The following is a 72,089-nucleotide window of genomic DNA, read 5'->3' as shown; positions in this document are numbered from 1 at the left end:
TAAATATGGTGGAGAACATCTGAAAGAGGGAACAGCTGCATGGTCTATAACAACATTTTACCTCAAGTCAAATCCTGATGGAAACCTAGTACTTTGCTCAAACTAAAGCAAGATAACTGTGAAGAGAAGTTTATGAAGATTTTTAAATAATGTATTCTTCAAAGGAATTGGTCCATGGATCTGACCATATATGTATCCCATTGATGTATCCCATTATAACAGTCAGAGCAACCAGATAGCCAGATCGAAAACACATAGATCACATTTACAATAAAACTAGATGGCAAGGTATCCACATGATGTGAATCCCCAAAATCACACAAGGTGGAAAAGCCACCAACAGCCACGAGATGTTCATACTGCCAACATCAGTTCAGGAAAAAGCAAAGAAAAACAATACAGGTCTATGGACTAAGAATAGAAGAGCCTCAAAATAGCCAGCAGATATTACTAGAAATCTTGGCAAGCCAATTTGAGAATAGGAGATGACACTGGGACAGTTTTGCTCAATCTAATATCATGTGTGTACAAAGGACATAAGTAAATACCTAAAAGAGCTGGAGCAGTCTAGCCACTATGCACACTAGAAACTGACCAGCCAGGTGTGTCTTTTAGGATGGGGACTCATACCGAAGAGAAACTGGTGACAGTGGGATCACAATGAAGCAGGTCAGGCATGGTGGGTGGTGCCTGTAATCCTGGCTAAGGCGGGAGGATTGCTTAAAGTGAGGAGTTCGAGACCAGCCTGAGATGCATAGTAATACCCAGTCTCTAAAAAAATTAAAAGAAAAAAAAATAGCCAGACATAGTGGCACATGCCTACTGTCCCAACTACTCAGGGGCTGAAGTGAGGGAATCTCTTGAGCCCAGGGTTTTGAGGCTGCAATGAGCTATGACTGCACTACTGTAGACAACAGAGTAAGACTCCTTCTTTAAAAAATAAATAAATACAATTTTTTAAAAGTTAAGCAAGATATGGACAAAAAAAAGACAAAAGAAATGGTTCTGATCTAGAAAATTAGCAAGAAATCTCAGAAATCAAGCTGTCATGCTTCTTGGCATAACATAAAAATAAGCAAACAAACAAAAGGAGAAGAGGGAGTTCTATAAAGTTGCACAGCTATCTGAACCAAGGCTCCTTCTAACATTCTCAAAAAACTAAATTAACATGAAAATGAGCAGCAGGAATGTATTGAAGTCTATATCTTAGATACTTACTATAAGAGAAAAGATAAATAAGAAACAGAATAACATCCTTATAGTTCAGGTCTGCCCAATAGAACTTTTCCTGGTGATGGAAATGTTCTATATCTGTGCCATCCAACATAGTGGCTCCTAGACACATGCGACTATTGACTAATGAGACCAGGGAACCAAATTTTAACTTTATTAAATTTTAACTAATTAAAATGTAAATAGCTATATAAGGCTAGTTGGTACTATATTGTATAGCACAACTATAGAAAAGAAAAGCATGCTAGAAAAAAAATTTCAGAAAGCAATCAAAACTGTGACATAATACTTCAAAATGATTTAAAGTCATTAAGAAAGTAATACAATATGACAGTAACATAAATCAAAATTAGAATAATTGACTGAGATAACACTCAAGAAATAATTAGAAATTAAGAAAATTATTTTAAAAGTGAAGACTTAAAAGAAAATGAGTAAATAACAATCCTTTGAAATAAATAGAAGAAAAAAGGAGAAAAAAATTAAACATCAAAAGCAAATGAAGAAAGAGATGAAAATGATGTGGGAAAAGAGAGGAATATTGAAGTAGTTAAGAAGACCCAACATACGGATAATATGAATACCTGAAGAAGAAAACCAGTATTGATAAGCACTAAAACAAATTCTCAAGAATATAATTCAAAAACAAATTTCTGAAATAAAAAAGACTTGAAACTACATATTGAAAATGTACAATATATACTTGAAAATATAAACCCAGAATAACAAAAAGCAAGAAATAAATATTCTTATAAAAGAACAGGAATTTAAAGAAAAAATTCTTTTGGAATCTGGACTAAAGAACATATGACTTACATAATTGATTGGATTATTAGTTTGTCATTAGACTTTTCAACAACAGTTTATCCCAAAAGAAAACTGAATAACTGATTTAAAACACTCAAGAAAAAAAGTGCACCAAATATTTTATATTCAGAAAAACTAACATTCAAATATACAGGAGACAGACAGCAAGCGATAATAGTTCAGTTTCTATTCTCCTCATGAGTACTTCTCAAGGAATCCACTACAGAACAAGCTTCAAACAACCAAGAGCAGTAGAGACTGGTGAAAAACATTAAGTATGTAGCAACTTATAGAATTAAGTGAGGATTAAATGGGAGAAATTATAGTATGTAATGGCTATGTGATCTAATAATACAAATCCAGTAAAACTATTAAAAACTGTGGGAGTACAGGACTAACATATATAAAACAAATGATAAACTGTTTTCAGTTTTTTTAGAATTGGCAACGGTAGTATTAGTATTGTTGTTCTCACCCTATTGTATGTATACAAAAGGAAAACAAATAATTATGGGGTTTCCTAATTCTATTACTCCTGTGCCCCTGAGAACTAAAATTCTTGGTGCAGAATTCAGAAGACAAGGATATAATATAGATCCAGATAAATTAAACCACACTAAGCTTAAATATAAACTGGAAATATTGGTATGAATTTATAAGTATTTTGTGTGTTTACACTAAAAATATTTATTTCAGTAATATTTTATATTTTTGTATTTACATAATACAACATATAATGCATATGATATATTATTCATATTATAAAGTGCATATGTTTGTGTCCTAGCTCTGTCCACTGAAAGGGCCAAGAAACAATGATCAACCAAGTAGAAATAAGGCTCTCTCGTACTTAGGCTGTGGTTTTGAAAAACCATCTCTACAAAAAAAAAACAATCAAGCAGCAGAGCTTTTCAAAATATAGCTGTTTTCAGGTCAGCATCAGAAAATGTACAAGATGACCCTGAAACATCTTGACATATCAAATGGATAGCAAAGAGTCCATGTAAGATTACTAGGGTCATTGCAAAGTTCTCAGAAATCAATTCCTCAGGATCTCACTGGCCAAAGATGAAACAATGTAAACTCGAATAAGGATAAGCATTCCAACAGATTGAAAACCAAGAAATATATTTAAATTATGTTTGAAATCCATGAGTTCATATGAACCAATTGATCTTAAATTAAGTAAAAAGACAGCAGTCTGTCACTAGATAAACAAATGATAGATAAGGGGACTCACCTCCTTTAAAATCTTCTTCAGCGAATAAGAAAAAACAAAATGACAGAAAAACACTCTTTTTTAGCCCCCAGTGAAAGAATAGATTTAAGTATTGAGCCTTAACAGCCGCTGACATCACAAAGAAACAAAAACCAGGTTTGATATGTCTCTCAGTGAAGTGACACAAAACCAAAGGGATCAAGCCTGAGATGCTGCTGACAATGTTTAGGAAATCAAGGTGGTAGAGTAAGTTATTAAATTGTCCCTTGAATGTGCCATCAGCAAAATCTAGACTGCAGATAACTCTGCAGCTAAGTAACCCAAGTCCTTCAACAGGTAAGTTATGAGAAAGTGAAAGGGTGAAGGGGGCCTATAGGATAAACAGGACTTAAAAGAGATGTCAAGTTTAAAAGGAACGGGCAAGATTAAACTGTAGTATCCAAGGACTGACACTTGAGTAATAAACCATAAGGAAATTCAAGGAAGTGATTACTATAAAAGTAAAAATAGGGACTAACAGAAAGTAAGAGAGGATATTGTAATTAGGATCAGGTACCTAAAGGAACTTCTGCAGTGACCGGAAATATTCTGTTTCTTGGCCTGAATAGTGGTTACAATGATCATTGGCTCAAAATAATTCATTAAGCTCTACACTTGTTTTGGATTTTTTTTATATCTATGTGCATGTGTGGGGGAATTTTAGGCATGGACTTTCTAGAAGAATAGAAGGAACTTGAGTTTGACTATTTCCACCCTTTCTGCTAAAATGAGGTAACAAGAGTTGATCCTTTGTTAGAGAGAACTTTATGGAAGATAAGACCTTAAGTCTCATCACGGTTCCACCGTTACCTTCTGCAAGACATCATGAAACACTCAATGGCTCTAGTCTTCAGGTTATCTTCACCATAGCCAGGCAAACAAGGCCTGCACCATGTGGCTCAGGAGAACATTTTCAGCCTCCACTTCCATTCCACACAACTGCCAAGCCTCTCACTTCTGTTCATCATTATCCAAACATGTCTCCATATCTCTCCCTATATGATTTCCTTAATTGTCCTTATTCTCATGCCTTTAACCCATTACCCTTTGTAATCGACTTCAAATGTCACTTCTCGAAACTCTGAGTTTAAGCTACTTTTTCCTCTGTGCTTCTAGACCACTTTGTATGTGTGGCTATTGACATAGGAGTTACCATATTTCTAACGTTGTTATGTCTGTACTCTCACTAGACAATGAGGTTCTCAAGAGCTGCATTTTCAAATCTGCAGTTCTAGTACAGAGGTTCTAGAAACATTGAATAAATGGATGGATGCATGGATGGATAGATATATAAAAACAAGAGGAGGTAGTAGAAATATTAAGTTACTTTAAAATCTAACATTTTATGTTTCTTTGTTCACATTAGGTGATAGGCAGTCCTTTGATAAAGTGAAGATCTCCTAGGACTTACAAATTAGTAGGAACAAAAGATCATGCTGTGCTCCTGCCTTATCTGAGGAACTGGGATGTTTTCTCCTTGCAAACACTGCAATGGATAGTACTTCTCTGGTCCTTACCATTGTATAATGACAAGTTCAGTGTGTGTGTGTGTGTGTGTGTGTGTGTGTGTGTGTTTTGCTTGCACCACTGTGGCTTCCTTCTTAGCTTTATTGAAATAAATGTCCATTGAGGATAAAGAAAGAAGAATTAGAAAAGAAACAAAGGGTAAAACCCAAGCCTGGACTAAATGCATAGATACAGTGTTAATCTTCATACTGGGAAGAAATGAAATTTGAGATGAAAACACAGAGAATAAGAGAGAGATGCTGGTTTACATTTATTTACTTTTCCTATACCAGTCACTCAATCTAAGTTTCTTCCTCCCTACCTATCCAAATGCAGTGATGCATAAATACTCTCCCATGAAGAAAGTTACTAGTTTTATGTAACTAACTTCATTCGAAGTACCTGTAATTAGTGCCTGTAGAAGCCCATTATACATATTAAGAAGGAATCATAGTATTTAGACAAGAAAAACATAACATGTACATTTGGATAAGGACCAAATTTCCTTCAATAAGAAATAATACTATTCCCTCTGCTACACATAAACTACATTTTATTTACTCCTTCTGCCGAGCTGTAGTATATTACATGAACCTTACAATTTCTGCAACATTTCAATTGTTTCCTTATTTTTCTGGCCTTTTCTTGTTACTTGTTTAAAAATCTCCTTGCATTGGCCTCCTGAGCCTGTTGGAGTAATATTATGAAGCAAATGACCAGACATAATGACTTTCCAAGGTCCTTGTGCTTCCTTATTAACATTCAGTTAGCATAAGTCCTGACTTTATTATTGACTACATTGAATACACAAGACACTGACCTCTGCCATCTGCAACTAAATCTCTTCCTGCAGATCTATTGGAATGGTTTCATATATAGAGGAAGCAAGAGAAAACAAAGCAGCAGCCACTTATCTTTTCTGTCCCTAGAAACTTTAACACACTCACATCTGCAATCCAAAAAAGGAAAGAAAATCCCCCTTGTAAAATCTAGAGTGAGGGTTAGAGGAAAAATTCAAAATGGCAATCCCAGATTCAGATTCACCTTCCTACACTAAGACCACTAAATAAACAGAATCAGATATATCTGGCCACTAGAAAGCAAAATCACCAGCATATATAAATGATTACTGAGTCTCAAAATCAACTGGTAGGACCCAAGGAGTGTTTTCATTAGGTCATGATCACTTTAACTTGTGTGATTACGGGAAAGTCTGCCAATTTAAGATTGTTTGACATTTCCACTTATCCCCACACAAAAGGATTGACGACATTTTCTAAGTAATGTATGAAATAGCAAATTTTCTACCTTGATCTTGAAGCTATTGGTGAGTCTCAGAAATGGAGCCCAGAAGACAACAAGGACATGATGTACTGAGTTTTGTTCTGAAGACCTAAACTTGAGTCTTGATTCTGCCACAAACTGTGTGGTGGAAAGTGACTCCAACTCCCTGAATCTCAAATTTTTTAACTTGACAGAGGACAGTAGATAATCTCATGCCAACATTAGCCACTTATGTAGGAATTTATCACCATTCCTTTCTTTCCCTCCTCTATTAAATTGGATTTGCCTTTCTCACATTAGAGGAGCATGTAGTCCAATATATCTTTGCCACCAGAGGTGAAATGATTTAGCCATATGTCAATTTTCAGAGATGGTAAAAAGTAAACCCATGCCCATATAGGCTGCTTAAAAAGTGAAAGTTTTCTCTCAGCATACTTAATTGAGTGTTTAATAGAGACATAGATGTTAGGAAGGGCAAAGGCAGTAGAAGTGAATAGGAAGCCATGACATCACTACACTGTGGTGTATACTAACATCATCCATCCATACTTCTGAGGCTTCAGGAAGACAGTGCTTCTCTGCTTCTCCGAAGCACCTCCTTCTCCTCATGTATCTGCATTCCTTTGCCAATGCTCGATAAGAGAACAAATTCAACTAGATCCATAGAGGACTTTGAGGTTTGTAAAGCTCTCCCAAATATGTTATCTCATTTGGCCATTAACACAGCCTTTTGATTCAATTAGGTGTGAATGTATATATGCATGTGTCATTATTTTCATTTACAGATTTAAAAAACTAAGTTTGAGGGAGATTAAACACTCCTAAAAAGTGTATATAACTACAAAAAGACTGAGCTAGAATGCCAAACCAGGGTTTCGGATTCTAAATCTCAATGACTTTTTATTCTACAGTATGCCACTGATTACCTCAACCCCTCTGCACAATAAAATTTTTACAATTTTTATTAGGAAAAAGTTTAGGAAAAGAATCTTATCTCCCTCCTAGATTAATGTAAAAGAAATTTAAAAAATGAAAAAGAGAGGTTAATGACTTCAAATGAATATTTTTGGTACTATACTACTATACCAAAAGATGATCAATGAAAGACAATTAAGATATAAATTAGGAGCAAAAAATAAACTTTCATTGGTTATAACTGGCTCCACGTATGAAATAATTTTTTAAATATCAAAAATTATGTTGGAATATCAAAAATTATGTTGGTGTTCTATATGGAAGATGATCATCAACTGTACTCCATTTCCTTGAAATGTAAAAAAAAAAAAAAAAGCAAGAGGAATTGAGATTAGATGTAACCATCATTTTAACAACTTGATTTTTATTATAAAATTGATGTATGCCTAATCTTTTAAAAGGTAAAAACACAAATGAACAAAGAATAAAATTACACACTCCCATTCTCTTCACCCAAAGATAACCATTATTATCATATTGGTAAATGTCCTCTCTGGGTTTGTTTTTCATGCATAAAACATACTCTTTTTTCTGTACTCTACATATAATTTTATACATTTTATTTTTATAGCAAATTACTATGAATATTTCTCTACATTATTGACTATTCTACAATAATATTTAAAAGGCTACATAGTATTCCCTCACATGAATATGCTGAAATTTAGTTAACTAATTCAATAGTTATATTGTCTTCAATTTTTGATATTTATAAACAGTGCTTCAATAACACCCTTGTAAAATATGTCAGCACTTTTTTATAACTGGAGATTTGGGGTGCATCACAGAGGAGATTTCTAAACATAGAACTGCTTACTAAATAGGTAAGGAATTATAAGCTTCTTTTAACCTACTACAAAATTGTCCTCCAGAAAACTTAAACCAATGTTACTCCATTAACAACATATGAGAATACCGTTTTTTTCCCCAGCACAATGATTACTCTGTTTACTAATTACTATGTGATACGTGAAGAATATTTCACTGTTTTAATTTGCATTACTTTATCAGTGTGCAATTTTTTTCACATGTTCACTGGACATCTCTTATGAAGATATGCTAATTTTTACCCAAGAAAGAAATTTTTGACCATGGTCTATTATAGTAAGTCTGAGTTGCAGGTATTCTTCTCTCGAGTTCTCTGTAATAATCATCTAAACTAGTTTCAAGAGAAACATTCTTGAAAACAGAAAGGATAAACTTGGTGAATTCTGAAGATCTCTACCAGTCTTAAATTCCTTTCATTCATTTATTAACTTAATCCTTAGTTGAGTGTCATCTTACTTCATATAGCATTACATAAGTTTATGTAGAGCTTTTCCATGAAATATTTTATCTGAGCCTCATGATAATCCTATGAAGGGAAATATTAACCTAGGTTTATGAATGACTTCAAGAGGTACAGAAACTCCTTCAATTGTTTGTATATTTGTGCACAAGTGCATTTGCTTGCCAGAGAAAGCCAGTAGCTTTCACTGTAATCTTAAAGGCTGAAAACCAATGCCTTTGTGATGAAGAGAGGGAATCCCTTTATAGCTCTATTTTACAATTAGAGGGAAAAAAATTAATCGCCTTGTCTGAGTCTCAAGGCTAGTAAGTGGTGGCATGAGGACTAGTTTTGCTAGCTCCAAGATTAATGCAAACACTACTGCATTTTATAAGTATATAGAAGTGTTGCAGAATTATAGCATGCCATCCTTGCCCTAAGGAACCCCATGACTGTTGGAAGAGCCAAGACTTATGCAATGAAAAGTTAAATAAGTTAAATAAAAAAATCACATGCCCATATGAGATTTCATAAGACTCATATCAGCCAGATGATAAAGGACTTGAATTTCAGAAATTACCTGAAAAATTCAAACTAGACTTCATAGAGAAGAGACTATTTGGAGTGAGGTTTAAAATTTAAGATGAATAGGAGGAAAAGACAATTCTATATTGAAACAGGGAAGAAAGAAAGGAAAGAGCACAGGTCCAACAGTTGCAATGTGCATGTTCCAGAGATATTCAGTAGACCATAACAACTTTGGGAGGAAATTTACACATGTATACATTGCGCTGAGTGTTGAAACCACTCAGTGTAGGTTTGTATCCTAAGTCCACCATTGGTTTGCTGTGTTACATTAGAAAAGGAGGGCTGGGGGAGGGATAGCATTAGGAGAAATACCTAGTGTAAATGATGAGATGATGGGTGCAGCAAACCAACATGGCACATGTATACCTATGTAACAAACCTGCACGTTGTGCACATATAACCCTAGAACTTAAAGTATAATAAAAAGTATTATAAAAATAATTAAAAAAAAGAAAAGAAAAGCTCTCAACTTACCTAATTTGCAGTTTGCTCACCTGGAAAATAGAGGTAATAGTACTTATTGTGAAGGACTGCTATTAAGTTTTAATGAAATTCTTTAAGCATATAATATAATACCTCTCACATAGTAGGGTGTACAAATTACCCACTTCTCCCCTGAGAAGAAGATACATCTTAAAAATAAGTTGGACAAGATTTTAGAAAACACAGAATGCAAGGTTAAAAGTTTAGAAAAATCAATTAAGATTTCTTGCACTGCTATGGACTCAATGTGTCCTCCAAAAATTCACAAGTTAAAGCCCTAATCCTCAATGTAATGGTATTTAGAGATGGGGCCTTTGAAAGGCAATTAAGTAATGAGGGTGGAGCCCTCGTGATGGTTTATAAGAGATATGATGGTTTATAAGAGACACGAGAGCTTTTCTGCACTCTCTCTCTCTCTCATTCTCTCTCTGCCATGTTAGGATACAAGAAGGTAGCCATCTGCAAACCAGGAAGAGGGCCCTCACCAAGAACCAAATCAGCCAATACCTTAATCCTGAACTTCCCAGCCTCCAGAATTATGAGAAATAAGTATTTGTTGTCTAAGCTACCCAATCTATGGTGATTAGTTATAGCAGCCCAAGCAGACTAAGACATCACTGAGCAGCAATAATATAATAAAAACAATATTTTATGAAGGTAAATTTCACATTTGGGGGCATGATAGATTAAAAAGTAGAGGAAAATGGAGTTGAGAAGAATGGGCAAGATAGTTCTTAAATATTCCAGGCCAAAGGAGTGGTAATGTCTAGTCTTGATGCTAGTATGAAAAGTAGGAAGGAAGGTTCAATAAAAGGAGACATTTTGAAGGATTTGATTGGCTATGAAAAAGAAAGATGGGGGAGGGAAAAAAGATAACCTTGGGTGATAATACTTAAGGATATCAGAAGTAAGAGCTAGTTCAGAGAGATGAATATTGTTTGGTTATAAACAAATTCAGTTTTAAGTGACAATAGACTGTTATATCAGTCAAGTTACAGCCAAAAACACTTGAGTTAATTTAAGCAGAAAATAATTTAAAACAGGGAATTAAATACTTAAAAATAATTGGGAGCACTAGGAGAGAGGATTCTAAGCTGGATCTCTAGAAATAAATCCAGAAGAATACTACTAAGCTGATAAGACCCTGTCCAGGAGATGGGGATTCAGGAGGCTGCCACTAATTCTTGACTTCAGAAATCCATCACCATAACTGTGATCCAGAATCACACATGAAGCTGGTGCTGTCACTACAACTGCTCTCCACGGCCACAGAGTGAGTGAGTAGACACATTCCAGTGCTGCAGAAAGCTCAGCCTGGATCAGTGGCCATGCTTGGTCACAGCACAATGCCAAAGCAGCTGGACCATGGCCTTCCTCATTTCTGCCTGCCCAATCTCACACAAATGCATCTAGTAGGCAGAACCTCATTTGAACCCAGAAGCCTAGCTACAAGGAGTCTGGAAAATGTAGTGTTTTGTTTTGTTTCAATGTTTTTTTTTTTTTAAGTTTTCCAGGCTCTGAAATTTAGGAAGACCCAATAGAAGAAAGCTGGAATGGAGATAGTGCCAAACCACCACATGCACCACAGATGTTGCTGTGTAAATATCCAGTAGATAATTGGATAAACATAACCAAAACTCATAAGAGAGATCAGAGTTACAGATAAAGGTCTCAGAAAGAATAGGGGATAGATGATGTTTGACTTGATTAATTTTCTGTTTAAATATCATACAGGAAGGAATTACAAAGCCCAAAAGACTTATAATTGAAGTTTGAAGATACCTACGCAAAAATTATTGGGCTTATAACACAATGAATACCTCCAGGTGTTCATGAGGCCAGGAACAAAAAGGCAAGGGCCACGGGTATCTAACCATTGCCCACAAATAACTGACTACTGTGTAATTTCATAAGCATCAGAGTGATCCTGGTAGTTAATTCTCTAACATCCTATCTAACCCGCCTAATTATTCTAAGCCAATTAAGCTAGCATTGTTCCCCTTACACATGATTGGTTTAAGAATGGACATGTGAGGCCGGGCGTGGTGGCTCACGCCTGTAATCCCAGCACTTTGGGAGGCCGAGGCAGGTGGATCACAAGGTCAGGAGATCGAGACCATCCTGGCTAACACGGTGAAACCCCGTCTCTACTAAAAATACAAAAAATAAGCCGGGCGTGATGGCGGGCACCTGTAGTCCCAGCTACTCGGGAGGCTGAGGCAGGAGAATGGCGTGAACCCCGGAGGTGGAGCTTGCAGTGAGCCTAGATCCCGTGCCACTGCACTCCAGCCTGGGCTACAGAGCGAAACTAAGTCTCAAAAAAAAAAAAAAAAGAAGAAAAGAAAAAGAATGGACATGTGAGCTAATTCCGGCCAGTAAGACATAAATAGTGATTTGTTTAGCAGTGTCAGGGAAGAGCCTTCTCACTCAGAGAGAAAGAGAGAAAGATACAAAGAGAGATACATGCTCTTACTTCTGGATGTTGACTTCTTCCAGTGGGTCCCCTATAACAGATGCTACCCTCTTGCCTAAGAATGAGGTAAAGATGAAAGCAAAATGTGAAAGGGTGGAGCCAAGAGAATCACACAGAAGAAAATCTAGCACCCTAGAATACTACCACAGCTGAAACTCTGTTCTCTGTAGTCTTTTTGCCAAATTGGGCAATTTGAGTCAGAGTTTCCTGTCACTTGCAGCCAAAGGCATAATCGCTGAATCCAATACGATGTTTTTCAGGACACCATCCATTAGGTTTTTCAAGGAATAACCTTTCCTCTTTTCTAGCCTGAAATTTTCTCAACAAATAATAATCAAAATACTTTTAATGGTATAAAAAATTATATGTATGGACCACCATTTGGAGACCATGTTTATTTTTCAAGTTTATTTTATTCAATTTAATTGAATCAAAATATTCAAATTTATTCTTCAAGATATAACTGGTTCCCAATTTGAGTCTAAAGTGGGTTCACTGTGGGGCTCTGACATGTGTGAGAATAGATGGTGAACTGACGGGGCAGGTGCCTTCATGCATTTGTATGAATGAGCTTGTTTTTAGGTGAAGGTTGAGGAAGGAGTCTAGGTTTCAGAGGAGAGGAGGGAGCATACCTGTCTCCTGACCTAGACCTATGACTCATTAATATACCCTATGGAAAACATCTGAAGAAGTAAACTGAAGAAACTGCTTCTGCAATGGATAATTTAAGACATGAGTTGCAAGCAACCCTGATTTGGTACCTAAGCAAGATGGCTAATAGTGGATAAGAGAAATGCAATGGCTATCATGGTTGCAGTACAAACTCTCAAGTAGTTTCAAGGTCAAAAGACTTAGGAAGAGGGCAGAGAGCAAGAGAGAGAGAACTCAGCTGATTTTGTGTGACCATTAATGCTCGTCAACTTGTTTGTGAACATATATGAAATTGGCCTGATGCCTCAAATTATAATTGGGGAAACTTTTGAAAATACTGACTCCAGTATGATCAGGAGGGATGCAAGAACAAATTAACTAGGAGGTATTACTATTAATGCGACACGATTAGGGGAAACTAAGGCTGCATTTTATATTCTACATTTTATCCCTGGTTTAAATATTTTTATCAAGAAGCTAAACCACGAGATTATGCTCCAATCCCAAACAGAACTGAGATTCTAGCCTTATGCCCTCAGGAATACTACAAACATCTGGAAAGCCACCATTGCTTTAATTTAAGAACACAATTTGTGTGCCTCTCTTAAGAAGATTTATCTAAGAAATATGCTTTAGACCTAATGACCAGAAAAAAACATTGTCTTTCCTGAAGAATGTATGTTTTATTTTTTAAAAAAACAATGGGAATACTTTATCCAATCATATTTCTCTTCTTCTTTTGGCCCAGTCTCATACTAACTTTTCCCTTGTTATTATCATCTGATGGCTCTATATTTCCCTTATTCTGCCTCCTCCACTCCTAATTTTGTTATATAGGCATCCAAGTGAACAATTGTATATCCTTAAAGGATTGAAGTGTGAAGGTGAGGGGTAAGAAGAATAGAAGGGCTATGAAAAGGCAGAAAGTTTGACTGAAAGAGAGTAAGGAATGGGGGGAAGATGAAAGACGTGAAAAGAATGAAAGAAATAAAGACGAAAAAGAGAAGGCAGGAATAAAGAGAGGGAGGAAGGGAGAAAGCAGGTGAGGGGGAGAAGAAAGGAATAAAAGAAAAGATAGAAGCAAAAAAAAAACTAGAGCCTTTTTTTTGGAAGAGCACTTCACAGTTTGCATAGCTTTTACACATATGCTTTCTCATTTGATCCTACCAATTTAGAAGAGGAAGAAATTAAATAATCAGAAAGACAATGAAATTTTCCAAAATCAAGCACTGGTAGTAATTGTTAACAGAAGACACCAAATTCACTCCTTCTGACATCTAATAGGGTTGTCTTCTCACTTGTACCATATGAAATTATAAAACACACACACACACTAAAGAACATAGTCTCCACAAGGTCTCTCATACAAGACAGTTGGTATCAAGAGAAGAGATGAAGTTTTATGTTCTCTCCGATTAGCATGGTAGAATTTTAGACTGAGTCTGGTTATCAGAAGAGTAAGCTGACCAATCAGCACTCAGAGAATCTGGCACTGCCAGGATATAACAGATGAAAGAGAATAACAAAGCAAGCCTGGAAAGCTTGGAGAGGAAATCCTGAAGACATGACAGGGAATGGCAGGCCAAAGGGAGCCTCCAGATTACTTAAGTGTTTCTTCCAACACAATAGTGACCTAAATCTGCTAAAGTTAATATGTATTTTAGTAGCAAAGGTGAGTAAGATCTAACTTTCAAATCAACTGAGTTTCTGAGTCAAACTGATAAATACCAATTCCAATTTGAAGATTGTTTTCCAGTCTTTAACAAATTATTAGACACAAAAAAAAAAGATGCAGAAAGTAATGGCAAGATGGTAAAATAGGAAGTACCAGCCCTCATACCCCCACAGAAACATTGATTTAACAACCATTCACAGTTGAAAATAAAAGAGCTCCAGTATCCCAGGGAGAGGTTACAGCACCTAGGTGAAGCACAAGAATGAGAAAAAATACACATTTAGAAGGCTAAGAAGAATAGTTTCACTTTACCCACATCTCCTCTCCACCCAAGCCAGCATGGTACAGTGCTGAGAGAAATACCTTTGTCCCACAAGCCTTCCAATAGGGGAAGGAGAGATTGAAGTGGATATCCAACTTCCCCAACCTTTCAGGACACTGAGAGGTCCAATTTTGTTGTGCCTCACCCACAGCAGTGAGGGAATCAGTATGACTAAATCACCTAGGGTAGCTAAAAACAAAGAAAAGAGACAGAGGCTCTCAACAACCAGCACACAGAGCTCAATAGCTGGCCCACTGCTCCTGGCAGCAGTCCTGCCTGCTCATGGACCTAGGCTACAGGCACACCTAGAATCTCTGGTTAGGCTGATTGATTAAAGACTTTTCCTGCTGAAGCCAGTCAGAAAGACTGGAAGAGGTAACTGCTTCTACAACATACAGGTATCAATACATTTTTATCTACAAAGATCATGAAGAATCAAGAAAACATAATACTATCAAAGGAAAAAAACAAAGCTTTAGTAAACAGTACTAAAGAAATAGAGATCCACAAATTGCCTGGCAAAGAATTCAAAATTAAAGAACCTCAGTGAGCTACAAACGAACATAAATATAGATATAAATTTTATATATATATATATATATATACATACACACACACACAACTAAATGGAATCAGAAAAACAATACATGAACAAAATGAGTTCAACAAAGAAGCAGAAATCAGAAAAAACAAGCAAACAGAAATCTTAAAACTGAAGAATGCAGTGACTCAACTGAAACATTTAAGAGAGAGCTTCGGCAGCAGACTGACTTGATCAAGCAGAAGAAAGAATTGGTGAACTCAAAGGCAGGTCATTTGAAATACCTACTCACAGGAGTGAAAAAGAAAAAAAGAATGAAAATGGTGAAGGAAGCCTATAATATGTAAGGGATATGATCAATTGAACAAATATATGAATTATGATCATTTTAGGAGGAGAGAGAGAGAAAAGGGAAGAATTCTATTTAAAGAAATAGCTGAAAACTTCCCAAATCTGGGGAGAGAGAGGACTATCTAAATTCATGAAACCGAAAAGGTACCAAGTGAATTAAACCTAAAGTTGTCTATATCAAACACATTATAATTAGATTGTCAAATTCAGAAACAAAGAATTTTGAAAGCAGCAAGAAAAAAGTGACTCATCACATATAAGGAAACCACAAGACTATCAGTGAATTTCTCAGCAAACACCTCACAGACCAGGAAAGTGGGATGATATATCAAAAGTGTGGAAAGAAGGAAACTCGCAACCATAAAATCTATACCTGGAAAAAGTCCTTTAAAAATAAAAGAGAGATAAAGGATTTCCCAGACAAACAAAAACTAAGGGAGTTTGTCATCATTACATATGCTTTACAAGAAGTGCTAAAGGGAGTTACTCAAGTTGAAACAAAAAAAAACCCATTAAATATGAAAGGATATGAAAGGTATGAAACTCACTGGTAAAAGGTAAATATATAGACAAAGATAAACATGTTAGAACTCATAAACAAATGCAACAAGGTTGCAGATACAAAATCAGTATGCAAAAATTAGTTGTGCTTCTACACACTAACAGCAAACTATCTGAAAAGGAAATTTAAAAAGCAATCTCATTTACAATAACATCCAAAAGATAAAATACTCAGAAATAAGTTGAACCAAGAAGGTGAAATATCTGCATGCTGAAAACCATAAAACACTGATTTTAAAAGTTGAAGACACAAATAAATGAAATAATATCCCATATTTGTGAATCAGAAGAATATTGTTAAAATGTTTATACTACCCAAAATAATGTACAGATTCAATCCAATCCCTATTGAAATCCCAATGGCATTTTCACAGAAATAGAAAAAACAATCTTAAAATTTGTATGGGATGACAAAAGACCCCAAATAACTGAAGCAATTTTGACTAAAAGGAACAAAGTTGTAGGCATTATACTTCCTGATTTCAAGTTTATTACAAAGCTACAATAATCAAACCATATGATAATGGCGTAAAAGCAAACACACAGCCCAGTGAAACAGAAGACCCAGAAATAAACCCATGCATATATGGTCCACTAATCTTTAACAAAGCTGCCAAGAACACACAATGGGGAAAGGACAATTTCTTCAAATGGGGGAAACTATAACCACATGCAAAAACAGAAAAGAAAAGAAAAGAAATTGGATGCTTACTTTACACTATACACAAAAAATCAACTCAAAATTGTCTAAAGACTTAAATATAAAACCTGAAATCATAAAACTCCTAGAAGAAAACATAGGGGAAAAGTTTCATGACATTGGTTCTGGCAATGATTTTTTGGATTTGACACCAAAATTAAAGGCAACAAAAGCAAAAATAAACAAGTGGAACCACTTCAAACTTACAGGTTTATGCATAGCAAAAGAAACAATCAGCAAAATGAAAATGCAACCTATGGAATAAGAGAATATATTTGCAAATCATATATCTAATAAAAGGTTAATATCCAAAATATATAAAGAATTCAAGCAAATTATTATCCAATACACACATAATGCATATGAAAACCACTAAGAGATATTACATCTCACCTGTTATAATGGCCATTATCAAAAGATAATAAGTGTTGACAAGAATGTGGAAAAAAGGGAATTCCTGTACACCGTTGGGAGGAGCATAAATTGGTGCAGCCACTATGGAAACAGTATGGAGTTTCCTCAAGCAATTAAAAATAGAACTACCATATGATCCAGCAGTTTCACTTCTCGGTATAAATCCAAAAGATTTATAATCAGCACGTCAAAGAGATATCTGCACTTCCATGTGCATTGCAGCATTACTCACAATAACTAAGACATGGAAGCAACCTAAATGTCCATCAACTGATACATGAATAAAGAAAATGTGCTATGTACATACAATAAAATACTGATCAGTCTTAAAAATTTAAGAATTAAATCCTGCCATTTTCATCCACAATATACATGAAACTGGAGGACATTAAGCTAAGTTATATAAGCCAGATGCAGAAAAACAAATACTTCATGATACCACTTATCTAAGGTATCTAAAATAGGAATCATAGAAGCAGAGAGTAGAATGATAGCTGCCAAGGGCCGAGAGGAGGGGTAAACAGAGAGATATTGGTCAAAGGATACAGACTTTCAGTTATGTGAGATGAATAAGTCCTAGAGATCAGCTGTAGAGCATAGTGCTTATAGTTAAAAATACTGTAAAACATACTTAAAATTTTGCTAAGAGAGTAGATCTTACATTAATTGTTTTTGTCATATACACCACACAGAGATAGTAATAATAGGTAAAGGATGGGGGGACTTTGGGAGGTGGATGAATATGTTTATGTCATAGATGGTGGCAATCATTTCATAGTGTGTACTTATCTTCAAACTCATCAACTTGTATACATTAAACATGCACAGCTTTTTTAGTGTCAATCATACCTCAATAAAGTGGTTTTTTAAAAAAGGACAGCACCAGGGCTGCACAAAGATTTTTTATCCTCTGGAAAATTCTATAAGACATATAGATATTATTTACTATATCACATGGCCTCATGTTCAGCATCATGTTGAAACAAAGGAAAATCAGTCTTCATTCTCATGGAGTTTAAAATATAACTGGCTCATGAAGGTGAAATACGTAGGATAAATGAACTCTTTAAAGTTACTCAACAAAATGCTTCCCTTATTCACACATCAGAAACTATCTTTAGAAAGTTGACGGTCTGATAACCCCTCACTTATTGACTACAGCTATGACCCTGGACCACTATTATCTCATTCACATTCTACAGATGTCTTTAGGAAATACTCTTACCTACTTATTATAGGTGGTGACAAGTAAAAATATTAATCCAATTTTATGGTATTAGTGAAAACGATGAGCAAAATATGGTCTGAACAATTCATTGTACTAATTTTCAAAGTACTAGGTTCTGCATATTTAAGCTAAGTGGAGAAGAGAAGATGAAACATAGCAACGTAGATAACGGTAATGATTTGGATAACTTTATTAAACTCATCTTGACCCTAAAAAATAGATAAATGGACAAATCACCAGGCTGATAGCCGGTAAGCACTTGCATAAAACTTGAAGATGAAGCCCATTATTGCTACTATGCTCTTTGTTGATTGATGATGCTCACTGCCAATCCCTATATCATTGTTATCTCACAATAAGACTGAAAAACACCTTAGGGATTGTGCAGGAGGCCAAAAAAAACTACTTAAGCAAATGTCTATATCTAAAATTCAATATCTATCTTGGGTTTTCAAATCTCTACCAAGTTTACATAAATAAAGTAGTCTATATGAAAGGTTGTGAGTGGAGAAGTAAAATGTTGAGCCACACTGCAAAACAAAAACCAAGGAAACTGGTAGACAGAGAGATGTTTGCAGTATGAATAAAAATTACAGTTGCCGATAATGCAAATAATTATATATAGAAAGCAAATAAATTCCTGAAAGCTTGTTTTTTAAAAAATAAAAATAAAAAAAAGGAAATGGCTTTACTGGATAAATCAGATAACTATGTATTTCCTCCAAGAAAAAAAAATCTGATTTCTTAATCTTAATTTTAAATTGTGATATATTATGCACCATGAATTTGAAAGTAAAAAAAGTGGTACTTCTAAAATAAGCATTGCTATCATATGTAAGTGGTCTCAGGGAGATATTATGGGTTAATAGAAGAGATCAGAAACCCAGATTTAATGTCCTTTGGGAAAACTAATGAACTTGTGATTTACTTCAGGAAACCAGCGAAACTGAAAACTCACCTCAAAATGTAAGAAGAATTCATCAATGCTTTGTTCCCAAGTTTCTTTAAAAAGAAATTATTCCTTTTGGAAGAAGTAATTGTGAATATACAGAATTCTTAAGAAACGGCTAAATTATACCCATAGATTTTATATTTCTTTATATTTGAGCTTTTGTAATATTTTACATCCTCTTCCCAATCTGTGATCCTTGCTTTCTCTGTCCCTTTTTCAACTCAAAAATTTATGTTGGAGAAGACCAAAAAAAAGTAAATTAAAAATCCTTTACAAATCTCCATTAACTACCTTAGAGGGGGAGCTTGTATTTCATTGACTGTAGTTTATGCAAATAGGATCAGAGGAATTAACATATTGGAAGGAGCTGACATTTGTCCTGATATATTGAATTGTTAGCATGACAGAATCACTTAAGCTGGATTCACTAACATCAGGTTTCCTCTCATTATTGACCCCTACAGAGTAGGCTCTGACAAGTGGAACTGCTGCAAAGTTCATTAATAATGTGGAATAAATCAATTGTTCAGGAAATACTGAAAACAGATGACACTGAACTCATACATTTTGCAAGTTCAGCACAAACCCATCTCCACCAAGGACACACAATCTCTCTCTGTGTGCTTTTCTGACTTACCCATGGAACCTGGTCTTAGATTCCACTTTTCCTCGAGTATCCCACAGATATATGGCTCCTCAACCCCTGGAAACACAGTAAGCTAAGAGTCATTCAAAAAGAAATGGCTAGAAGCTTAAAAAGAAAAAAAGTTGGAGGCTTACAAAAGATTTACAAACAGGAAGAAAGTGAAGGGCATGATTTAGGGGGTATGCCTGGATTTTACTCATATTTACATTTATTTCAGACATACTATTTCTGTGGCCGTAGATCCTAACTAACAACAGGTCAGTTGTGTGAGTTAAAGGGCATTATCAGGAACAGCAAACGGGCAAGAATCTAACCTAGCATACTGTTTAAGATGCAGGGTAGCTACTTCTGGGATGTGAAGAATCCCTTACTGCGAGGTGTTAAACTGTGGCTGCAGACAACAATATACATATGTTTCTTTGTTTTTATTACTAGCATCGCCTCAACACTCTTCAAATTGCATCACTTAACTAAATTTGTCATCCAGAGGTTTTAGTTTAAATATGCCCATGCTCCAAAAACCTTTAGCTCTGTGTGTGTGTGTGTGTGTGTGTGTGTGTGTCCTCATGTTATACAGTAAAGTCAGCTTATGTTGGTCTATGCTATTGGGGACAGAAATAACATAGATAAAGGAAATCCACAGAGAATCTGAAAATAAGCTGGGTTTTGCCAATAGATTTAACTTCTCACCCACCAAGCCTTAAATGGAAACTCCTTTCCTTGATTGATTATTCTCCTCTTCTGGACTGCTTAATAGAAATGCTAATGAGCAGTGCAATAATCAAAAGGAGGGTGGCAGAAGAAAAAGTAAGAATCCACAGAACAGAATCATCCACAAACTAGGGAACCGGTCCTAATCTTCTAAGAATGAATTAGCCCGATTCTTAAAATTGACTGCTCATATTTTGTTTCTTTAAACTTAGTTTCTCTCTTTTTTTTTTCCTTTACTAAGCTACATATTTTTTTAAGGGTGGAGAGGATGTCACGTTACAGACAAGATCCTTTAAGAGAAAAATCATCATGAAAACATTTCTGTTAAGTCGTTTTGCAGAGGAAGGGTGTGGCTGGTGTTTGCATAAATCCCACATTGCCTCAGTATTTGGGAATATCTCCACTGGCATCATTTCTTTTTATTTTAAAAAAATAGGTTATCTATAAAGCTTTTTATATGCCTCAGAACATCCTTGAAGCAATTAACAGTAGACTCAGAACACTTAAAATTGAGATTTTCTCTGTGAGTGTGGCCATCCCCAGTCTCTCAAAGCCTGGTTTCTCCTTATCATTCCAGTCTCAGTACAAATGTCACCTCTTCAGAGAAACCATCCCAGATGATCCAGACCAGAGTTCCCCATTATTCTTTATCTTTGCAGACTATTTTTTTTCTAACCCTTATCAGAGTATATAATGTTTATATTTGTTCACTTATTGGCAACTTTTTAATTTCTTTAGCTCCCACTTGAATAAAATGTAAACTCCACAAAGACAGTAACTTTGTCAATGTTTTTATCACAGTGACTGGCACATAGTAAAATAATAATAAATATTTGTTGAATGAGTAAATAAATAAGAATGTGAGTTTTTTGGATATATCCAGCTATCTATCTATTAGTTTATTTCTCAGTATATAGAATAAAAACTAATTCTAATTTCATTTTTCTCGTGCATTATCCAAAACCAAAATAGTCAATCAGCAACAAATTATGTACCAAAAAAAATCTGCACAAAAAACATTGTATCAATGCCAATATTAGGTGTCAACATCATCAATGTAGAGAAAACACGAGTAGAACCCCTCTTTTGTTAGAAAAGCAAAATACTCCTTGAGTTTCTATTTCAAATTCAATCACCCAGAGGCATCCTTTATATATGGTGTGCAATACCAAAATGTTTAAGGTGACATAGGATAACATCAGAAATCACACTTATACTCTCCCCAGGTTTTAATTCATTCATTTATTGAACAAATGTTGATCTGGGACTCCAGATGTGTGGAGGCCAAACACTGAGGTTATAGTGAGGACAATATAGACACAGAACTTAAAACCATCTTAGACACATATAACTCTTTGCAATGTAGGATATGCTTTCCATATCTACTGTCCCTTTAAAGTTCCAAGCACTGTTTTATGCTTATTGAAAATATCAAAGCATGTCTTCTAGGCCCCAATCTCCCAAGTAACTGAAGTTAAAAAAGCCTGAGGCCCAGAAACTACGATTAACAATAGGACCTCTCCAAATGAAAATGAAAACAACAACATCAAGTTTGCAGTTTTATCTGATTCATTTTGTGTAACTATAGGCTACATATTTAAACTAATAAAATGTAAGGGTAAAAAGAAAGACAGCAGTCATTACTCTGAAAACTAGGTTGAATGCTTTGGAAATACTTGATAAAGCTAAGTAGTATTGGTGGAACAACTGTAAAAGAAAGAAAACTTAAAAATGTGAAAAGGCCAGGTGCGGTGGCTCATGCCTGTAATCTCAGCACTTTGGGATGCCAAGGTGGGCGGATCACAAGGTCAGAAGATCGAGACCATCCTGGCTAACACGGTGAAACCCCGTCTCTACTAAACACACAAAAATTAACCGGGCGTGGTGGCGGGCACCTGTAGTCCCAGCTACTCGGGAGGCTGAGGCAAGAGAATGGCATGAACCCCGGAGGGAGAGCTTGCAGTGAGCCGAGATCACGCCACTGCACTCCAGCCTGGGTGACAGAGTGAGACTCCATCTCAAAAAAAAACAACAACAAAAAAGAAAAAATCTGCACTTGATTTCCTTGCAATGTAGTCCAGTTCTTATTTTACTTCGAAGAAAGTGACATAGGAAAACACATAGGGCACTCAGCAGTTGTTTACATCAGAAACATAAAAATGAATTCCAAAAGTAGATCCATACTAAAACAAAACCAAAAGTAAACACATACAGATAGGCAGCAAAACAAAAGCCTTGATCTTAGATTAAGCAAAAAAAAAAAAAAAAAGGCCTATAAAGGTACACTTAAACATCTGCAATTGAACCAGATCTTTACATTAGATATGATTTTTACAGATGCCCAGTTTAAATAATTTTTCAATTAACTAACCAAGTACCACCCCTGAATATTTGAGAAAAGAGGGCTTTTTTCATATCTATAAATAAGTGATCATTAAATTATTATCAGAATTCTCATTAACTCCATTGGATACTAAAAGACAATAGAACAACAACTTCAGAGTTCTAGAGGAAATTCTCAGGCTGGCAGATCTATCAGAGACCATGGATGAGGTTGTTCATTGTGGCAGGAAGTTGGAAGCAATCCCTGTAGGTAAAATGTGACAGATGTAACTCCTGGAGCACTTGCAGCCATTAGAAGCAAGATGGACATAGAGGAACATGGATCACTCTCAAAAGCAAGCAATGAGGACAAGAAAATTAAAGAATGAAGTGAACTATACATTGCACAATAAGCTTTATGAAAATTATAAATATACACAGAACAACAATACACATTCAAACAAAAATATTCACACGGAGTATATTACAATGGTTACCAAACAGAAAAAGGGGAAGGGAGAGAATTATTGAAAGTGAAAGAAAATAAATACAAACATACATAGATTCATACATATAATGCATTCACATATGTAAACCTGTATTCATATGTACACACATACATTCTTACAAAGACCAATGAAGATAAAGAGGTGCATATCAACCAACTACACCTCAATTCAAAAGAAAAACGATTAATCCCCTTGGGTTTATTTATTTATTTATTTATTATTTTGAGACAGGATCTTGCTCTGTCACCTAGGCTGGAGTGCAGTAGGAGTGTGGTAGCACAATCTCTTGCAAACTCCACCTCCTGGGGTCTCAAGCAATCCTCCTGCCTCAGCCTTCAGTGTAGCTGGGACTATATGCGTGGGCCACCACATCAAGCTTTTTTTTTGTTTTTGTTTTTGTTTTTGTTTGGTAGAAACAGAGTTTTGCCATGTGGCCCAGGCTGGTCTCAGACTCCTGGGCTCAAGCAATCTGCCCACCTCAAAGTGTTGGAATTACAGATGTGAGCCACCATGTCCAGCCCCCTTGGTTATTTATTTTTGTTTTTGTCTTATTTTCACAGACTGAAATCATAATTCAGCTCACCATTTTCATTAATGCTTGAACTTTGATAGAATGAGAATGTCTGTGAAAAAACTGGCAAAATAATTTAAATTCCATGTCCTGATGGTGGTGGATCAAGATGCCATGCAATGCTATTAATTCAAACAGCGTGTGTTGTTAGGAAAACGCAGTACCTACACATCCCACACAGTAAGTCACAAATTTTTCCAAGTTACTACAGTATTCTTCAGTTCTCTGAGCTCCTCTGGTTTTATTTTAACAGATAGCTATGTGATGGTAAGTATATATATCAGGAGCTGTCCCAAGTACTTTCCAAATATTAATCATTTAATCCTCCTAACACCCATATGACGTAGGTATTACCATTACCCACATTTGAAGAGGGAGCTATTTGGCTCACTTGAGGTCACATAGCTGGTTAGTTGGCAGAACTGGAATGTGAACCCAGGTGGTCTGAGCCCAGGGTGTATGTGTTTAACCATTACACTCTGCAAAACTGCTTCTTAGATGAGGCAAAATATCCAGATGAAAACAATGTCCATATTGACACCCATCCAGAGTCAATGCCTTCCCATAACTAATCAACAAGTAGCGATATGGAAAAAACCCCACTAAATCTGAACAAGACACTAACCTAGATATCGTACATACTACTGGGTTATCCAAATCAGTGCTCATGCTAGTAGCAGAGGAAACTAAACTCAGAGAGAGGTTAATTAACTTGCTTTGTGTCATTGAGCTAGTAGACAGCAATGTGAGGATTTGAATCCTCTCTTTGCTTCACTCCATGAAGGATCATGCATACTGTAGTCTGTATGAATGGCACCCTAGTGTGTATGTTATGCCTGTGAACCTAGGTCTCTTTGACTCCAAATCCAGTGCTCTTTCTACTGCAAAGCCTTAGAATCAAATAAGCCCTTACAGCATAATCAGACATAATGACAAACAATTACACAAGGCATTGTCATAGACTGGCATTTCAGCTCCATTAGATCTTGAATACTTAATACTCAGATTGCTCTCTTAATTCAAGAGTATGATTTCAGCCTGCTCTCCTTTGCTCTAAATCTATGATCTTCCAATTACAAATTCCCCCAGGTCACCACAACATTATGAAATTCAGTATTAAGTATTTAGGGAAGCAACTTTGACAGATATTTCAAAGTACTGAAAAATCTCTTCATTCTTAGAATAATCAAAGCATAGCTTTTGATGGTTTTCATTGATAGCATGTGATCGATGTTAGTAAGCATTTTTATAACATAATCATTCATTCATTTAAGTTATTCAGTTTTCACTATGTGCCAGGTATTCTTTGAATATACTCCATCTATGATTTAACTAACTTTAAATTTAGTCAGACAATTCTATAATTATGCAACCACAATATATTTGAGGTGACTTCTACCATCTAATTATATTCTTTTCAGTGGTTCATCTTTCTTTGCTCTATTGATTACTTTTGTTAGCATCTTTCCAACAAATTGCTAATATCTGTTGGAGACAGTAAACACTATAATCCGGGGATCAGCTACTTCTCTGCATAATCAAAAAGCAAGTGGTACCAGAAAATGCAGTGGGGGGCTAGGTCATGTGATGGGTTCATCACCAATGTAGACGATGTGTGCACAGGTCTTTTGGAGGTGGCGTACCTTGAGGAGTCATTTTCCTTGCACAGCTCACCTTCCAGGATCATGTAAAGCCCCCTCCACTCAAACCTGCTTGAAGTTTTTTTCAGGAAATCTTGATCCTCCCTGCATCCCACTATGCTCCCAAAGGGAAGTAAGTAAATACATTATAACCTCTGCCTGGTGAAAGAGAAGACTATAAAATAAGAAGTAAAATGTGTTTGAACCCCTAGAAACTAGGAATAGGTGGCTTCAATTCTTTGATTCACTAAAAATGATATTGACAGAATAACAACAGTGTATACTAACACTGTATGTACAATGTCCTAGCCACTGTTCAAAGTGCCTTCCATATATTCAATTCTATTAAATATTCACAACAATGCTATTGTGTGGGTTAATTTTTATCTCCACTTTATAAGGGAGGAAAAAGAAAAAGTCTAGAGGGAAAAACAAATTTCTAAAAAATAACTAATAATTAAGAAGTTACTATATGCTAAGGCCCTACCCTCACAGCTATGAATACACATAACTTCAGATTACTATCCCCATTTTATAGATAAGGAAACTGAGGTACAGTTTCCTCAAAATGTGGAGCTGAGATTCAAACCCAAGCAATAAGTCCAGGGCTTGCACTCAAGCATTGTTATTTGCCAGGTACTGACAAACATCTAGCAGATGAAACCATGCTGGGTTATCATTTCCACAATCCAAATGACAAATGTAATCAAGTTAATGTTATACTGTACCTATACGAGAGCAATAATTTAAGGGTATATTATTTTAATATTTAAGGGTAAATCTTAATAATCCAGACCAGATGTATTAGTCCATTTTCACACTGCTGATAAAGACATACCCGAGACTGGGTAATTTATAAAGAAAAAGAAGTTTAATGGACTCACAGTTCCACGTGGCTGGGGAGGCCTCACAATCATGATGGAAAGTGAAAGGCACATCTTACATGGCAACAGGCAAGCTAGACTTAGATAGAATTAATCAAATGAAAGGGGTTTCCCCTTATAAAACCATCAGATCTCATGAGACTTATTCACTACCATGAGGGGGTAAACCCTCTACCATGGGGGAAATCCTACCATGGGAGAAACCGCCCCCATGATTCAAGTGTCTTCCACCGGGACCCCTCCCACAACACATGAGAATTATGGGAGCTACAATTCAAGATGAGATATGGGTGGGACACAGCCAAACCATATCACCAGAGGAATCTAGACACACTATAAATAGTTGTATAACTGGATAAGAGTCTAGTCATCTATTTCTCCAAGAAGCCTTTTATTACCTGGCTCTGCTAATTACCCTCTACCCCATATAGGTAATTGCTCCCTCATCTGGACTTCAGGCCTCTTCTATTGTTACACTCTGGGACTATGATTTTTCTATTGCACATTTCTCTCCCACACTAGACTCTAGCTTCTATATTTCCTGGACTTTGTTGTATTTAGTTCTCTATTCCTAGTATCTTGCACAGTGTCTGAGGCAGAGTTGGTCTTAAACTATTATTTGTTTAATGAATAAATCAATGAATGAATGATGTTCTTTCTGAGGAATTCAAGGTCATTGACAGAGGTAATCATAACCTATCATTTGCATTTGGAGCAACAGAATTGTGAGTGTGGTGGAGAACACAAAGATAATTGGAGCAGGAGGATCTGGCACCGAGATAGATGAATTTCAGAAATGGCCCCAATGTTCACACTTTTCTGGATATACTCCCTCTGCAATTTGATTTTACATTCTCTTTCATTAATAAGTGGAATCTATTGCACCAATCCATGAATCTGGGGTGGCCTTGTGACTTGCTTTGGAAAACAGAATGCGACAGAAATGGTGGTGTGCTCATTCTTAGCCTAGGACTTGTGTACTTCTCACTCTCAGGAAACCCTGTCATTCTCATATGGACAGCCTGAGCTAGCCTGCTGGATCATGATAGATACATAGTCCAATCGTTTCTATCATTCCAGCCAACAGACTGTCATGTGAGTGAGGACATCTTAGACCAGTGAACCTACTGGCTAACCGCAGAAAACCTGAGTGAATCTAGATGAGATCTGTTCAGCCCAGCCCAAATCAAGGAACAACACAGCAGACCCACAGACCATGAGCAATAATAATCACCTGTTGTTTTAAGCATTGAAAGTTGGGATGCTTTGTTGTACAGCAATAGTTATATGATATAGGCAACTTCAAAAAAGATTGTTTTGTTGGATTTGTTGATATTTTGGAAGAGATACAGAAAGGAACTGCTTGAACCCCAAACCTAATTTAAAATAACCAAAACATCTTAGATCAACAGACAAAATATTTAAGAGATGATATATTCAGAACATTCAGTATGTTCAAACCCCAGCTCATACTCTACAGTCTCAGAAAGTATTTATCCATCTATTCACTCATTCCTTCACTCATTCATCAAATATTTTAGTGTCTGCTATGTATGCAACATTGTCCTATACTCTAGAAATACAGACAATAATAAGATATTCCTTGGCCTAAAGAGTTCACAGTCTAGTAAGGGACATAGACCTACAAGGAAATTAGTACAATAAAGTGTTTCAGGTGCCATGATAAGCACGCAGTAGAGGTATGAAAGAGAGAGTGGCCAATTCTGTACGTGTTGAGTCAGGAAGCAGGCAGTGGGAGAGGTTGGGAGAATCAGGAAAAACTTCAGAAAGAGTTAGCTCCTTTGAATTAAATAGACGAGTATTTGTTCTCCAGCTGGATAGAGAATATTTCAGGCATAAGTGAACCAGGATAGGGAAGTGTGGGCCCTACTGGTGTGTCCACCAGTCAGTGTGTTCAGGGAACTGAAAACTGGATGATTGGAGCATTTGGTGTCAGGGGAAGCTGAGGGAGAAACAAAGTTAGAGGTGTGCAGTCAAGTCTGCTTTGATTAATTCACCTTGAACAATGCAATGGGGACAAAATTATGCACTGCTTCCTTTCGCAAACTAAGGAAAATGTAAACTTCTTACTACGGTGTTCCAAGGCCTTGCCAGTCTCATTAATTCTTGGTGTTCTAGTCACTTCATACTGCTCATCATCCCTCCCAGGCCTTTGCATTACTTGCCCCCTTTGCATATAATTATCTTCCCTGCCTTCTTCCTCTGCCTAATCCAGAGGCATCACCTGGTGGCTTGTGTGCCATAGGCAGTTTATTATCATGTTTTGTTTGATCCACACAGGTTTTAATTTTAAAGTTATTTTTCAACATTTAAAAATGTAGATATTTAATGGGGGTGAGAGAAGCTTGATTTCTGGCTCCTCTAGGAAAACAAGAGGATTATCTAGCTATCATTTCTGAAAACAATAATTGGTTGGGATCTCCATCATTCCCTATTGTCTCTTGAATACTGAGGCTGAGTATTGGTTGCCATTGATCATATCACTTATGCCATCGTATTTTTTTTATAGAAAGGCACCAAGTATAGTGAATACCACGGGCATCAGACCCAGATGGCATGGGTTTGTGTTCTAACCAGCTATATCACGGGTGTAACCTTAGACTAACTGCTGACTCGCTTTGTGCCTCAGTTTCTTCAAAAGTGAAATAGAGATAACAATAGTAAGAGCAATAAAAGAAGCAAAAATTAAATGAGTTAACTCAAAGTGCCAATAGTAAATGTGTGACACTGAATGGCTGTTTTATTATTTTTTTAAAAAAAAATTCATTTACATTATGTTCCTGACTGGTCTAGGAGTTAGAACTTGCAATCTTTAGCCTAACCAAATCCTACTGTCCTTTTAACAATAGCTCAAAGACTAAGCCAGGCATGGTGACTCATGCCTGTAATCCCAGTGCTTTGGGAGGCTGAGGCAGGTGGCTTACTTAAGCCCGGGAGTTGGAGATCAGCATGCATAGCATAGTGAAAACCCCTCTCTAAAAAAACAATAATAACTCAAAGACCAATTTTCTCTTTTTTTCTGTGCATTGTATAAGTGTTCCTCATTGTGCCCTGTGTCTATTCGGTTATATGCCTGCCTCTCTCATCAGAGGAAGAGCTTCGTGAGTGCATGGACATGGACCATGTCATATTCATTTTTGTTTTAATCTCCTGCTCCAAGCACAGTGCCTATGACAGAAAAACTGCTCAATAAATGTCACTGAATCGATGCTAATCTCTCCTACCCTAAATACCTTAAAGCACTTATGCACCATTTGATTTGTATTAAGTAATTTATCCTTCTTTGTCTGGTGCTGTATAAAAGTTCTTCAGTCATCTTCTGTGTGTGAGCCTTGGTCTTTCAGCTACCTTGTGACTGGATGGCAGGAGAGATGTATCTTCCTTTCCTTTGAATTAAGCCTCCATACATGACATAGTTGCATGTGCTCCTATTTGGATAAACTTACATGTGCTACACACCGCAGAATTGTAAATGAATGGCAGCCAGAGTGGGATTCCAGGGATTGGTCACATCCCATGTCACTGGAATGCAGAATTAGATACAGGATGGGAGGGAATGGGGTTTATCAGCAGTTACTCTGTTTTTAATTGTCCTTCTATTATCTCTAGTTCATCCACCAGGGATGGCAGGAAGGACAGATTAACATAAGAGGGATTCTCTGCTGTAATCTGGGCTCTAGAAGTAGTCAGAGGTCAGGAGAATGCTGTTCAAAATGAAAAAAAGAGGAGAAGAAAATGATCATTTCTTGAGCAACAATTATTTATATTATATATCATGCATATGATATCTAATTTCCCATAACAATTTTATGAATTGTTAACTATTTATGAAGTGCCTCTATTCATATGTGAGTACACTGATACTTCAAGAAGTTATTATGTGTTATTTGTCAAAGTCACACAGCTCCTGTAGGCCGACCAGACATTAGACCCAGGTTTGCTAGTCTTTAACATTTATGTTCTTTTCACTAATCCATCTCATTCCAGGAAAGCAGATTGAGAAAGCAAGTGCTATCCTTGTAAGTGGGATCTGAGGAGTAAACAATTATCAATAGAGAGGAAATAAATATAAGCATCACAGAGAATAGAAGCTTAATATGAGGCACCATTTTAATATGATAGGTAAAAATAAGCAAATCACTGGAGAGATGCTCCAAGAAACATTCCCACACGTGAAATTCATTGATCCATTTTTCCATTTCATTCTGCGTGAATAAGTAATTTACTTCTAGACTGTACAACATGGAAGGATTTGAGAAGTTTGAAGTACAGATCACAGACGAAACATGCATAAATGGTGGAAACAATGGGTAAATAGTCAGGCAAGTATTCCCTCCTCCTTGTAACACCCCAGGAAGATGTAGAATGGTTTTCTTAGGTGACAAATCTATCATTTCCCAAATACTAACTTGTTGTCTTACATTGTTAATGATTTTGAGTCACTAGTTTCTAGTTTTTCTGCTTCTTAAAAAAGAGGAAGCATCTAGCTGGTAATGACTGCCTCCATTTCTCCAATGTCTCCAAGAGCAATTAGACAGCTGTTTTAATTTGTTAAAGTTGAGCATTTGTGGCTTGTAAGATCTGGATATTCGACCTGGAGGCATCAGGCGTCTACTGGTCTATTTCAAGAAAGTTCAGCTCTCCTTACTTCTACCAATAATAGCTAGCCTTCATTAATGCCCACTTTGTATCAGGCATGGTTCTAAGTGCATCACACAAGTTATTTTGTTTCATCCTCATGATAATCCTAAGGAATAGAACCACTATTATCTTCCATATTATAAGTGAGAAAATTAAGGCCTCAAGATATTCCGAAACTTGTCTAAGGTCGTAGGGTAAGGGAGTAAAATGATGATGACAGGCTTAAAACTCAGGCTGTTTACTTTTATGGCTATGTGTCCTCATAATCTCTGTATCACTCTAGCAATCAGAAGTCTGTAACATTTGTTCCAAACCCCTGAGGGATAAACATACAAGCCTTGGCACACAGAGACAAGTCACATGGATCTTACTGGAAAAGCCATATTAAGGCTAGGATAAATATGTTATTATTTTCTGGACATGATATTTGAGTTCTTCTCAAATGTTAATAAAATATTGCTTCCAGGCCAGCCTTCCCTATATGCAAATGACTATGGAGTTCCTAAATAAAGAATGGTAAGAAATTCCTGAACATGGAGAAATTACTTTTAATAGCCATGTGCATCATAGATCAAGGATGGAGAAGCCAGTTAGGAAGGTTAAGCAATTAGATCTTTACATTTAATAGCTCATCCTTACTCCTCCTTTCCAGGATGAATAGTTATTGTGAAATTAGACCTCACACCCAGGGTCAGTGAAGCCCACATTTTTGCTGTTAGAGACGTAGAATTATGTGATTCTATACTTAACTCTTACTACTTTCTAGATCTGATCAGGTACTATGGTCTTTTTTTTTCAAACAGAATGTGTGGATTCCCAGTCTATTCTGTTTGAGAATTGGGAAAGCTCAATAAGGAGGTAGCCAGAGGCACAGATCTGGCTGTGGCTGAGGAGATAAAGATTGGGTGGGTGCAGACATCAAATGGGAAGAAATCTGGGAGAAAATTACTACAGAAAGTAAAGTAATCAGTAATATCAGATGACAAGGATGATCAGAATCTATAGATGGGCAGGATCCCAACTCAGATTTGTGATGAAGAGAAAGCGGTTCAAAGGGAATGTCTGAATGAGAACTCTTGAGTGACAAGACAATCAAATATAGTTGCTTTGATTTTGTTTTTTGATGTCTGAAGATTATCCAAGATAGCCTAGTCTTCATTCCCAAACTCACACAGAGTGGTTCAAGCGATCATTCTTTAAAACAGGCTACATGTTTGTAAGAAATTCCTTCAAAGGCTGGAACCTTGAATGACCAGAATGCACAGTCATTTTGTGGAAACTTAACAGACAGACTCGAAAATTCCAAGGAAAGCTTGAATATTTAAGACAATACGCCTGTAATCCCAGCACTTTGGGAGGCCGAGGCGTATGGATCACTTGAGGTCTGGAGTTCGAGACCAGCCTGGCCAACATGGTGAAACCCTGTCTCTACCAAAAAATACAAAAACTAGCCAGGGGTGGTGGTGCACACCTGTAGTCAGGAGACGGAGGCAGGAGAATATCTTGAACCCAGGAGGCAGAAGTTGCAGTGAGGCGAGATCACGCCACTGCACTCCAACCTGGGAAACAAAGTGAGACCCTGTCTCCAAAAAAAAAAAAAAAAAGAAGATAATAATGGCTTCTGTTTATAATACAAGCAAGTTGTAACTCATTAAATTATTAATATGTCAGTATCTGCTATAAAGATTCTGTTCATCATGATAACCCTAATCTCAGCCAATTTCTCCTTTGCCTTAATACAAAAAAAGGAAATGAGGAATAACAGATAATAGGAGAATCCTTTAAGATTTCTGTTATAAAAGTGGATCCATTTTCTGAAAACATATTCTAGGGACAGGTTGGCGTAAAATAGTTCTTGACATAGTTAAATAACAAGAATCCCCTCCTAGTCCTTTATTGAGTTCAAGGAAAAAAACTTCAACTTAAGGAGCATTTGTATTTTGAGGTCCTTTCTGAGTTTTTACTCACTTCCTTCTGTCTTGCATTCAGCAGCTCTAGGTGATGTCAAGAGATTTTTGTGAACCAAAAGTCACAGATTTTAATTTTCAGTCATTTTTCTATTAGGACCATAGAATTCCATAAGTGAAGAAACAAAACACTGTCCATATGCAGATTTATATCAGGGACTGGAATCTGAGCTAAAACACAAATGTATTTCTAAGGTATATATTTTTAAGTAAGTTATTACCAACCTTTGTAAAGGTCGTCTCTCTGTGGTATGCCATTTGATTCTAGAGTGAAGGAACAATTTGTGAATATTAAAAAGATAACATAAAAATTTACCAACAACTCTTGAATTGAAAATAGAAATCAACTCTGATATTGAAAAGATCACTTATTTTACGTTATGAAAACGAACAACAAAATAATGCAAAATTACAATAGAGCAGGTGGTTATATGGAGCAACAACTAAACCTCACCACAAAGAACACAAACTAGAACTAGGTTTCATCTATTTGTTGGCAGTGGGTGCTTGGGGGCCTGTGTGGAGAATGATTCAGAAACTGTTCTGAGCTCACCTGGTGTGATGGTGTGAATGCTGTGTCTCCCCAAAATGCATAATTGAAACCTAATCACCAATGTGAGAGTATTAGGAGCTGGGGCCTGGGATAGGATTAGTGTCCCTCTAAAAAAGACCCCGAAGAGCTGCCTTGCCCCTTCTACCATGTGAGGACAAAACAAGAAAACACTAGGAACCACAAAGAGAGTCCTCACAGGACACAGAATCTGCCAGCACCTTGATCTTGGACTTCCCCCCCTCTAGAACTATGAGAAATGAATTTCTATTGTTTATGAGCTACTCAGAGTATGGTATTTTGTTACAGCAGCCCAAACAGACTAAGGCAACTAGAAAGAGTGTCCTTGTTGACTAATGATTTCTATTATGGCCCTGGTGTCACAGAGTGGGGTAATAGGTTGAGTGATTTTTTTAAGTGAGGATTTAGACCAAAAATGTTTTATAATATCAGGAATAAGTAAGTCTATTTGGTACATATATTAATCAGGCTAGGCTAGGCAGGGCTGAAGTTACAATTACGACCACAAATCTCAGTGACTAACACAGTAAAGGTGTGTTTTCTAGTTGTGCAAAATCAGAAGCATGTTAAGCAGCCCCTTCTGAGGCTTGTATAATAACTGGACCATCTGTACACTTGGCTTCCAAGGTCACTATGGCCAAGGAAGCATAAGTGGTAGGACAACAGGAGATGTTTTAAGAGGCCATCCCTGAGATTGGCATCAATGACTTTAACCTCACCTGGGCCAGAAGATGGTCAAAAGGCCCCAACCTAACTGGAACACATGGAGGCTGAGTAAGCATTAACATTTTCTGCCACAGTACATGAAGGTAACTTGTGAAGCTGATTCTGGGCTCTGTTTAGAACAAGGAAGTTAGGTCTATTCAATTAATTAGACTTGATATTGGCCTGAGTGGCAGACAAAGAGCACCTTCTCTTACCTTAGCCTGAAGGTAAAAAGGAGGTGAAAATGAAGTTTCATCAGTTAGAAAAAAATTAGAGCTACACACTGGTCGTGAACCAAAAAGATTAGATATTGTCGAACTCTAGACCCTTATCCTTCTGCCGTATTAGTTGGTATGGCGCTAAAGTAAAAATTTCAGTGGAAAACAGAGTCCAACACAGATGGAGATTTTCATGAATGAACCATTTACAAAGGTTTGGCCGAGTTAAGGGAACCAACAATGAATGATTCTTGGTTCCCTTAGACACCAGCAACAGCAGGAAGTTGTTACTGCCTATTGTTTGTTCCTGAAAGGGCAAAGAGAAGAAATAGTGTTCCCAGTGAGCTCTGCAAACATGGAGAAGGAGCAAAATGACAGGAGCTGTAGTTCTGGAGGAATGTGGCCACTGCCAGAAAATGCGTCCACAGTGTGGAGGTAAAAGGGAAGAAAAACCCTGACCTCTCTCTCTCTCCTCCGGATGTCCAGTGTCCTACCAGCACCTCCCATTGGCCAAGGAGAACAGAAACTAGCTGACAAGGGAGCTGGGGTGGATCTCTCATGAGGCTCAGCCCCCAGGGGCAACCAGCAAAGCATAAAAGAAGAATTTGGGTGAGGCCTGGAAAATTCATAAAACAAGGACAAGACTGATGAGAAATTAAAAGGCACAGCTTTTGAAGAAATGGGAAGATTTATCAATTCCCTCTTTAATGAGCAATATTATCATTACCATTCCATTGGCTCAATTCCAAGGCTAGTTATTCAAGTACAGAGACCACTGCAATGACAATCTGTAGACAATACATGTATCCTAGCAAAAAAATATTATCTGAAACAAATGCACCCCTATCTAAAAAACCCTAGGGCCTTACCAAAAGAAGATCCACAAAGGAGTGGAGACCTTCTTAAGTAATCTGTTTATTCATCTATCAAATCAGCAAATGTCTTGTGAGTATCTACTAAGTGCCAGGTACTTCACTGGGCACTGAGAATACAAAGATGAACAAGACAGATATAGTTCCTTCTCCCTTTTGGTATATAATCTTTTGAGAAAGACTAAAGCAAAGTGAGCAAGAGTAGGATGCTGCGGATGGTTTGGAGAGAAGGCACCCACCAGTTCATGAAGAGCCTTGGAAGTCACAGTAAGGAATGGGTATTTTACTGGAAATTTTAGTGAGAAGCCATTGAAGGCATGAGGCTATTTTATTCTAAATACAATAATTCTCACAGCACTTAGAATAAAATAATCCACTGAAGGTTCAAAACAATTAATTCATTATTGCTTCTGTGTGAAGAATGGACTGGTGGGAGGCAGTCTTGGAAACTGGAGGTGCCAGTTAGAAGACTATTTCAGAGTTCAGGTAAAAGAGAATTGAATGGACCAGGGTGGCAGCTGTAAAGCCAGAAGTGCAAATAATTCAAAGTACATTTTCAAGGCAGATTTTATTTGTCATAACTTGTTAAGATCAGAATAAGATCAGCTTCAACCTGGAAGAACCTTTGTAAACCCATGAGTCTTACAACTGGCTTCATGGATAGTCTCTGTTCTCTCGTGTTGCACTTTTGTGAATACACTGAATGTATTAATTTCTGAGGATTGCTGTAACCAATTACTACAGACTCGGTGGCTTCCAATAGAAATTTGTTCTCTACGACACTGGTAGCCATAAGTGTGAAATCAAGGTGTCAGCAGGGTTGGTTCCTTCTGGAGGCTCTGAGGTAGGATCAAGTCCATGCCTCTCTCCTGGCTTCTGGCGGCTGCAGGCAGTCCTTGGCATCCCTCGGTTGGTAAATGTATCACTCCAATCCCTGCCTCTGTCTTCACAGGGCCTTCTTCTTTATGTGTCTCTATGTCCCAAATTTTCCTCTTCTTTCTTTAATAAGGATATTAGTCATTTGATTTAGGATCCATTGTATGTCCAGAAGGATCTCTTCTCCAGATCTTAATTACATCTGTGAAGACCCTATTTCCAGATAAGTTCACATTCAGAGGTACCAGAGGATAGGACTTGGACATATCTTTTTTGTGGGACACAGTTCAACCCACTACCCAGAACCTTTTATTTTTCTGTGTGTAATGTGAGAGTTACATCAAACCAAATAAAACCAAATTAAGTACTGGATTCCATTTACAAACCAAACTACTATACAAATGTTTATTAGTTATATATTATGAAATTATTTCATCCATCTGAAGGGCAGATTTAACATAGTCAATATATTATTTTAACTATATGATTTTTTCACAAAGAAATTGTAATAATAAAAGGAGTTATATCACATTTGCATTTATCTAATATATAATATTAGCACTTGGGTGTAAATACATGCAAACCTATATAAATATATTCATATATAAATAAGTAACAGATATGGAAAGGTGGAAGGGCAAGAGAGGGAGGACAGAGAGGGGGCATAAGAAAGAATGAGAGGAGAAAGGGGAAGGAAGAGAAAGGAAGAAGGGATAGAGAAAGGAAGGGAGGGAGGGAAATCCCTTTATGTATTATACACAATTTTCCTGTCTTGTTCAAACCAAAGCTAGATTTTCAGGTCCTAAAGAAATGGAGGCCATAGGCAAAGAGTAAAAAGAAACAAGAAGTTAATTTCATGCAACACTGAGCTTGGGGGTTTAATGATAATTTTTCATGCAATGTACCTCACAATCTAGTGATGTTGACACCATATTCCCCCTCATTTTGCACCTGAGGTTTACAGAGGTTACACAACTTGCCCAAGATCACGTGGTTGCCAAGAAAGTGGCAGACTTGGAATCTGAATTCGGGTTTGCCTGATAGTTGATCCATGGTGCCTGATACCACTGTGTTGTATCGCCAGGCTCCATTCCTGTTTATTACTTAAGCATTCTTTCCTTCATCCAATAAACATTTATTAGGTGCCTGAAGTCAAGTGATCTGAGTCTATACTCTTGATAGACTTGGATTTGGTTATATATTGGAACAAGAGGAATCAAAAATGACTCCTTATTTTTTGGCTTGATTAACTGTGCAGTTGTTCCACATCAAGGAGCTGAAGTTTACAGTGACCGGACTTTGTCGTCATATCTGAGATGAGTACAGAGCTGTACTCTATCATGCAGAGCTCAAAAACAATCCCTCTCCTGCCTCCCCATACCTCCAACTGTGCATGCACACACACACACACACACACACACACACACACACCCCATGTTCATGATGCCTGGTCATTTCTAACCCCTTGTTTCTGAGACTACTCCTCCAATGATTTAGGCCCACAGAGATTTTCCCCTTCATATTAGAATGTTAGCTCTGGAAAGACCTTAAAGATCACCATCTCTGACTCCTTCATTTTATAGATGGGAAACTGAGAAAGATCCAGAGAGATAAATTTCACTGTTCAGGCTCACTCGGCTACTTATTGTCAAAACCAGAAATAGAGCACAAAAGTCTCTTGATTTCCAACCAAATTATCTTTCCTCTTAATCCAAGCTGACTTCTAAAATTCCCTTGCCTATATAGTCTCTCTTCTTCAACTAGAACTTTATGATAAAGTGTTTGGTCCTCTCATTTGTCTCCTCTGCACCTACTTTGCCTTTCTAGATAAGGTCAGAGACTGCGTCATCATTTGGCATTACACACAGAGCTGACTACATTACACAGGACTATTCAATACACTTAGGGGGTGACTGATTGATTATGCTGTAGTTCCACATTTGCATACCTAACCTCTCATATTTTTAAGTCTACAGTCTGAATCTGCATAGCAGTCAGGTACATTTGGTTCTGGTCTGCTCTAAAGAGAAAGTAAAAACTTGTTCATTTTATATTTATTATTATAAATGCTATTAATATATCTGTTCAGCCTATCCTTTTTGATAGGCTGAGCAAATATATTAATATCATTTTTTTCTATTTATTTTACCATCTCTTAACAAACTGGGCTAGCCTAGGGTCCTAGATTCTGTCTACTTGTCACTGAATTCTGAACATCCCATTAGTGATCGATGACCTAATCCTTTTAAAATGCCTTCCAGGAAGGCTTCCTTATTGCCCACTCTGTCTCAGGAAGGAGGTGGGACAGTAGGTAGGGAGGGGAGTGGAGAAGTCTAAATTCACTGAAAACAAATTTTGTGTTTAGAAACAAGTGAGTCTTGGCTCAGTGTTCACTAGCATTTTAGGAACCCAGGCAGGATTAATCCTTCATTCACTCTCACTGATGTAAAAAGCTCATGCTTTTCATCTGTTCCTGATCTGACACCATACTGCCTTTTGCCTTGTTTCTGGACACACTTTAACAGCTCAAAGAATGCTGCGTCTGGGTTTCCAGGTAGAATCAGAGAGAAAAAACGCTGCTTCCTAAACTTAGCTCAACTGTGATTGCCAGTCTCATTCCAGATCACCTATGACTCCCTTTGAAACCAAAACCACAGGTCCATCTCTCATTTGTTTTTGTGTTGCTGTTTCATATTTCCTGGATATTACTGGTGTCTAAATGCTCTGTACTAATGACTAGTTATGCATAAACTTCACTCCTTGAATATTTTCATAGTTAGTATTTTAACTAGTTATGTTAATAACTAGATTCACACATCTGAGCATAAACTTCACCCCATGAATATTTTCATAATTAGTATTTTAACTAGTTATTTATGCTAATAACTAGATTCACATGTCTGTACTGCTTAGGGGTTACCAGATCTTACTTAGGAGTCATGCAGATCTGAGCAAAGCATCGGTCTTCTATTTGTCTGTGTGACACTGGGCAAAAAGTTTACCCTCTCCAAGCCTCTGTTTCTTCATCCCTCGTTTAAAGATTAAAATGATCTCCACATAGGGTTGTTGTGAGAAATAAAAGATTTAACACATATGAACCTTTTCGCATAGTGCCTGACATATAGTGATCCCTTGATAATCACCGGCTGCTCTTAGTATTACCAGTGCTATTGTTATAAGGCAATAAAATGTTCCTAGAAGTTATAATACTGATGGACAGAATCAGAACAAGAGTTTCTTCAGTGACTTTCTGATTTAGAGGAGGAAACAAAAGAAACTCTGGGAAATGTTGGAAACTGTCTTGGTGCGTTCCCCACCCTGTGGGTGGCATGACCCAGTGAACAGGCTAATTGAGCAGCAACCCCAGATAACTTCAGGAGATGATGAATTCTGTGAGCATTATTTGGAAACTTGATCTTGCCAACAAAAATAAGCAGGGGTCTCTTACAAAAAGAGTTTAAAATGTGGTCACTAAGCAGCATTTTGAACAGCAAATACAGATGGACAGTAATATTTACGGTCAATTTACCAGAATCAGGTATCAGATGACCTCTGACACTAGCCACTGCTTACTAAAGAGCTAATTAGCTGTAAAAATGAGGTGACAAGTCAATTGTATCAGCACAAAGGACGAATTTGTCATGTGGGATTTTGCTGGTAGTAAGGCCTGCCATTACAGCTTCTGGGTGGCTACTTTGCCTACCAAAGCAGCTAACTTTCCCTGAAGGGAAGAATGAGGTGGGAGTCAAGATTAAAGGAAATCCAGGGGTGCTCACATCAGGGTCAGGATGTGGCTCAAACAAGAACCTCTTGGGCCCAGAGATACAAGGTTTCATGGTCTGGTAGGTGAGAGAATACCTGCCCCATCAGGACTGTTGTTTAATTACTATTAGAAACACTGGCTGTCTTTGACTACTGATAGAAATGCTGTTACTCACTGTGTTTCCCCCTCTGCCTTGGCCAGCAGAACTAAACGTTGTTTTCTCCAATGCATAATGCTTAAATTCATGTGTGTTCACTGAGAATGTTGGAAACCACAGAAAACTTAAAAGAAGGCGGGGGGCAGAAAACATCTCTAAATCCCCCATTCTTAATAATCAGGATTTTAACATCTTGACATTTGCTATAGCTCTTTCTTATAATACCTTAGTAAAAAAAATTGAAATCAGATTGTCTATACAGTTTATGGTCTTCCTTAACTTCACATTGTATCAAAAAACAGATCTGTATGTTAATTACTATTTTTAGTAATAGGATTTAAACAATTTTATGCTATTCCACCATATGGACAGATCATAATTTATATAATTTCTGTGCTTCCAAGTTCTCCTCCAGCTCTCAGAGGTCACTCTTCCTTTAATGCTGACATAACAATCGTCTAATTCCCCAAACTGCTGCGCAGGATATTCAGGTTTCCTTACCTAATAACTAGCTGGGGACCCCCAAGGATGCGTACCCGTTCTTAAAAACATGTCCTGTGTGTCATTTGTCAGCATAGCCTATGCTCACAATGTTAGCTGGCTCCTAACCATTGCTCTCTGTTCTGACACAAATCATCGCTCAAAAACATCTGGGCTCCACATCTCCTTGAAGTAACACAGCCATGGCTACACAGGCTAACAGGAGAGGAATCAACGTTGGGTAGAGAAGACATGCTCCTCTATTCCTTTGTCCTAACATGAACACAGGCCCCTCCCTTACATCCCTGAAGTCCAGCTAAAACTAGGCTGTAACATTACACAGAATTTTAATGAAAGCTTATGGCTAACGTGGGTACAATACAGAATGATTTACTACCAGAAGAGTTTCTCTAGGCTACTCCATGCGGGAGGAGCCACCAATAGAAATTTCTAGGCACCTCCATCCCCAAAGTCTTGACCCCACCTCCTCATTTGGCTTCAGAGGAAGAGTTATGTTTTCTCTCCCTCATTCTAAGACACCGTAGTCTCTTCCACAGAATAATTGAATGTGGAAACTCCCTTTTTTTCCCAGAGAAAATTATCATCCTCATTCAGAGGGTGTAACCTGACCTCCATGGTCCAAACAAAGTGACTATAACAGTTGGCCATGTCTTTCTCAAAGTCAGGATTATGTATGTTAAGTATCACTGTGCCAACACCAGGCCAAATATTTCACATTTTTTTTTTTCGGCAAGAAGTGAACCTATAAGTTCTTCCTGGTTTGTTCTGCACACCAGCTCCTGAAACAAAATATTTAGACAAAACACACACCCATCTCTCAAGGACTGCAAGAGTATTGAAGTACCAACCAGATGAAATTTATATTAAAGTAGAAAGTAGTTCTGTTGATTCATTCACTGTCTACCTACTAACCTCCCCCTGCCATCCTTCAGCAATTTACACAGGTAAAATGTTTTACATCTCAGTCTGAAGTGTTTGCCTTCAAGTTCATGGAGACTTCACAGTTTTTTTCCAAGGGCAATTGATAAATTCTCCATCTCCACGTGATGCCACTAGTTCTAAATAATAACTGTTATCAAAAATTGAATGATACTTCTGCAGTGTCAAAAACATTATTGCTGTGGGTTCAATTGTGTCCCTTAAACAGATATGTCCAGGTCCTAAATCCTAGTATCTGTAAACGTGACCTTATCTGGAAATAGGGTCTTTGCAGATGCAGTTAAATTAGGATGAGGTCACACTGGATTCTAAGGGTCCCTTATCCAATGACTGATGTCCTTATAAAAGAGAGAAATTTAGGCACAGACACAGAGGAGAGAGGGCCATGTGAAGAAACAAGTAGAGACTGGAGGGATGCATCTACAATGTAAGGAACACCAAGGATTGCCAGCAACCACCAGAAGCAAGGAGAGAGACAACAGAGAACCTCTGGAAGGAAACAAACCAGCCAATGCTTGGATTTCAGACTTCTAGCCTTCAGAACTGTAAGAGAAGAAATTTTCGTTCTTTTAAACCACTTATTTGGGATAATTTGTTATGGCAACACTAAAAAGCTAATATAATTCTTATTTATTTAACCCACTGTTTCTCAGTGGGGGTGAGTTTGTTCTCCAGGGGACATTTGGCAATGTCTGGAGAAGTTTTTGGTTGTCACAATGGAGGCAATGCTGCTGGCATCTGGCATCTGGCATCTTGTGGGCAGAGACCAGGGATGCTGCTAAGGATCCTACAATACACAGACCACCCCTATAAAAAAGAATGACCCCTGTCTAAAACGTCAATAGTGCCAGCATTGAAAAGCTCTGACTTAATCTATCCCTTGTATTTGGAGATTTTCTTTCCCTTTTTTTTTTTCTGCCATACATAATGCCGCAGCGAACACCATGGTGCACAATTACTGGTCAACTAATAGTATAAATTTCTTTAATTTCATTTCTTAGAGAACTGTGCATACATTTTTCTTGTTTTAGTGGACATCTTGCCATTTCTTGTCAACCTATCTGAATACTTTTTTGAGGCAGATAAATTATAAACAATAAGTACATAAAAGAATGAAACATCACTAACATTTCAAAGGTAATAGAAGCCTCAGTGCCTCTTACAGTTACCTTTTTATTTGTTCTAATATTCCACACAGTACGGAGACATTGTGTAAGAGTGTTTCTGTGTGTGTGTGTGTGTGACGGAGTCTCTCTCTGTCACCCAGGCTGGAATGCAGTGGCGCAATCTCGGCCCACTGCAACTTTCACCTCTCGGTTCCAAGCAATTCTCATGCCTTAAGCCTCCCGAGTAGCTGGGACTACAGGTGCCTGCCACCAAGCCTGGCTAATTTTTGTACTTTTAGTAGAGACGGGGTTTCACCACGTTAGCCAGATTGGTCTCGAGCTACTGACTTCAAGTGATCCACCCACCTCAGCCTCCCAAAGTGCTGGGATTATAGTCATATTGTCTTAAATATTCAAGTAATCCACCCACCTCAGCCTCCCAAAGTGCTGGGATTACAGGCGTGAGCCACCATGCCCAGCAAAAGTATCATTCTCATAACAGCTGATATAAACAATATGCTATTCCTGGATTTAAAAAAATCTGTGAATGTCACAATAACAAAGACTTGGAACCAACCCAAATATCCATAAATGATAGACTGGATAAAGAAAATGTGGCACATATACACCATAGAATACTATGCAGCCATAAAAAAGAATGAGTTCATGTCCTTTGTAGGGACATGGATGAAACTAGAAACCATCATTCTCAGCAAAATATCACAAGGACAGAAAACCAAACACCTCATGTTCTCACTCATAAGTGGGAGTTGAACAATGAGAACACATGGACACAGGGAGGGGAACATCACACATCAGGGCCTATCAGGGAGTGGGGGACTAGGGGAGGGATAGCATTAGGAGAAATATCTAATGTAGATGACAGGTTGATGGGTGCAGCAAACCACCATGGCACCTGTATACCTATGTAAGAAACCTGCACGTTCTGCACATGTATCCCAGAACTTGAAGTATTTAAAAAAAAAAAAAAAAGTCATATGGCCAAGCAAAAAAAAAAAAAAAATCTGTGAATGTAACAAAGTTATGTTTTAAAATAGAAAATTTTAATTTCTTAAATGAAAAAGAATTTGATCTAGCCATTGGGAAGACTTTTATACTAGGAGGTACATAACATTGTTCATTTTAGCAATGGAGAAAAGAGGTGATTAAATTGATATCTGAGCCTCAATGTCCGTGACCTTACCAGGTCTTTTTCTATTAGATCCCAGGAAAACCCTGCTGCTCAGGTGTGATGGTACTCTCCTGCAAGTATTGGGCTGCCAAACAGTACATCTTTATATAGATCTCTACTTGGTCCTCTCCTCCTCCCTAACCCTGTCCTGTTGAGTCAGTCAAGGGTAACTGAGGGTATGAGGCTGATCGCTGAGACAATGCAGAGCAGAAATTCTGGTTCAATCAATATTCCGCAGTTATCTCTTGCAGCCTTGGCCCCAGCTGGGAACTCGCACACATCAGGCTCCTGGGAGGTTTCTCAAAGGTTCTCTTCCATGCTTCAGTGGAAATGTCAGAATACACTCCTGGGTTATGTGCCAGAGGATGTTACCTGAGGCCTTGAACTAGAAAAATCAATAATCTAGGGACACTGAGGATGGAAGATAAAGTAGCTAACTGAAATTTAATAAAAATTATATGTATGTATTTGACTTTTAGCAGACTATAAAATAAATTTAACCCTGGCAGCCTAGAAGGAAAAGTGAAAAAATATCTAACTAAAAACAATTATTTTGTTAGTTCTAATCTTCTGTTAATACTATTTAAGACAATTCTTTTGGTGGTTCAAAATTGGGACAGAGATATAGATTTTACTTATTATAACACCCATCAGAATAATAGTCATCACTGAAATAAGACCAAACAGTGGCTCTGGAGGTGTAAACAATTTAGAAAGTCAAATGAAAATATACTTGAACCTCAAGGAAAGAAAATTCTAGTACAGTAGCCCCAGATCTGTGGCTTCACTTTCTGAGCTTTCAGTTACCCAGGATCAGTTGCTTCTGAAATATTAAATGGAAAATTCCAGTTGACAGAGGGAGGCCATGTTCACATAACTTTTATTAAAGCATATTGTTATAATTGTTCTCTTATTATTATTAATAGTTATTGTGTTGATCTCTTACTAGGTGCCTAATTTATCAATGACACTTTACCATTTGTTTATATAGGAAAAAAACATAGCCTATATAGGGTTCCGTACTATCCATGGTTGCAGGCATCCACAGGGGTTCTTGAAACACATCCCCTGCAGATGAAGGGGGAGTATTGTAATCAATTTCTCAAAGCTACTCACAACAGGTGAAAACAGAGCTATATCATAGCACCAGTTCTTTGGGACACAGCACAGTTGTTTGTTTTACTGCACATTCCAGGCACCATGTTGCTATTGCCATTGAATCTCCCTAAGAAGTCACTGTGGCCTGTGGCTGAGAGCCAGTAAAAAAAAAAAATTAATCACTCCAGAATGCCAGTAGATCCCATTTTAAGCAACCTTGAAATAAGCAAATCAACTAACATAGTAAATATTTGTGGCTATGACTTTTATTACCAGAGGACAATTTACTTCAAATAAGTATTCTCCACAGATTTTCTTTAAATAGCAGATATCCAAAGTGCTTAAATGTTTGTTTACTACCCTTCAGGCCCCCGAGTTCATAGGCAGGAAATATAAAGAGCTGACTAAAGATTAGTAGAAACTGAAGTTGAAGCACTTCTGAAATAATAATTATGAAAAAGTAATTACATTAAATTGACTCAGTGTTTTGGAAACATGCCAAATGCTTAAAAATGAATAATGCCTTTTACCTTCTCCTTCAATATCTGTTAGCCAAAATGACAAAGGGTTGAATTGAAGATGTTACTACTGCTGAAAAATCTGATATCACAGACTCAGCGCTAAACTTAAGTCTATTCAATTGGCTCATTTTACAGTCTCAGCTCTAGAAAGTTTAAATGATTGGCCACCAGGTTACCAGAATTCCAGACCATTTTTCCTATCATTCATTTATTTTTATTCAAATTACACAGCAAATAACATTCTTGTGCAGAAAATTTGGAAAATTCATGAAAGCACAAATAAAGCAAAAATTATGCATAATCCATGTACTCCAAAGATAATCATTACTAATATCTAAATAATTTAACTATGCCTTTTTACAAAATTGGAACCTTACTGTGGATATTGTTTTGTAAGCTGCTTTTGTTTCCACGTAATAATATACTTGAACTTTTCCATGGCATTGAATATTATTTTACCATATCACTCTTTAAAACTACATAGTATTTCAGATTATGGATACAGAATAAATTATTGTAGGAAATCTAGGTTATTTTCAATATTTTGTTATTAGAAATACTGTGCTCAGGAGATATAAATCTACATGCACATTTCTATTTCTTTGGAATATATTATTAAAAGTAAAATTGCTGGTTTAATGGAAAAACACTGTAAACTCCCAAGTAAAGCTCCCTCCCAAGTTGTATCAGTACTAACTTCTGACACACTCACATCAGCAATAGTCATTATATTTTTAAAACTCTTTTTTAATTAATAAGCAAAGAAAATGGTAGCTTGCTGATTTGCATTTATTTGATTACTGGAATTTGATTTTATTTTCTTGAAGTGTATTGACCATTTAAATCTTATATTTTTTAAATGGTCCTAGGCCAACGTATCCACTTTCCAACTTGCTGTGTGTGCAAGGAATTAGGATTTTGTTTCAGGGTTGTTTTTGTTTATTTTTGTTTTGTTTTCATTACTACATGCTATGGCTTCTCTAATAAATAAAGCACGAGGGATTACTTTATAATAAAAAAATAGTTAAACAATTTTACAGACTGACTTATTGGTGGCAAAGCAGGGCCTAGGAACCAGAGCTTGTCACTCCAAGAACAATGAACCAATATCCTCAATTTTGACCCCCAAAAGCTTCAACATTAACAAGTTTCAACAAAGCAATCACTTCTGCTTTATTTGTTGGAGAAACTGTTGTAGTATATAATTAATCACTGCCTAGATCTTCCCTATCCAACAAAAAATATAACAATCTATATGCTCATAATTTATGTATCCCATTGCAAGTGAAAGTTTCGGTGGTTATATTGTTGTCTTAGAGAAAAGCTAACAATTCCTGTGGGCTTTCACTCCTACAAACACAAGTTCAGAAAAAAGGTGACTCCGCACCACCTGAGCTCACACATTCTTGTTTTGACCATCCTGCCCATTCCCAGCAAGATCTACTATAACTAGAATCATGCTCAGGAGATGTCTGAGTGGCTGGGCAGCAAGTCAACCCCAAAAGAAATCTTCGTACCACTGAACAACATAAGCATATTTCACTCTCTTCCCTGTCCACCCCACACTCCTTTTAGAAGCTTTCATGTTATTTTATGATGTGACTCTTCCCCAGCATTCTGTATTTTTCTGAGCAGTGAACAGGAAAGACATAGCGAGTCATATATGCTAAATAAATATGGCCAGTTCTTAGATCTAAAAGACAGAGGCAGATAAAGAAAGAAGTCATCACTATTTAAAAACACAAACAAACCTTAGCAGCAGAGCACTTAACTGGTAGCTTTTGCTCAAGTGGAAGTCTCTTTGTTTCAGCACAGCGAATGGATGCCAGGCAGATATTGAGTAAATTTGTAATAATAACTCATTTGAACATACGAGAAGCTCAATATTGAAAAAATTAAATATGGATAAGAGATCTCTCTATTTAAATTTCTCCTGACACTGCTGTCCCACGCTACCTGGAAAGCTACAAAACTAGAAGAGAATTTCCCTAGAGCTCAAATATGATTCTCCCCTTTGTGCCCCAGAAAGTAAAATTAAGAGGTGGTGAGGAAGAGAGAGTCGAGTCAGCAACTTCAATCGCTTTTATCCAATTCTTCCTTGTCCTACTTTATACTCTCCATAGCCACAAAAAACACCAAATACAAATGGTAGAAAAGCAGGAATTAAAGTAGTATCCTGCAAAAACACTTTATAATATATGAGAAATGTGACTGTGAAATAACAAATCAAAATGTTCTCTAGTAATCATTTTATATGCATATCTTATGATTGCATGATATTTGTACATTAATATTTTCTCTTTCAAATGTTTACATGATTCTTGAAATTGTCTTTTTATTCACTGTAATCTTGCACCTACATATCACCTAAAATTGCTTCATTTTATGTAAAGCCTTCTTTAAGTGGAAAAGGAAAGTAACAAATTGAGATGATATTACCAGTTTTAGTTGGGAATAGTCATTTAAATATGAAAAGTGAAGTGGAAAATTAAAATAATCACCTAGGGTATCCAAAGTAGGGAAAAGTCACTTACAACTCAGATATTGCCATGGGTTTTCACACTTCCGTGGATAGAGATGGCCTTAATTGTTTCTCCAATGTGACTTCGAATACAGGAGAATTGAATAGGTTGGCATGTCTTGCGGAAGGTATTTTAAACCTGTCTCAATAGCTTCTTCAATGAGGAAAAAGTGAGGAGGCAGTTTTTCCAAAGGCAGGTGCATTCATTTTAGTGAGGGCAGACAGAAATAGGGCACATTTGTTGTCTAAGCCTTCCTTCCCAAACTTGTTTTTAAGGTTTTATGGCAAGAAAACCTGTGCTTTTCTTCTGCTATTGGGCTTTCAGATGATGTTTCTAAACAGAAAAGAAGCCTCTGGCATTTTTTACATTGCAACCAGCAGTTGCTTGGCTGCACTATCAAAGCAGGCCCAGCAGATCCTCTTGAATGGAGAATCTAAGACCCACCACAGACTCTGACTGCACTAATGAACTAAGAGCACAGATTCCGTGGGGCTCCAGTAAGGCAGCAGGGGGACATAAAATCCCATGGAGATGGGATCAGGCTGCAGCCATAAAGAATCAACTTGTCTTCGTAGGTGCTGTAAGTTCCAACATCTGCTGGCCATATAAAACAAAGTGGCTAATGGACGGTATGAAAAGGTAAATATACCATGAAGAGTTATTTTGTTACTCTTCTTGGCACTGGTCATATCAAGGTTTGGTTTTTTTTTTTTATATTACGCAAACTTATATGTAAATTTTCTTTAGCAAATAGCAGAGTCAGATGAATTATTTTCCTAATTTATTTTAACATAATAATACCCAGGAGTAATACAGTAAAATGTTTTAAACAAGAGCACATCTTAAAACAGCAATCCTGATGAAACTAATGGGACTTGTCTCCTAAAGGAAGATTCAGCAAAACAAGGAAACTGTATCTACAGATCCAGGCAGCACTTAAACAAAAACTCAATGGCAAACGTCCACAGTTATTCATGGAGAAGCCAGTGCAGTAGTTAAGGACCCAGGCTTCAGAGTTAAGAGGATCTGGGTTCAAATCCCCAGTCAGGCGTTTACCAGGTATATAACTACTCCGAGATTCCATTTCCTCTCTATATAAAATGGGAATAAAAATAACTTCCTACAGAACTGTAGGCAGATTAAAATAAAACATTTGAATATGCAGAACAGAACTAAAACCAAGTGAGCATTCAATAAATGGCAGCATATTATTATTTCTATTACTATTGACTATTTGTACCCTAGTTTGTCTCAGGATACTTTTAAGGTGGCCTATAAAAATAACTTACACAATGCAAAATAACACAAATCCAAAGTAGATGGGGGAAAAGCTATCAAAATTAGGGAATGTTTTAGGCAAAGAATTCATTTTTGCTCTGTGGTTCCATCAGGTTAAAATGTGTATTTTTTCTTCATGAAATACTCATCAAATACACTGAAACTGAAACCAAGGCACAACTTCGCAACAATAAAAAGGACTCTTGGGAAGACTAAAAACTTCATTTTTATTTCACTTCAGGTCACAGACTCTTGCTCTTGCTCTCATGAAAATACCGGTTATCAGGAAACAGGCTACCATAAACTTTAGTGGCTGGGGCACAAGTACCAAGAGCCAGAATAATATGGCCTTAGCTGGTTCTTTTCTAAAAGAGCCATACAAACTTCCCTTGCACTTTGCACTCCAGTCTTTCACCCATCCCTTCCCTGATCTCCACGCTTAGCAGGGTGTGTAACACCACACAGTCACTCAGTGAGACCTCAAAAAATAAGATCCCATAATAAATTTTGTCTTAGAAAAGATACACTACATCACTTTCAGTGTCAGATCTCTTTGGAGGAAAGCATCTTGGCATGTAAATTTACACAAGTCTACTTTTGAATATTAATTACGTATCGCACTACCTCCTCACATAATTATTTTTACTATAAATTTGGAGCCATTACCCAGCAAGCTGTAGGATTAGCATTTTAAAGACTTGCTGGAGATGGGAGCTCAACCAATAAACATACTCTTGGCCCCCCACTGAGAGATCCTTTAATTTCTGATGCTCAAAGTATATGTTTATTCTGACAGACTGAGAACTGGGAAGGCTTATACCACAGAGATGAGAAGAAAAAGGTTTCCCCTTGAATGCCAAGTCCAGCTGGATGACTATGGTTCCCTGGAATTCACTGTGGAGGAGTATCCCAGACTGGTGTTTAAGATCAACGGAAAAGAATTCTGCGATGAGACAGTGACGTCTGTCATAGGCAAAGGAACGAGGAAGTGGAGCATGGTGGCAGATATTTGCCTTTCCTGCTATATCCACTGGACCTACAAAGCAGTTATTACCAATTTGAAACCATAGAGAGTTGCCGAGTGGCATTTTAAATGCTAAGCCAAGCAGTTCCTCCAAACCCGTAGACCCCGACACTCTTTGATGCTGTTATCCCCACTAAAAAACAGTACAGGTGAGTCTCAGACTGATGTTCAGTCAAAACAGTCTGCTAAAATTACTATTATGCACAGGAAGTTCCCCCCGAGAAAGCACCAGAAGGTGGACAGAAAGGCCAGTTAAGAGGGGAAGGTGCTACTGTCCTCTCAAATGTGCTTTCTTCTGTATTCTGCAAGGAATATTGCAGAATACATCTTTGGCAACTGAAGCAAAGAAGATGTCTGATTCAGACTGGTTTTGTAGAGTTAGTCCTGAAGAGAAATGCTTCCTTTTAAGCAAATCTATCACTACCCCTCATATCAGTCTGGCCTAGCCTGACAATAGCTGTGCCTACAACCATAGCTAGGGAGTGTCTCCACCTCTACCTCCCACTGCCCAGCATCTTTAGGATAACTATGGAGGCTAATTCATAGCCTGGGTTCAGCTTGGCAGCCCTTCCTAACATCCTTAAGAACCACAAAAGGTTGGGAGCAAAATCCTTGTCATCTTTTCCTGCAGTTTAGACTGTGTGTGACTCAGCTCACATGGACGGTTTTTTGTTGTTGTTGTTGTAATGAGTAGGAGACAAGGGAGTCCTAAGGCTCGAGGTCAAAATGAAATATTTATCTTTCAAAATAGTCATTGAAGAGAAGAATACTGCATAGTTTTAAAATTGTATTCTTATTCAAGATTGCTTCTTAAAAAATGGCCATACAATAATTTGGGTGTACATAAAGGTTCACATATTGTATGATTCCATTATATGTAAAATATCCAGAATAAGTAAATCTATGGAGACAAAAAGTAATTTTGTAGATGCTAGGCACTAGGGGAAGAAGAAAATAGGGAGTGACTGCTTAATGGGTGTATCTCATTTTGGGAGTAATGAAAATGATTTAGAACTCAATGCACCATATAATGAATGTTCTAAATGCCCTGACGTGTACACTTTAAAATAATTAATTTTATGTTATGTAAACTTGTGAATTTCACCTCAATTTATTCAAAAAGATAATTTGTGGGGAACTTTGGTGAAATTCGACTATGAATGGATATTAAATGGCATTATGGAATTATTAATTTCTTGCATATGATCATGGTATTGTGTTACACAGGAGAAAGATATTTTTTATTCTGTTTTCAAAGGTAAGTGCAGAAATCCTTAGAAGTATCATGAAATCTGCAGCTTACTTTCTAATAGTTCAGCAAAAGTCATCCATTTCTATACAGAAAGAGATTAAAGCACATAGCAAAAAATATGATTGTTGAATCTAAGTGGAGGCTACGGGGCTGCTCATTGTATTATTCTTTCAACATTTCAATATCCTTAAAATTTTGCAGAGAAATATTGGGAGAATTTTTTTTCGATGATCTCCTGAAATTCAGAGTAAAGTTCAAGGCTCACATTAACTAACTAATTTATTAGTTCATTAATTAATGCAAAACATTGTTGAGCACCTGGTAGATTCCAAGTGCTGTGCTAGGTAGTCCAAGTATAATAATGAACAAAACAGATGTAATCTCTGCTCTCATAAAGCTTGCAGCCCAGGGAGGAAACCCATAAATAATTAGGCAGCTCAGTATGAGCTATGATGGGAAGATGCAAGATGCTAAGAGAATGCAGAGGAAGAAAGACAAAAGCTAAGACCTGAAGGACCTTATTTAGAGTGCTATAGAAAAAAACATTCAATGATACTTGTTAAAGCATAGTAGGGCAGACTTTATTCAGGACCCTGGCAATAGATATAGGGACCGTGGCAATGGGATTTTGCAGTGGCAAAGAGAGATTGGATTCAACTTCAAATACAGCATGGACAAATGGTAATTTATGACCAAGAAGCAGGGTGGGGCTTAGTGGACAGAAAATTACTAAGAGAAAACATCAGGTGTGAGGTATGTTCTGGCTAAACTGACCTAATAGGATTCTTACTGAAGAAAGACCAGGGCAATCAGATGTCACCTGGGAGATGATGGAGGTTGAAGAACCCAATAAGATAGCAAGGGGATCCGATATTGAAGATGGAGGATTCTCGCTAAACTGACTTAGCAGCGTTCTTTGCTAAAGCTGGATTTTACAAGGAAGTGCACAGATGGGCCTAGGAGAAGTTTCAAGAAGCTAACTAAAGTTTGGTCAAACAAAAAAATCTTTGTAAAGTCAACCAAGTAAACAGAGAGAAAGAATATTCCAGGCAAACCCATAGGGTGAAGGCCTAGAGGTGAGATTCTGGGCCAGAGGCTGCAAATCAAAATCCCTGCAGAAAGAGCCAGACAGCATAAATGAATGAAAACCAGAGACAACCCCATTTTTAAAGGGTCATCAAGTCCATTGTGGGTGCACCACTGAACTCCAGTCAACAGAAAGCCAGGAGGTGTGTAGTTGGGGGATGAGGGGTGGATAAGAAAAATCACGGACCAAGGAGGTCAGGTGATCACCCCCAGTCCCAGTTCAGAGTACTTTCCCCTTTCCTATCTTGCTTTTGGAAGTGTAGACCTTTCCTAAAGAACAGGAGTCGGAGCAGCCAAAACTATGTTCAAGGCATTAGAAAATCACCAGGACTGGGTGAATAACCATGACCATGACAATTAGCCAGGCACAGATCTATACCTGTACTCATGCAATCTGGGGCCTTACTGCTATGCATATTTTTTCATTTAAAAAAAATACAATTGGAGAGAGAAGCATAAGCACAGAGTGGCAATTCCTAGAGCTGTAAATCTTCAGTATATTCTAAGTTAAATTGATTGTCCTCCTGTAGCTAAACATAATCACATAGCAAAATGATGAGAGGGCTCAGTCTTCAGTTTTCTTTTGTTTTGTTTGCCTGACTGTAGCCAGACTGTTGCTGATTCACATTAGAGACATGAGGAAAAAACCCTAACTTCCTTTCTCCCCTATTTTCACCGTAGGGCAGACAGAGGAGGAGAAGACAAGAAGGTGAAGTTTTAGGAAAATAGAATACTTGAGAAAACCTTGAAATTAATATGGTGTTTGGCCTTTTGGCAATAAATAAATTAGGCTAAACAGCTTTGAGTTACCCTTTTTCCAAGGCTCAGTAGGGGTTAACATCAAGGAAGCGGGAGAACTTGGCAGAATGGGAAGTGCCCAGCACTGTGTTTAAGATTTCAGTCTGGGAGATCTGAGGGGGTTCTGCAAAATCCATGGCAGCCTCCGGTGCCCTGAGAGACGCCAGGATATCCATGAAGACTTGGAGTGCCCACTTTACAATTAGAGCCCTAGAAGAAAATACTCCACTCTATCTCGAAACACATCTCTTCGTGTTATTTTATTCTATTCTAGGGCCTGAGAAGAAGCCTGGCTGCTAATTCACAGCTCCAGCCCTTTGAAGTGCCATTGATATTCCAAACTCGGGGAGCCTCCCGCATCATAATGGAATCTTCAACCCGCCCCGGGCTATACTACAAATAAACTTGTTCCAGCGAAATCTGCAAGCAGGCCCTGAGCACCAACGCCAGCTGACCTCTGAGAAAGCAGCTTGGGCAGCATAAGCTTTGCAAAGGAAAATAAAATCCTCAGCATGGAGTCTCAAATAAGAAAAACAGTGAGATATTTAAACCTGACCATTTCTTTTTAAAGACTTGGGTGTTCTTCAGAAAGGGAATTTCCCTCCCACCCCAGAAGGGTCCAAAGTGTTACTCATATTATTTACAGAGCTTTGAAGTGTGCCTCCAAAGTTTGAGTTCAGCTCTGAGGAATGTGAAGGTCAAATCATTTTCCCTTTCTGATGAAGGAAGCCTGTGAATTTAATACCACAATTTATTCAAAACAAGGAAATACACTGAGGCACTCTCCACTATTAATGCACAACAGTAGACGGTTGGAACCATCTCATACTCCAAAGAGTTTATATGGTTTGGCCAACAGTGGTGATACATTTAATGAGCCTCTGGTTAATCCATTCCTACCAGACTCAGCACCTGTAAAATGCAAGACACTTTGCTTCTAATAATAGGAATTGAGTTAATTTATTTAAACAATGTTAGAGTCATCATTTTCTACAAGTAAAATAATTAAACATATATTCCTATAGTATGTGTATATTTTATAAAAACTGGAGGTTAAATAGCACATCTGGGGCATCTGGCTTTTCCTGGTAACCCTCCAGGTGACCTCTCTCTTTAAAAGTGGCCTTTCGAGCTTTATTATCTTAACAAGAACCCCCATTTATATAGCTGCTTTCTTTATGGAGCCTGAAGTGCTTTGTTGACCTTGGAATGCCCTTCACGCTTAGGAGGATGTTCTTCCTGGCCCACAGACCTGGCGAGACATTTCTAGGCCAGGAACCAAAAGGCTTGGCTGCAGGCAGTCAGTGGTGAATGTACGTCCAGAGCTGTTCTCTCAGCTGGAATGATGCATAATATTTTAGTCTACGGGACCCAGCAGTGTGCTGTCACTACACACTTGAAGAGGCTACAAGGAGTCCAACGTTCTGAGTCAAGTCTGTGCTCTGTCACTTACTGGCTGGTAACCATAAGCACATAGCTCAAATTCCTGTAACCTCCTCTTCCCCACCTGTAAAATGGGATTAATAATTGTCAGGCCTCTGAGCCCAAGCCAAGCCATCGCATCCCCTGTGACTTGCACGCATAGGCCCAGATGGCCTAAAGTAACTGAAGAATCACAAAAGAAGTGAATATGCCCCGCCCCACCTTAACTGATGACATTCCACCACAAAAGAAGTGTAAATGGCCAGTCCTTGCCTTAACTGATGACATTACCTTGTGAAAGCCCTTTTCCTGGCTCATCCTGGCTCAAAAAGCACCCCCACTGAGCACCTTGCGACCCCCACTCCTGCCCACTGAGCACCTTGCGACCCCCACTCCTACCCGCCAGAGAACAAACCACCTTTGACTGTAATTTTCCTTTACCTACCCAAATCCTATAAAACGGCCCCACCCTTATCTCCCTTCGCTGACTCTCGTTTTGGACTCAGCCCGCCTGCACCCAGGTGAAATAAACAGCCACGTTGCTCACACAAAGCCTGTTTGGTGGTCTCTTCACACGGATGCACATGAAATTTGGTTCCATGACTCGGATCGGGGGACCTCCCTTGGGAGATCAATCCCCTGTCCTCCTGCTCTTTGCTCCGTGAGAAACATCCACCTACGACCTCAGGTCCTCAGACTGACCAGCCCAAGAAACATCTCACCAATTTCAAATCCAGTAAGCGGCCTCTTTTTACTCTTCTCCAACCTCCCTCACTATCCCTCAACCTCTTTCTCCTTTCAATCTTGGTGCCACACTTCAATCTCTCCCTTCTCTTCATTTCAATTCCTTTCATTTTCTGATAGAGACAAAAGAGACATGTTTTATCCGTGAACCCAAAACTCCGGCGCCGGTCACGGACTGGGAAGGCAGCCTTCCCTTGGTGTTTAATCATTGCAGGGACGCCTCTCTGATTATACACTCACGTTTCAAGGGTGTCAGACCACGCAGGGATGCCTGCCTTAGTCCTTCACCCTTAGTGGCAAGTCCCGCTTTCCTGGGGCAGGGGCAAGTACCCCTCAACCCCTTCTCCCTCACCCTTAGTGGCAAGTCCCGCTTTCCTGGGGCAGGGGCAAGTACCCCTCAACCCCTTCTCCTTCACCCTTAGTGGCAAGTCCCACTTTCCTAGGGGGCAAGAACCCCCCAATCGCTTATTTCCACACCCCAACCTCTTATCTCTGTGCTCCAATCCCTTATTTCCACACCCTGACCTCTTATCTCTGTGCCCCAATCCCTTATTTCCGTGCCCCAACCCCTTCTCTGCTTTTCTGGAGGGCAAGAACCCCCCACCCTTTCTCTGTGTCTCTACTCTTTTCTCTGGGCTTGCCTCCTTCACTATGGGTAAGGTTCCACCTTCCATTCCTCCTTCTTCTCCCTTAGCCTCTGTTCTCAAAAACTTAAAACCTCTTCAACTCACACCTGACCTAAAACCTAAATGTCTTATTTTCTTCTGCAATGCCGCTTGACCCCAATACAAACTCGACAGTAGTTCCAAATAGCCAGAAAATGGCACTTTGAATTTTTCCATCCTGCAAGATCTAAATAATTCTTGTCGTAAAATAGGCAAAGGGCCTGAGGTGCCTGACGTCCAGGCATTCTTTTACACATCAGTCCTGTCCTAGTCTCTGTGCCCAGTGCAACTCGTCCCAAATCTTCCTTCTTTCCCTCCCGCCTGTCCCCTCAGTACCAACCCCAAGCGTCGCTGAGTCTTTCTAATCTTCCCTTTCTACAGACCCATCTGACCTCTCCCTTCCTCCCCAGCCTGCTCCTCACCAGGCCGAGCTAGGTCCCAATTCTTCCTCAGCCTCCACTCCTCCACCCTATAATCTTTTTATCACCTCCCCTCCTCACACCTGGTCCTGCTTACAGTTTCGTTCCGTGACTAGCCCTCCCCCACCTGCCCAGCAATTTACTCTTAAAAAGGTGGCGGGAGCCAAAGGCATAGTCAAGGTTAATGCTCCTTTTTCTTTATCCCAAATCAGATAGTGTTTAGGCTCTTTTTCATCAAATATAAAAATCCAGCCCAGTTCATGACTTGTTTGGCAGCAACCCTGAGACACTTTACAGCCCTAGACCCTAAAAAGTCAAAAGGCCGTCTCATCCTCAAAATACATTTTATTACCCAATCTGCTCCCGACATTAAATAAAACTCCAAAAATTAAATTCCGGCCCTCAAGCCCCACAACAGGATTTAATTAACCTCGCCTTCAAGGTGTACAATAATAGAAAAAAGTTGCAATTCCTTGCCTCCACTGTGAGACAAACCCCAGCCACATCTCCAGCACACAAGAACTTCCAAACACCTGAACCGCAGCGGCCAGGCGTTCCTCCACAACCTCCTCCCACAGGAGCTTGCTACACGTGCCAGAAATCTGGCCACTGGGCCAAGGAATGCCTGCAGCCCAGGATTCCTCCTAAGCCGCGTCCCATCTGTGCGTGACCCCACTGAAAATCGGACTGTTCAACTCACCTGGCAGCCACTCCCAGAGGCCCTGGAACTCTGGCCCAAGGCTCTCTGACTGACTCCTTCCCAGATCTTCTCGGCTTAGCGGCTGAAGACTGACACTGCCCGATAGCCTCGGAAGCCCCCAGACCATCACGGACGCTGAGCTTTGGGTAACTCTCACAGTGGAAGGTAAGCCCGTCCCCTTCTTAATCAATACGGAGGCTACCCACTCCACATTACCTTCTTTTCAAGGGCCTGTTTCCCTTGCCTCCATAACTGTTTTGGGTGTTGATGGCCAGGCTTCTAAACCTCTTAAAACTCCCCAACTCTGGTGCCAACTTAGACAATACTCTTTTAAGCACTCCTTTTTAGTTATCCCCACCTGCCCAGTTCCCTTATTAGGCTGAGACACTTTAACTAAATTATCTGCTTCCCTGACTATCCTGGACTACAGCTGTATCTCATTGCCACCCTTATTCCCAATCCAAAGCCTCCTTTGCATCCTCCTCTTGTATCCCCCCACCTTAACCCACAAGTATAAGATACCTCTACTCCCTCCTTGGCGACCAATCATGCACCCCTTACCATCTGATTAAAACCTAATCACCCTTACCCCACTCAATACCAATATCCCATCCCGCAGCACGCTTTAAAAAGATTAAAGCCTGTTATCACTTGCCTGCTACAGTATGGCCTTTTAAAGCCTATAAACTCTCCTTACAATTCCCCCATTTTACCTGTCCTAAAACCAGACAAGCCTTACAAGTTAGTTCAGGATCTGCGCCTTATCAACCAAATTGTTTTGCCTATCCACCCCGTGGTGCCAAACCCATATACTCTCCTATCCTCAATACCTGCCTCTATAACCCATTATTCTGTTCTAGATCTCAAACATGCTTTCTTTACTATTCCTTTGCACCCTTAATCCCAGCCTCTCTTCACTTTCACTTGGACTGACCCTGACACCCATCAAGCTCAGCAAATTACCTAGGCTGTACTGCCGCAAAGCTTCACAGACAGCCCCCATTACTTCAATCAAGCCCAAATTTCTTCCTCATCTGTTACCTATCTCGGCATAATTCTCATAAAAACAAACGTGCTCTCCCTGCCAATCGCGTCCGACTGATCTCTCAAACCCCAGCACCTTCTACAAAACAACTCCTTTCCTTCCTAGGCATGGTTAGCGTGGTCAGAATTCTTCCACAAGAGCCAGGACCACACCCTGTAGCCTTTCTGTCCAAACAACTTGACCTTACTGTTTTAGCCTAGCCCTCATGTCTGCATGCAGCGGCTGCCACTGCTTTAATATTTTTAGAGGCCCTCATAATCACAAACTATGCTCAACTCACTCTCTACAGTTCTTATAACTTCCAAAATCTATTTTCTTCCTCACACCTGACACATATACTTTCTGCTTCCTGGTTCCTTCAGCTGTACTCACTCTTTGTTGAGTCTCCCACAATTACCGTTGCTCCTGGCCCAGACTTCAATCTGGCCTCCCACATTATTCCTGATACCACACCTGACCCCCATGACTGTATCTCTCTGATCCACCTGCATTCACCCCATTTCCCCATATTTCCTTCTTTCCTGTTCCTCACCCTGATCACGCTTGATTTATTGATGGCGGTTCCACCAGGCCTAATCGCCACACACCAGCAAAGGCAGGCTATGCTATAGTACAAGCCACTAGCCCGCCTTTCAGAACCTCTCATTTCCTTTCCATCATGGAAATCTATCCTCAAGGAAATAATTTCTCGGTGTTCCATCTGCTATTCTACTATTCCTCAGGGATTATTCAGGCCCCCTCCCTTCCCTACACATCAAGTTCAAGGATTTGCCCCCACCCAGGACTGGCAAATTAGCTTTACTCAACATGTCCCGAGTCAGGAAACTAAAATCTTAATCTCTCCCACTCTAGGTTCCCACGCCGACCCTAATCCCGCTTGAAGCAGCCCTGAGAAACATCGCCCATTCTCTCTCCATATCACCCCCCAAAAATTTTTGCCGCCCCAACATTTCAACACTATTTTGTTTTATTTTTCTTATTAATATAAGAAGGCAGGAATGTCAGGCCTCTGAGCCCAAGCCAAGCCATCGCACCCCCTGTGACTTGCACGTATAGGCCCAGATGGCCTGAAGTAACTGAAGAATCACAAAAGTGAATATGCCCTGCCCCACCTTAACTGATGACATTCCACCACAAAAGAAGTGTAAATGGCCGGTCCTTGCCTTAACTGATGACATTACCTTGTGAAAGTCCTTTTCCTGGCTCATCCTGGCTCAAAAAGCACCCCCACTGAGCACCTTGCGACCCCCACTCCTACCCACCAGAGAACAAACCCCCTTTGACTGTAATTTTCCTTTACCTACCCAAATCCTATAAAACGGCCCCACCCTTATCTCCCTTTGCTGACTCTCTTTTTGGACTCAGCCCGCCTGACCCCAGGTGAAATAAACAGCCATGTTGCTCACACAAAGCCTGTTTGGTGGTCTCTTCACACGGACGCGCATGAAAATAATACCTACCTCATACATCTGTCATGTAACACTTTAGTGTTCTTCTATATTTGCATAGCTGTATCCTTCCATTAGTTTGTATAGCGCTGACTTAGTATTTTTGGTTGAATAAATGTTGAATGACCTGGCATTGTGTTCATAGCTTTACTTAGATTATTGTATTTAATTCTTACTATAACCACCTGGGCTAGGTACAATTATTAGAAGACATGACAAGGTGATAGTTAAAACAGTTAAGAAACTTGCCTGAGTTTATGAACTAGTTGCAATTGGGATTCAAAGTAAGGAGGGCGGGTGCAGTGTCTCACACTTGTAATCTCAGCACTTCGGGAGGCTGAGGTGGGTGGATCACCTGAGGCTGGGAGTTCGAGACCAGCCTGGCCAACATGGTGAAGCCCCATCTCTACGAAAAATTAGCCAGGCATGGTGGCAGGCAACTGTAATCCCAGCTACTCGGGAGGCTGAGGCAGGAGAATTCCTTAAACCCAGGAGGCAGAGGTTGCAGTGAGCCGAGATGGCGCCATTGCACTCCAGCCTGGGCAACAACAGTTAAAGTCCATCTCAAAATAAAAAAACAAACAAATAAGTAAAGCGCTCTGCCTGTAAAGCCTGTGGTCTTGACCAGGATATCATCTTATTCTTGGCCATCTTAGATCTTGACATATACAGTAGGCATATAAATAAATGATAGTGATGTAATATACTAAGAAGACTTGATAAATTGCACCTTATGGTGATCTTGTGTTTTTCTGGCCATTTTCAATGAACCTGGTCCACTTCAGGAAGCCTGTACAGGACCACATAAAAAGTCCACAACTCTCTCAGTGTGAAAGGCCTTCAGGTATTTCTCCCTGGCTGGCGTGTCCCCTCCTCCTCACTCTCATCTTGCCTGGTTTTGTGACTACTCCTTCTATGCTGTTATTCCTTGCCTTTGGCTTTGCACCTATCTGGTGACCTGGTTTTGAACTTGTTCTTTCTACAGGAGGTCAAATACACCAGTGGTCTGGAATACGGGTGCCTCCAGTAATATACAAGGACTTTCCAAAAGATATGTCAAGGGAGGTTTTAAGTAAGTCAACTTCCAGATCCTCAACTTTTATGTATAGTTTTTCCTAAAACTAACGTTACCTGAGAGAAAGCTCATTGAAAAGGAACAAACTCTTATTTCTCACTTTCTCTTTTATTTCTCCCTTCTTACAAAAAAAAAAAAAAAAAAAATTACGTGTTTCTTTCTTTTCTAATCTTACCAAAAGTGCATGGCCCAAGGGCATAAAGACCTCAAGGATGCCAAACAGAACTGGAAACCATTTGTGCCTGTCACTAAATTTCCAATACTTCTCTCTCAGCAACATTCAAGAAAGATTTAATTGAACTGACAGTTAATGGATCATTAAAAGTAATTTTTGATTATTAGGTTGGGTATACATCAGGATTTTAGACGATTGAGAAATCTTGCTATAACAAAACTTTTTTCCTTCTCATCTTATTTACTAAAGAAAATTTTAGTGTTTTTATTTATGAAAATTAAAACTAGGAATAGAAATTATACTGAACCCTTGTCTCATTCTAGCAATACAGGGGTATCCACAATTCAATTGAAATAAAATTTAATTGAACTAAAAATATATATATAGGCCCAGCCATCTTATAGGAGATGCAGTTTCAATAAAAATTTGTCTTTTTAAATTATTTATCAAAATATATAATGTGTTTATGTTATTTTGACCAATTGGTACTATTAATAGTCATAAAAATAATTCAGTCAGTATTTTAAAATTTATAGCTTGATGGCTAGAAGAAAAAATTTAATTAAAATATCACTGTATATACATATTTTGTAGCAGAGAATCATGATATAATGGTCCATAACACCTTCATGCATAAAATGTATTACATAAAAATAAAATTCACTGGGGAAAGTGGTATGGAAAATGACTTCAAAAGAAAAATAAATAAATGATGTAAACGTTCAGTCTGTTAAAGGAGAGTTTGTTTGTGTATCTTTAAATAGGTGATGGTTGATATCCAATCAGTATTTAGATTCCATTGAATGCATTTTAAAAGGTGATGTAACAATTTTATTTAAAAGTTCAATATTTACAATATTTTATTTAAAAGGTCAATATTTACAATATGGTGAAAATCCATCCATTCAACTACTCTATTTATACTTTCAATCTAAAAGGGGATACTAAATCTTTCAAAATTCTCTTAAAAAGTATATGTGAGCAAACTTTGAAGAGTACTTTATATGTTAAAGAGAGAAAGAAACAACACTCATTTCCATTGTCTGTCAAGTATACAGTAGGTGCTTAATAAAAGTATGTTAAATGGAGGAAGGCTGAAGCCCTTTGTAAATTAAAAATCACTCTATAATGTGGGTGATGCAGCATTGTCACATCGTGTGCCTACATAGGTCATCATAAGAAATCTCATAGATTTGTTTCAAAATGAGAGACTAGCCCAAGCCCTATCCTTATGCATGGTCTTCATCACTTTCACAATACCCTGACAGACTTCGAATACATTTTGCTCTTTGAACCATGTACTACAGCCGATTCAAAACTAAAAGTATCAAAAATAATATTTCTACCAACCACAGTCCAGTGCTGAACCTGATATATTTTAATTCATTTACCTTATTTAAAAATATTTTCTGAATCAAGACTCAAACTTGAAGTCCCTTGATGTGTTTTCTCCGTATGATTGTGGATGCATATTTTATTGATTTTGCTGCAGGAACAGTAATTGCTAAATTGGAACTCCATGAAATGTGTGCATACACCCAAAGCAGCTTAATTTATTTAATGGTTTTAAGCAATTTACAAAAAGTGACTTAGGTTTTTTGGCTAGCTCCCTATATTTCTCCTTTCTTTCTCATTCCAATAGTCAATTGAGTCTGGTACGTTTCATTGAGCATATTTGAATGTAGGGCAGAAATATTTTAATGGCACATTTAGTGTCCATTTGTAATAATGTTTTTTGTCATTAAAATGTACACTAGGGAGGGCCATGACAAGAACACTAATTACAGTCATGCAGAAACTGGTATGAAGAGAAGGAGGTCCACTCTCTCACACCCTATTCCAATTTTTCACCAGCATGCTGACCTCAACAAGACCTCCACTCCCTTGATCCTTCCATTCTCTGCTAGTCCATCAGCTCCCCCTGGTTTGATTTCCTTCCCTACTGAGCCAGGACCCCATAGTGCAGCATTTCAACCTCTTTCTTGTCAGCACCTTTAATTTCCTTAGCCCTTTGCCTTCTGCCACAGACCCACCCTCCCTACCCCCCAACCGCTGCTAACCTCCAACTCCAGATTCCTTCAGTAATCCATCTTGTCTATGCCATGGAGACTGCCACTGAGACTTCTCTCCAGCACAGCTGAAGAGAATCATATGACCCTTCAGATTGGTGCCACTGCAGTTCTGATCTCAGCTGAATTCTCTACACCATTTCTCAATCTGTCCTGAGCCAGCTCCCACTCACATCTTCCCTCATGGGCTCTTCTGAAACCTTGCTCCATTCACTGTAGCAGATGACCCTGCCCCACATTCTGAGAGAAGAAATATGTGGTCCTTTTACCCAGCCAAACTAGAGACGGTGATGGGCTCTCCGACCCAGTGGACCACATGACTAAGGATGAACACAGGGTGGCAGGCACCACTTACTATAGAACCAGTACCTTCACCAGAGAGAAACTATCATAATTCACATGCAAGAAAAGTGTGAATGTCAGCCAAGACATTTAAGGACCTGCTAAAATCTAAATCCAAAACCTAGTGGTTAACCCCAGGTGCCAGGTAAATAACCTTGTGAACCAAGGGATAAAGTCAGAATGGAAGAGGATGAAAAAGACTAGAAACAAACAGCAAGGAAAGAAAACAGAGGAGAAGTGGGATTGACAGTAAGAGATACTCAGGAGAAGGTTTTCTTAACCCAGGGTTCGTGCTTAAGAACTCAGGGATTCTATGAACTTGAATGGGGAAAACATTGTGGTTTTATTTTCAGTAATTGTTAGCAGAATTTGAGCATTTCCATCATTAGGAATGCAGGCAGCATATGGTGATAACAGCGATATCTGTGATTTTGTCACCGAGTGAAATCAGTGATATTTTTGTATTCTATTACAATTGTTGCAGATTTCTCAAAATATTATTTCCATTTGTAATTACTTCAAAATTATGGTAGTTATTAAACACATTACTAGATCTTGTTATTTAATGTGTTAGTAAAGAAGCATATATATTACTATATCGCTAACTTTGTAAATTTTTTGCTAACCATGTTACAACATAATTGATTTCCTTTGTAACTCTATGTATTGCATTTTATGAGTCTCAATCTAACATGCATGGATCAGATTCATAAAAAGATGTCATGATAGGATCAAAATTCAATAGCAAAAGCTTCAACACTTTACCTTCTCTTCCTCACAATGTACAAAACATGTCTATATCCATACTTAGGTTTAACTTCCTTCCCTCTTGTTCAGAGAGAAGGTATCCAACCTCTGGTTAATCTGATCCAGAGAATTGTGCCCCTGGTTCCTTCTGTCATCCCCTCCAGAATTGTTCCCTTCAATTACTCATCAATTGTTCCTTCTACATTGTTCCCTTCTTTTTGTCTTAATAGAGATTCCCCCGGTGGCCCTCATTCTTTACCCATTCATTTTTCAGTGTTAACAGTTACTCTACTTACTCTTTATTCTCCTTCCTGTATTTATAAAAGATTTCTCAACCTCAGCATTATTGACATTTTGGGTTAGATAATACATAGTTGTTGAGAGCTGTGCTGTGCACTGTAGGTGTGTGGTAGCATCTCTGGTTTGTATCCCCTGGATTCCAGTAGCACATCCAGCCATCAAAATCAAAGATTTCTCCAGACACTGTCCCATGTTCCCTGGGAACCATAACCATGCCTGGTTAAGAGCCACTGCCTGAAACACTTGTCTCCGTTCACTCTGCCCTCTTCTTCACCTTGCCTTCACTTGCTGTCTCCCTGCAAGCCTGGCTGCACCTGCACCCCTTTACTAAAACTATAGATCCTTTGATCTCTCATTACATTCAAGGTCCTAATCAAACTGAAAGCTTCTACTTAATTGACTTCTTTGTACAATTTGACCATGTAAGCCACACCTTTTTGTTAGTCATCGCTCTCTCCTTAATTTTTCTTCAGGACAATTTTGCTCAATTCTCTTTACTGACCTCCCTTTCTCCACAATGGCTTAAATAGCTATGTTCCATGGGGGGTGCCCACCATACTCTATTCCCTGGGCAATCTCATTATCTCCCATGGCTCTAACACCTCCTTGTTCAGGCCAACCCTGCTCAAGGCTGCATTCAGTTTCTTCTTTCACAAGACTGGCTCCTACTGTAATATTTTCCCAACCCAAATGTTCAAGCCATAAACTTAAAAATCAGTCTAAATATCTCTCTCTGTATATGTATTCAGGCATCAAGTTTTGGCACATCTTCTTCCAAATGTCTCCCAAATCCAGCACCTCCTCTGTCTTCATTTCCTTCTGTTCTCATTCAGGCTCTTATTATCTTTTGCTTAGATGATTGTATAGCAATTGGCAATCAGTCAATTCATTGTTAAATGAAGAAGTGAATGAATGAGCAAACTGGGCTCAACTGTAGTCTCATTACCTCTGTTTCATGCTACACATAATGGCTGGGGTCCTTCCCAAACAACAAACCTGACCATATCTTTCCTCTGCTTAAATTCCTTTAAAGGTTCACCATTATCTGTAGAATAAAATCCAAATTCTTATATCTCTATCCCCTAACTACCTTTCCAGCTTCATGTCCCACTCCCTACTATTTTTGTGTGTGAGACAGAGTCTCACTCTATCATCCAAGCTGGAGTGCAGTGGCACGATCTCAGGTCACTGCAGCCTCAACCCTCCAGTGCTCAAGCTATCCTCCCACCTCAATCTCTCAAGTAGCTGGGACTACATGTGTGCTTCACCATGCACACTAATGTTTGTTGGTTGGTTGGTTTGTTTTTTGATAGTGACAGTGTTCTACTATGTTGCCCAGGCTGCTCTTGAACTCCTGGGCACAAGCAATCTCAAAGTATTGGGATTACAGGCTTGAGCCACCATGCCTGGCCTCATGTACCATTATTTCCTTAATAATAATAGTGATAATGATATCTCACATTCTGATCACTTACTACATCTAAGGCATTATTCTAAGCTCTTTAAATTGACTATCTCATTCTGACCCTATAAAATATTTACAATTAATTTTCTCACTTTTTTATCTGAGCATAACACTTAGCACATTGTATTGTGAAACACTTAGCACATTGTATTGTGAATACATGTGTGACTCCTCCACTAGTCTGTGAGCTTAGGCACCAGAGATCTTTTCTTTTTTATCACTGGACACACAGAGCTCAGCACAATGCCTATACATGACAGGTACTCAATCAACGCTAAATGAATGAATAGATGGATGATGCTTAATAACATAATGATGATGAAGCTGCACATAGATATGGCACCTTTTATACCAATAGATCTCAAAGTGGGGCAACTCTCAGTTTCAGTGAGTGAGAAGAAAATTCAAACTGGCTCAATCTACAAGTATTTGCTGAATGTCTGCTACAATTAACTCTTACTGTGTTGGAGAAGGTAAAAACTAGGAAATGCAAGGGCAGCTCAGAAAGGGTTCATGACAATACCAGGTGTAGAACCAAAATGCGGATGATATGAAATGATTAATAAGTGAGTACAAACCTTCCCTAAGTCATTATCGGGGCTTTTTCCTCTGTATGCAGTGCTTTGAGCAATCTATTTTCTTGGCTTATGCTGTGTACCACAGCAGTATGAATCATATCACAAGAGGCAAAGGAAACTAACCATACTTTGATTACCTTCATGTTTAATATGTCCCCTTTGTGTAGCATTTTCCACTTTGAATTGTTTTCACATATAATATCTCACACAGTTGGTGTGATCTCTAGAATTTTTGAGTTAAAATAAAACCTTGAAAGATTAATCTACGCTTCTTCAAATTGGAAAACAATGAAAGTGAGGTCCAAAGCCTTATATGATTTTCTTGAACCTCAATGCCCTGTAAGATTATCATGAAATGTGCAAATAGGTAAAAGTTAAAAGATAGAAGAGGGTCCACCAGACAAATATTACCCCAAAGAGCTGGTATAAAAATGCAAGGAGAACTAAAAACTGAATTATAGCATACAAGTAAGGGGAGAAGGTTATCAGACGTAAAGTATTTTAAAGCATCTATACTGTTAGTGAGAAGGATAAAGATACTGATTAAATTTAGATTTTGTTAGGTTAAGTACACATGTTAAAATTTTTAGAGTAGATTTTCAGCTCTTTCTGTATTTTTGTTCTAAAACTAAGAAGTTGGGGAGGAGCAAACCAGGGGGACTTACAAAGACCCAGAAAAGGTTATCAGAGCCCAGGTAGAGAAATAAATGGTCTAGATAGAAGGATAGTCCTTCTATATGGGAAATTAGAGCCACAGTGAGGTAAGGAGAACATCCATGCAGAGGCACATGAGAATACCTATATGGGGTCTAGAAGCTAAAGGTAAGAAAGGCATCCCAGCAGAGGGATATCCCAGGACTGGATATCAGAGCCTGAGCAGGGTGAAGACAGCATTCATCGAGAGGGATAGCCCACCATGGGAGATCAGAGCTGAAGCTGGGAGAAGGGGGTATCCATACCAGAAAAGGACAGGAAGAGGATGTCAGAGCCTGTTCAAGATGAGGAGGGCATCTTTGCAAACTAGCAGCTTAGCATGGAAAGGAAGGCATATAATCAATCTCCCATCACGAGCACTTCCTTTCTAAGGCGATGGGAGATTGATTACAAAGATTGATTATACAGAAAGTGATTAGTAAGTAAACGTGTAATAAAGTTAATGGGAAGCAAGCGTCTCACAGTCAGAAGAGACTTATAAACATGGAAAGAGTGAATGAACTCTTTGGTGTTGGATTGGAATTGAAAGTATCATTACTAATCACAGTTTTTAATATGCAAGTAAATATATAGAAAAAAATAGAGAAATGTGTGAATATATGTCTATGAGGACTCCTTAGAGAAATAAATGAGTTCATTATTGGGGTAGAGAGAGTACAAGATGAACCTGGAATAACTTAATTTGTCAGAAAGCAGAAAAATGTTCAAAGAAGGTTGGGGGCATGTCAAAAAGACATAAAAGCCAACTTCAAGAGGCTCCCACTAACCCCATTGGGTACAACCACAGTATCTAAATAAGTGTTGATAATGACAAATACATCCCATTGGAAAAAATGAGAAACCATGGGTCCATACATAAAATAATACTAAATGGAACGTTTGATGGAATACAGAGTTTCAAAGCACTTCCCACTCATTATATTCAAAGTGGAAAGAATAATTGCAGTAAAGAAGCCTGGCAGACACCACCTTAGTCAAGTGAACATTATCATCAGTAATCAGACAAATCAAGCTGCCATGCCACCTAATAGGATGCAATGAGAAGAATCACTCCATGTTATTCCTGCCAAAGATGTATAACCTGAATAAAAATGTTATAACCTGAATGTGATCATGAGGAGGCATCAGACAAGTCCAAATTGAGGGGCATCCTATAACCTTCAAAAGTGTTTAGGTCATGAAAACCCAAGGATAAACTGAGGAACTGTCCTAGACTGAAGGAAACAAAAGTAACATGGGAACCAAAGTAGTAAGTGAAGCCAACCTGTGATCCCGAACTGCATCATTTTCACCTAAAAGACATATGGGGAATATCTGGTGGTATCCACCTGTGAAACTTGGATGTGGTCTGGAGATTTGATGGTAGTAATGCATCATTGTTAATCCCCTGATTTTTGATTATTGTGTTGTGGTAATATAGGAGAATTTCACTGCTTATAGGAAATACACACAAAAAAATTAGAAAGAATTGGGCATCAGGTCAGAAATTGTCAAATGCAGAGGAAGAAAAGTTCAATTGATGCAGAATGAGAAACTTCCAAACTAGCAGAAGGGGGAGAATGGAATGAAAGGGAAAAACTGGTATCAATTCAAAAATGGTTAAAAGAGAAGAAAACAGAAAAAGTGGAACAAACAGTACAAAAATAAATAAAAATAAATCTAAATATGTCATTACCATGGTAAAAGCGTGGATTGTCAGATAGGATTTAAAGGAAAATATTGAGCTATATGCTATTTAACAGAGATATGCCCCAAACCTAAAGGCAGAGCATAGCTTAAAATTAAAATTTTTAAAAAGATGTACTATGAAAATACTAACCAAAGAAATTATTTTCCTTATATTCCCAAAAAGTTAGAAATCAATAATAAAAAGATAGCTTTGAAAACCTGGTAAGTTTGGAAATTCTGAAATGCCCAATCTTAAGAACTTTTGGTCAAAAACAAAATTCTAATAAAAATTAGAAAATATTTACACATATAATAATGGAAATATTCTATATTAAAATTATGACAATACAGAAATTAGAGAATAATTTAAAGGCTTAGGAACATATACTAGAACAAAGAAAATATAAAAATTAATTATCTAAATAGGCCTCAAACTTAAGAATTTACAAAAAGAATAGAATAAGCCAAAAGCAACTCAAATAAGTAAAATTATAACAATAATAAAAGAAACTAATAAAAACAAACATACAAATATAAAGACTAATTTAACCAACAAGTATCTTTTGAGTACCTATAGGAGTCAGGCACAACTCAAGTTATCATAGAAACATCAATGATCAAAACAAGCCAAAATCCCAACCCTTATGTACTTTATGTATAAATGGCTTGAAATATATCAGAGGTAAATATTTTTAGATATATAGTAAAGTCATAAAGACAGTACAGAGAGTTCCTCTATATCCCTCAGCTAGCTTCCCAGATTGTTAACATTTTACATTACCATTGCCCATTTGTCAAAACTGAGAAAATAACACTGTTACACTGATGCTTCTCCACTTAAGATGGGGTTATGTCCGAATAAACCCATTGTAAGTTGAAAATATCATGAGCTGAAAATTCATTTAACACACACCTAAGCTACTGAACATTATAGCTCAGCCTAGCCTACCTTAAATACTCTCAGAACACTTATATTACACTATAGTTGGGCAAAATCAACTGGAAACACAGGACCCTAGAGGGTATTGGTTGTTTTTTCTCGTGATCATGTGGCTGACTGGGAGTGGTAGCTCACGGCTGCTGCCCAGCATCTCAAGTGTATCATAGTGCATATCACTAACCCAGGAAAATTTCAAAATTCAAAGTTCTAAGAACAGTTTCTACTAAATGCATATTGCCTTTACACCATTGTAAATTCAAAAAACTGTCGAACCATCCTAAGTCAAGGACCAGCTGGATCGTTAATAACAAATACCAGATTTTATTCAGATTTCACCTAATTTACCTATAAATGTACTCTTTCTGTTTATTCACTTTTATAGACTCCAGCTCTCTGTTAAAATATATCATGTTCCTCTGTTTTCTTGAACATTTTAATACTAGTTATTCAATAGTCTATGCCTAATAACTTCAATTTCTGGGTCATTTATGGTTCTGCTTTTATTATTTATTTTATTTCTTAATTTTCATCAATTTGATCTTGTTTCTTGATATTCTTGGTGATTTGGTAATTTATGACTATATACTGGACATTGCATATGACAACATTTAGGTTCTGGATGATATCCATAACCAGAAAAGATTTCATTTCTTCTGACATGCAAAGTAAATGCAGATTATCTTGTTCCAGTCAAGGCTATGTTTCTGTCATCATGAAGGCCAATCTATTTCTGGTTTGCCCTTATTTCCAAGTTTAGCCTTTAGTCTTGAAATTTAACTGTTGAAGGAGCACAAATGAAAGCTTCCCATGTTCATCTGAGCCACTTCACCCTTGCAGGTCCTAAACTTCAACCTCTTTCATCTTTAGCATGGCAACACTGCCCAGGGAAGTTGCCTTTATACAATTTTACCTACCTGTCATCTACCTGTCCCAATCCATCTGTAGTGGTTTTTTTAAATTATTTTTTTAATTTCCCATAGGTTTTTGGGGAACAGGTGGCATTTGGTTACATGAGTAAGTTCTTTAGTCATGATTTGTGAGATTTTAGTGCACCCAACATTTGAGCGGTATACACTGAACTCAATTTGTTCTATTTTTTACTTTTTTAAGTTGATGCATAACAATTGTACATATTTATGGGGTACAGAGTGATGCTGCAATACATATAATGTATACTAATCAGATGAGAGTAATTAGCATATCATCATCTCAAACATTTATCATTTCTTTGTGTTGACAACATTCAGTGTCCTCTATCTAGCTATTTGAAACTACATATTATTATTATCTATAGGCATCCTACAGTGCTGTAGAACACTAGAACTTATTTTTTTCTAACTGTAATTTTGTATTATTTAACAAACCTCTCCCTATCCCCTCTTTCCCCTACTGTAGTGCTTTTGTTTTTTTTTTTTTTTTTGAGATGGGATCTCACCCTGCTGCCCAGGCTGGAGTACAGTGGCGGGATCTCGGCTCAGGTAGTTGCATGTTTCTAAGATATTTATCTGTATTCTTTAATCATCACAACAAACCCATGAGGCAAGTATGTGAGTCTTGTTCAGGGATTTTGTTAAATAATATGTTTACAATATTTGTCTGAAACATACTGCAGTAGACATACAATTAATATTTGTTGAATTAAGGAACTCAGAGAATAATAAAGATGAGAATGGGAAAAATGAGAAACTATTTTTTTGCCTATCAAACTGAAAACGATAATAAAATTATGGTACTCATTTTCAAAAAGGACCTGGTGAACATATTTCCATATTTTGTGTGATAGTATATGCTGATATAGCCCTTTTAGAAGGGTTACTTACACATTTGTGAAACACTAAGTATCCTATGGCGTATCACATGTGCTTTGGCATTGTGACATCAAATGTCTTAACATGTTTCCTGACCTCCAGCAT

At 38.0% G+C, this 72,089-nt stretch overlaps 1 long non-coding RNA gene across 1 annotated transcript; it reads left to right on the top strand.

Moving 5' to 3' along the window:
- Positions 1–55,581: 55,581 nt before the first annotated feature.
- LOC134758337 (uncharacterized) lies at positions 55,582–60,066 on the top strand. The gene is made up of 2 exons (XR_010133408.1): positions 55,582–57,775; positions 59,508–60,066. It is a non-coding gene; the product is annotated as an uncharacterized lncRNA (long non-coding RNA).
- Positions 60,067–72,089: the final 12,023 nt, after the last annotated feature.

This window comes from Gorilla gorilla, chromosome 3 (assembly GCF_029281585.2).
Source record: "Gorilla gorilla gorilla isolate KB3781 chromosome 3, NHGRI_mGorGor1-v2.1_pri, whole genome shotgun sequence".
NCBI classification, from domain to species: domain Eukaryota; kingdom Metazoa; phylum Chordata; class Mammalia; order Primates; family Hominidae; genus Gorilla; species Gorilla gorilla.
The sequence above is the reverse complement of the archived record's forward strand: the minus strand, read 5'-3'. Positions and strand labels throughout refer to the sequence as shown.